The 72089-nt window shown below is 38.1% G+C and overlaps 1 pseudogene; it reads left to right on the top strand.

Annotated features, from left to right (window-relative positions):
* The first annotated feature begins 33607 nt into the window (after positions 1 to 33607).
* LOC148574104 (uncharacterized) lies at positions 33608 to 46343 on the top strand (annotated as a pseudogene).
* The last annotated feature ends 25746 nt before the right edge of the window (positions 46344 to 72089 follow it).

Genomic DNA, 72089 nt, shown 5'->3' with positions numbered 1-72089 from the left:
TTTCATCAAACACATGGTAAGCATTAATAAAAGATCTATTTAAATTGAAATTAAATTGGAATTAACAAGTACCCACTAACAATTATCAACATACAATCACTCAAACAACACAATTAATCAAGGAAATCATCAATGCAACAATAACAAATCAAGATCTACAAAATTCATGAAATTGGTATAAAATTACAAACAACAAAGAAACATAAAATTAACACAAGATCTAAACAAAATTATACTAGAGAATTCAAATTAAACAATTAAAACTGGTAATTAACAAGATCCAATTCAGAATTCAACAAGGGAAGATCAAATGAAAGCTAGATCTAGAGAGGAACAAGAATTTCTCTCTCTAGAAGAACAAAGAACCAAAAACTAACTAAAATTATGTCTAAGTGTAAAATGAATGATCCCCTCTTTCCCCTAGCATCCTTGGGTCTTTTCCATGTAGAAACAGCTTGAAATTGGGCCTGATGAGCCTCAGAAATCACCAGGCACGATTTCCTTTAAATCAAGCATGTCCTCATGCTTAAAATAAAAAGACCAAAGATCATGGTAAGAAAGGGTTTATGCAATGCAAATTTCCTAAATGAATGCATGCAACTAAAGTAAAATCATCTATCTACTTGGTCAAGGGTAAATCTATCCTCCAAGAACACATATGAGCATATGGGGTGAAACAAACATTGGTGGGGATTCAAGGAAGAATTCAGACACAAGCCACCATAACAAGGGCTTTCCCAATTGTCTAACTTAAACACAGTAAATAAAAGTGATAGGTGGGAGACACCACACCATGGTAACACCTTTCTAACCCTCTCTTTGTATATAGTTTTAATTCATTGTATTTTGTTTCTTGTAGATAGCTTATGTTTAGTTAATTTCAAGCTTAATTAGGTTAAATTTTAGTTTGGATCATGTGGTTGTGCAATGTTAGATGTTTTGGGGTTGAAACCATTTTGTTGATCTCAAGTTTTGTGCCTTAGAGCTCTAAAATTTTTTTGAAAAAATAGAGCATGTGCTGCACACATCCCTTTACACAGTCCCTATTCGGAGTGCTCGCACGCCTCGTGCATGGGTGCCCCTTTGTATTTTGCGCTTTGTGCAAGCGCACCCAGTTGTGCATCTGCACGCAAATCTCTTTTTGTGCACCGTATGTGAGCGCACCAGCCTGTGCGTCCGTGAAGAATGGATGCTTGACGGTTTAGAATTCAGAATAAATTCCCGTTGCAAGTATAGTTTCTAAACCAAGCAATCATCCTTTCTTATAAACGTTTTGGTTGTCACAAGTAACAAACCCCTTTGAAATTGATAACCGAAGTATTTAACCTCGGGTCTTCTTCTCAAAGAATTGCGGGGAGGTGTTCTTATTATTAGTTATGAGTCTTGTAAATTGGGGGTTTTGAAAGGTTTGAACAAGGAAAATAAATTATAGGAATTAATAAATTAATATCTAATAAAACTCTTGGCAAGGTATGAAAATTCGGAAGTCCTATCCTAGTTACTCTTATGAGAATTGAGTTTAACCCCACTTAGTTAACCTTTACAAAAGCAAGGGAAAGTCAAGTGGACTAATTAGTTAGATTCCCATGTCCTAGCCAACTCCTAAGGAAAGACTAGAGTTAGTGAAATTCCAGTCAATTAGAAGAATTAATTAACAATCACGATAAGTTTAATAACTCAAGAGCCTCCAGTTAATCAATTAAAGCCAAGAATATATAAAAAAGCTAAATAAGAATCATAAATCTAAAATACCTCAATTGCATTTAATAAAAGAAAATTAATCTAAAAATATAAAGAGTTCATAAGCCAATTTGGCAACATAAGTAATTAAATGAAAGCATTAAAGTATCTGAAGGTAAAAGAGAAATATAAAGTAAAAGAAATATTGAACCTGATGAAGAGTTGAAATCCTAAATCCTTTAAGAGGAATCCTAATCCTAAAACCTAAGAGAGAGGAGAGAACCTCTCTCTCTAAAAACTACATCTAAACTATGAAAAGTGAATAATCGGAAGGCCTCCCCATGAATGGATGCATTTTCCCACTTTATAGCCTCTAATCTATGTTTTCTGGGCCAAAAACTGGGTCAAAAACAGCCCAGAAATTGCCCCCTGCAATTTCTGTTACGTTCAGGTCGCGGCAAAGCGACATGGAGGCGTCGTCCACGCATTCGCGTTGCCTGGCTTTGATGAAGCTATGCCAAATTATATATCGTTGCGAAGCCCTGGATGTTAGCTTTCCAACACAATTAAAACCATTTCATTTGGACCTCTGTAGCTCAAGTTATGACCATTTTAGTGCGAAGAGGTCAGGCTGGACAGCTTTGCAGTTCCTTCAATTTCTCGTATTCCTTCCACTTTTGCATGCTTCCTTTCCATCCTCTAAACCATTCCTGCCCTGTAATCTCTAAAAACACTTAACACACATATCAAAGCCTCGAATGGTAATAAGAGAAGATTAAACATATCAAAATTAAGACCAAAGAAGCATGTTTTCAATCATAGCAAAAAATCAGGAAGGAAAACGTAAACTCATGCAAATCATATGAATAAGTGTATGAAAGATTGATAAAATCCAATCAATTGAGCACAAGATAAATCATAAAATAGTGGTTTATCAACCTCCCCACACTTAAACATTAGCATGTCCTCATGCTAAGCTCAAGAGAAGCTATAAAGAAGTGAAGAGGAATGATAGAAAGTATGCAATGCAACCTATCTATGTGAATGCAACTACATGCAAAATGTTTCTACCTACTTGGTTAAAAGTAAATAACTCCTCCAAGACAAATATAAATCAGATTTCACTAATTCAAATTATACAATAAAAGACAAGTAAACTTGTAAGAAGATAGCTCATGAAAGCAAGGAACATAGAATCAAGCATTGAACCCTCACTGGAAGTGTATATCACTCTAATCTCTCAAGTGTATAGGGTAATTCACTCTACTCTTCTCTAGTCATGCTTTCTAAACTTTGTTCTTCATCTAACCAATCAACAAATATTTAGTATACCAATGTAAACATCATGGGGTCTTTTCAGGGTTGTAATGGGGCTGAAGTAAAAGTAAGGATATATATATAAGGCTAAGTGAGCTAACAAAGTGAATCCTTGATTAGTCTAAGATCTCACCTAACATATACATATTTTATATAATTTAAAATTCTTTACCTAGCTACCCAAAATTTTTCCACTTTTGTATTACATGCTCATGTATCAAACTTATTTTTGAATTTTGTCCCATGTGCATTGATCCTTTTTATTTTGCATTTGGGGTAATTCATATATATTTTTTTTGTATCCCCTTATTTAATTACTTAAACTTTTTTTTATCAATGCACATGGTAATTTAATTATTTTGATTTCACATGAGCATGCTTCCCAAATTTTCAAATAACTTATTTAATTTAATTCCCTTTTTTTTCTATCATCCCATGTTCCCATAAAATTTCCCATACTTAAATTATACACAATATCTATCTTAAGATAACCAAGGATTCAACTTGGTATTTTTATTTTGTTTTTCTGCTTAAGCCTAGTAATGTGGTTATGGAATAGAGGGGGGTTAAAAAGCTCAAAGTGGCTAACAAGGGTAACATAAAAGGGTAGGCTTATTTGGGATAAGTGAGTAAAAACAAGTAATGGCCTCAATCATATGCAAGCATGTAAATACACTAAATAATGGACATATAGAATGGAACAAAGCAAAGATTGCAATTATAGAGAAGAAAACACACAAGAATAAAAATTTATGGTTAAATAATGTAACCATATAAATAAGCTCAAAATCCACAGGTTGTGTGTTCTTTGGCTCAAAAACCATGTTCCAAATACAACTTTCAAACAAGTTTAACATAAATTTTTCAATTTAAATTAGTGAAATACTATAAAAATTTCTTGAAAAAGAAAATATTACTTCAACCAAGTAGTAACTAAATGCACAAAATCATACGAACATGCAATCAAATATGCAGATGCAACAATGAATAAATAAAGAAAATAAGACATTGGTGTTGAGAAGAAAATAACTAACCCATGGAGATCGGTATCGACCTCCCCACACTTAAAGGTTGCACCGTCCTCGGTGCATGCTAAGATGTAGAAGTGGATGCGGGTTGTGGTTCCTCAGCTGGGGCTCTTTTTGTTCCTTTCCTTGCCGGTGGTTTGGGAGTAGCTTTCTCTTTACCCTTCTTGGTGGCCATCCTGAAAAAGAAAAAAGAAAGTAACTTTTAAAGCTAAGGGTTAGAGCAAGGAAGAGAGTGGGAAAAGTGGTAATCAATGCATAATAAAGAAGAATGACGTTAACACATGGTCATGACTACATGTGAAAAGTTCATCAATGGAAATATAGCAAGTGCATGTAATGACAATTAAATGCAAGATGTTTATTAGCATGCTGGCAAAGGCATGTGTAGCATAGATCAAGCATTCCATGTCCAAGTTAGATTACCAAGTCTTTCAAACTAACAACATGTTTGTAATAACAATTATATTTAAATAATATAATATAAAAAGGGTGATGTGAAAAGCAAGCATTTAGAGTAGTAGAATAAAAGAAATCTAAAAATAGTGCACAAAGCCATACGGACGTTTTCACAAACACATAGCATGCATGGTAAATAAGTTATTGAATCTATTAGATTAAACATGCAAGCAACCATTTAAAAAGTAATATATAATTGTCAAACAATTCCTTTAATAATCCACAAAAATATAGAAAATAATGACCCAAATAAATTTCTAACACCAATGAAAATAATGCAATGAATAAAAGTATGCAAATAAATTAAATGAAATAAAATGGAAGTGAAGAGGGGTGAAAAGTTAAAGAGATGAAGAAGAAGAAAGTAAGAAAAGGAAGAAGAAAGAAGAAAAGATAGAAGAAATTAGGATTAGAAAAGAAAAGATAAGATAATTGGCGCTGATTTGAATAAGTTGTGCGGCGGAGGCGACACGAGCGCGTGGGTCACGCGTTCGCGCGGATAGCGCTTCTATGAAGCGACGCGGACGCGTGGGTCACGCGTTCGCGTGGAGTGATTTGTGCCATTAGCGCGAGGGCAGCCTCGTGGTCGCGCAACTCTCTGTTTAAATGCATTTTGCCAAAAATCTAGGTGACGCGGTAGCGTGGTTGACGCGATCGCGTGAATGCCCATACTTTGAACAACGACGCGGATGCGAAGGGCACGCGTTCGTGTGAGAGGGCTTGGGCTTCTAGCACGAGTCCAGCCACGTTCCAGCACAACATTCTATCATACAACCCTTCACGTCGATTTTACAGAGCCACGCGTTCATGTGGGTGACGCGGACGCGTGGGGAAGCTATTTTTCAAATGACGCGGCCGCGTCGGTGACGTGGTCGCGTGGGCATATTTGTGCCTAAGGCACGCCTCTAGCCACGCTCTCGCGTGACTCTCTGTTCACTTTTCTTTTCTTCCTAATGCACTTGTGACGCGGACGCGTCAGCGACTCTTACGCGTCGCGTGCATTTTTTTATGCAAAATGCAGAATGCAGTATGCAGATGTTATGAATTATTCCAGGTTCAATGAAGTAAAATAAAACTAAAAAACAAACAAAACTAAATAAAATAATAATTAGAAAAGGAGCGATCATACCATGGTGGGTTGTCTTCCACCTAGCACTTTTAGTTAAAGTCCTTAAGTTGGACATTTGGTAAGCTCCTTGTCATGGCGGCTTGTGCTTGAACTCATCCAGGAATCTCCACCAATGTTTGTAATTCCAATGGCCTCCGGGATCCCAAAATAGGTGCAGAAAGCCTTCAAGCAAGGTAAAGCAAGTGACAAGGCCCCAAGAGTGTTGATTTCTAGACTGAATTCTTGGGTCCCAAACCTTGCTTTTGCACCCGTCTTCTTATTGATCATTATGATTCCATCCGGGTGGCAAGCAATCTAAATTCTCACTAGAGCGGCCAAACAACTTCCTAGACCCATTCAATTTAGTATTCTTCCAACCATGATAATTCAGCCATGAGCTACCTACCATAATGAACCTAGGATTGTGTTGCCAACCACTAACCATCTCCCTCTTACTCTTAAAGCCACAAAGAGCTCTAAGTTGACCATCTGTCTCAAGTAAACCATATTCAAGTGGAATGAGAAAGCTAAGAGATATGAATTTTACCCACTTAAATGTTGTGAAGGATGATGGTGACTTAGGTGGAGAGGTCTCTAGCAGCTTTGGCAAAGTGATATCAAGCTCCTCTCCCTTATGTTCTTTCTTGACAACTTCCACCTCCTTGCAAGCTTCTTCAATATCAACCTCTTCCTCTTGGTAGCTTTCTTCCAATTTAATCTCCTCTTCACTGCTTTCCAAGGTCATGGGAGGTTGTGCTTCTTCTTCTTTAATCTCCATCTCTTGATCGACCTCTTCCAAGTCCTTAACCATGACATGCCTTGGAGGTTGTACACCCTCCTCAACATCAAATGCAACCGTCTTGGAAGGAGGCTCTATGTCTTGACTTTCCCATGGAGGTTCAGCATCTCCCAAGTCTTCAACCATTTCTTCCTCTGTAACTATTATGGCTTCCTCCACTTGTTCCAATACAAAGCCATGTTCCTCATTGTCCACTGAAGTTTCTAGTGTCTCCTTCATGCTACGCTCTTCTGTTGATTCTCCACATGCAGCCATGGGAGTACTTTGAGTGCTTAAATGTTGGAAAGCTAATCGATTTATTAACTCGCCTAAGGCAGCCGCGAAATTTAGCACACTCTTATTCATCTTTTCTTGCCCTTGAAGAATAGCACTAAGGGTGCTGTTATCCAATGGAGGTTGGGGTGGATAGGAGGGTTCATTATTTTGGAGAAAGGGTTTGTGGTAGGAAGGTGGTTCTTCTTGATAAGGATATGGGGATGGTGAATATTGAGGTGGTGGTTCTGGGTGTAGTTCATATGGTGGTTGGTATGGTGGATATAGGTTTAGGGTCATATGGTGGTGTTTGGTGTTAAGGGGCTTGTGAGTATGGTGGTCCAGAGTTGTGTTGAGGAGATGGTTCATAAGCATATGGCAGGACTTGTTGGTAACTACAAGGGGGACACCATAATCATCATCTTGGTATGCATCACAGAATGGTTGTTGGTTATAGTGCATTGGAGGGGGTTATTGCCAATAGGGTTGATCAAATCCTTGTGGCTCCTCCCATCTTTGATTCTTCCAACCTTGATGCCTATTTTCATTATAGTTTCCATTCCTTACAACAACATTGGAACCAAACTTGAAATCAGAGGGGTGAAAATTCATAATAGCAAATAAAAATTAAAAACGAAAATTAAAACAAATTTAAATTAAAAGGTTATTGAAATTTAAATTTTGAAAATTAAATTTTGAATTTTAAATTTTGAAATTTGAAATTTAAAATTTGAAATTTGAAATTTGAAATTTGAAATTTGAAATTTGAAATTTGAAAATTTTGAAATTTGAAATTTGAAAATTTTTAAATTTGAATTTTTAAATTTTGAAATTTGAATTTTGAAAAAGTCAACAATATACGATAAAAATTTGAAAAAGATTTAAATTTTAAAAAGGTTTGATTTTTAAAATTTAAAATTTTAAATTTTAAATTTGGATTTTAAATTTTGGAATTTAAATATTGAAATTTGAAATTTGATTTTTTGAAATAAGATAAGATAAGATTTTGAAAAAGATATAAATATTTTTTTTTTGTGATTTTCGAAAAAAAATCAATTAAAATAAAGAGCAATAACCTCTTAATTTACGAAAAAGCAAAAATAAAATAAAAAATAAAAACAAATAAACAAGCAAAAAGTAAATATTTACAATAACCAATAATAAGGCAAATGTTTGCAATTCCCCGGCAACAGCGCCATTTTGAAGAATGGATGCTTGACGGTTTAGAATTCAGAATAAATTCCCGTTGCAAGTATAGTTTCTAAACCAAGCAATCATCCTTTCTTATAAACGTTTTGGTTGTCACAAGTAACAAACCCCTTTGAAATTGATAACCGAAGTATTTAACCTCGGGTCTTCTTCTCAAAGAATTGCGGGGAGGTGTTCTTATTATTAGTTATGAGTCTTGTAAATTGGGGGTTTTGAAAGGTTTGAACAAGGAAAATAAATTGCCGGAATTAATAAATTAATATCTAATAAAACTCTTGGCAAGGTATGAAATTCGGAAGTCCTATCCTAGTTACTCTTATGAGAATTGAGTTTAACCCCACTTAGTTAACCTTTAGAAAAGCAAGGGAAAGTCAAGTGGACTAATTAGTTAGATTTCCATGTCCTAGCCAACTCCTAAGGAAAGACTAGAGTTACTGAAATTCCAGTCAATTAGAGGAATTAATTAACAATCACGATAAGTTTAATAACTCAAGAGCCTCCAGTTAAACAATTAAAGCCAAGAATATATAAAAAAGCTAAATAAGAATCATAAATTTGAAATACCTCAATTGCGTTTTATAAAAGGAAATTAATCCAAAAATATAAAGAGTTCATAAGCCAATTTGGCAACATAAGTAATTAAATGAGAGCATTAAAGTATCTGAAAGTAAAAGAGAAATATAAAGTAAAAGAAATATTGAACCTGATGAAGAGTTGAAATCCTAAATCCTTTAAGAGGAATCCTAATCCTAAAACCTAAGAGAGAGGAGAGAACCTCTCTTTCTCTAAACTACATCTAAACTATGAAAAGTGAATAATCGGAAGGCCTCCCCATGAATGGATGCATTTTCCCACTTTATAGCCTTTAATCTGTGTTTTATGGGCCGAAAATTGGGTAAAAAACAGCCCAGAAATCGCTCGAAGCGATTTCTGTTACGTTCAGGTCGCGACAAAGCGACGCGGAGGCGTCGTCCACGCGTTTGCGTGGATTGCATTTCTGCCAGGTCACGCGTCCGCGTGATCCACGCGTTCTCGTCACCTGGCTTGGAGGCACCTATGGCAAATTATATATCGTTGTGAAGCCCCGGATGTTAGCTTTCTAACGCAACTGGAACCATCTCATTTGGACCTCTGTAGCTCAAGTTATGACCGTTTTAGTGCGAAGAGGTCAGGCTAGACAGCTTTGCAGTTCCTTCAATTTCTCGTATTCCTTCCACTTTTGCATGCTTCCATTCCAACCTCTAAGCCATTCCTACCCTGTAATCTCTGAAAACACTTAACACACATATCAAAGCATCGAATGGTAATAAGAAAAGATTAAACATATCAAAATTAAGACCAAAGAAGCATGTTTTCAATCATAGCACAAAATCAGGAAGGAAAACGTAAACTCATGCAAATCATATGAATAAGTGTATGAAAGATTGATAAAATCCACTCAATTGAGCACAAGATAAACCATAAAATAGTGGTTTATCAATCCGCACACCCGCTTATACCCCTTCTGCTGGGAGCGCTGGCATGCCCTGTGCGTATGTACCCCTGTCAATTTTAACTTCTGTTCAGGCGCACGGACCAGTGTGCATATGCACAAATGTCAAATTTTGAAGTTTCATATTCTTAAAAAAAAAAAAGGCTTTTTTTGCGTTTGCACAGCCCTGTGCGCATGCACACTCTTTATAACCCCTTGTGTCCATGGAGCTCGCACTAGCTTGTGCGTTTGCACCCTACCCCTTTTTCCCTTTTGTGCGTACGCACCTCCGTGTGTGCATGCACACCTCGCATGTTAAAAAAAAATTTCGCTTTGTGTGCGTACGCACACATCGATTTCCACCTTCTACCCGAAGCGCTCGCACAAGCTTATGCGCGCACACAACCCCCATTTCACACTTTTTGTGCGTGCCCACGGACCTGTGTGCGCGCGCACAACCCTATTTTCACACCACCATACTTCTTTTCTTCTCTTATCTCTATTTCTTTTATTCTTTTCTCTTCCCCTCTCTTCTTTCTCGTCTTCTACCATCATCCACCATTATCACTCACCACCCACCATCATTTTTTTACTTAGTTTGTTAGTTAATTAGTTAGTGTTTAGTTAGTTAGTAGTTAATTTTTCTGTTTAATTTTCTATTTTGGTGATAAGTGTTAGGTTATAGATTTGATCTGCTGCTTATTAATGCTAAAATTATTTAGTGTTGGATATCTTTATTGAGGTTATACTTTGTTACTTGGTATTGAGTTTTGAATGTTGGACATTTGTACATACCAAATGCTTATGATATTGCTTTCATGAATCTTGTTGGATTTCTAAATTGCATGTTGTAGCTAGCCACCATGCAATTTGAATTCACTATCTATTATTAGGCAATTGTATGTGGTTGATGCATTTTTTGTTAGGTGATGCTTGTTTATTTGGATTTTAATTTAAGTCACCTAGTTGATGCATTGAAATTAAGGAATTGTGAAATTGAATCATAAGCATACCTAGTGACATTTTTTGAGCTTTTTAAGCTTTGTGGACTATACTTGCCATGTTTTCCACTTCATGTCATTTAGGTGTTGCAAACAAACTTTTCTCTATTATCCATTTCACAATTTCTTGATTCTTGCTTGAATGCTCTTGTGCTTCTTCATTACTTGTTTGTTTATCTTAACCTACAAGTTTTCTTTAGAGTATTTCAAGAACACTAGAATGAATGAAGTGCATGTTTCTTTTATGTAATTGTGACATATCTTTCTAAGCTAGTGTGTGTGTTCTAAACCGCATAACTTAGAATACACACACTTGTTTCCTTCATGTCACAAACTAATTAACTCACTCATTTTAGTAAATATCACCCCATTCCAGCAATAGATGCTCCCTTGCTTTTGCGTCCATTCATCTTACTATCCTATCTTCTATCTTTCATGAGTGAGTCATTGATGAGTCCATATTTGATGATAAATTTTTGCTTGAATTGGACGAATTTTATCATATAAACTCACACTTAATCACCAAAATAGCATACTTTTGTGTTTTCTCCCTAATTTGGACATAAATGTGAAAACATGCGTTTTTGTGCTTAAATTGAGCAATTTAATCCCACTTTTATTCCATTCGATGCCGTGATATATTTGTTGAGTGATTTCAGGTCATAGAGGCAAGAATGGAAAGGCAAAGGTGGAAGGAAACATGTACAAAGGAAGAACACATGAAGAAAACAATGGAGAAGCACACAGTCAAGTGTGCCTACACACAACCTCTTATGCATACACACAAGAAGGAATTCAGCATGCGTGCGTACGCACAACATTCTGTGCGTACGCACGAGTGAAAATCAGCAAAGTGTGCGTAAGCAGAGGTCCCAGCGCATGATTTCATTAATGAAGCACGTGGCTCGCGATTTTTGGGGCCTTTTGGCCGAGTTTTGAATGTGCTGAAGCTGAATTTCAAGGCTATATGAAGGGGATTTCACCACATATCAAAGGGAGCTCACTTAGATAGTTTTAACAACATAATTTAGGAGTAGGAGTAGTGTAGTTAGAATGCTCTCTTAGGGTTTTATTTCATTTTCCATTTCCATTGTAGCATTTTATAGTTTCAAGTTTTCAGCTTGGGTTGATTAATTCTTTTGTAAGTACTCTTTAATTTATCTTTAATTACATCACCTTTACTTTTATTGTCTTATGGTTCAAGTTACTTTGTTAATATTTCCAATTTTAGTTTCTTGAAGTTTTGATTGATGAATTTAGTGATTTATGATTTATAGTTGCTTGTTTGGATGTTTATTGTTGATATTGTGAATAGTTGGTTATATTTTTCTATTTTCCTTTGCAATTTTTCATGTTTTGCTTTTATGCCCACAAGGTGTTTGTGAAAATGCTACTTGGTAATTTTGAGTAGATTTTCACACCTTGGCTAGGGATTTGAGTTCCTAGGATACTGAAGTCATAATGTCCGACATTTAATGGAAATTCTTGGGTAGTTAGTTGACTCTTATTTTCATTGATGCTAGCTTTTTACCAATTAATTTGGTAAGTTAGCTAAGACTTATGGATTAAGGTCAATTATGCTTGCCTGACTTACTCCTCGATGTTAGGTGTAGACGAAGTGAGATTGACTCATCATAGTTGCCATAGTTGTGGTTATGACGATGATAGGATTTCTTGGATCCTCATTCTCAAGTCAAGGCTCTTTTATGCATACATAGCATTTTTCCTAAGTTTTGATCTTGTTTCCTTTTTACTTGCATTAATTTCCTTTTTAAACATTTCTTAGTTCTTTTATTTCTTAGTTCCTTTAATCTTTTGATACTTGGTTTTAAAACCCCTTTTCCTCACAACCAAAAGTGTGACATTTCAATTGCATTCCGAGGGAGAATGACCTGAGGTTTCATTACTCTCGGTTTATATTTTGTATTTGAAAAAATAAACTTTGGTTAATTGGGAGTTGGTTTATGGTTTGGTTTATACTTGCAATGGAAGTTATTATTTTAAGTGGAAAAAAATCCAAACCGGTGCAATTCTCAACTCACATCATGTTTTTAGCGCCGTTACCGGGGATGCAACTGGTGTTATATTTTTGGTTGTTGTGAATATGTCAATAGTGTGAATATCTTACTTTTTGGTTATTTGGTTGTTTTTGTTTATCCTTAGGTGTTTGTTTTTATTGTTTATTGATGTCTTTAGCTTTTATTTTTCTATTTTCTCTATGAGCTATCACCCTTATTGCTTGAAGTCTGGTTGTGAGTATTTGTTGTAGGGTATGATGACTTTAAATTGGGATTGCTGAATGGAGTGGGAGAATTAAATGAGGAAGGAGCAACCTCCTCTATACTACAACGAGCCAAACCCTCCCTAATATTTATACCGAACCCAAAGGTATGAACGGTACCCCCTACACAACCCTGAAACACCATACCTTCAAGCAGCATTCCATCCACCTCTATGGAATCAAAATGTCTATACACCTTGCCACCAACCGTATGAACCATCACCTCCTTACAAACCACCTCAATGCCCTCACCCACATGACACACCTTCCAACTATACAACCTTTCTGCCCACCATTGACCCTTCTTTACCTCAATACGGAGTTCTCCAACCCTTGCCCTAAGAACAACAAGATCTTCAAGCTTTTCTCCAATAGCAAGGAGAATTCTGAAAGAAGCAAGGGGAGTTCATGGCTACTATAGCGAAAGCGGTGAACCACTTGGCCTTACTACACTCAAGCACTCAAGACACCCTCCTTGAGGAAGGTAAAGGATCAACTAAGGAGTGTAGTGAGGAGGAGAACATGGAGTCTCAAATAGAAGGAGTGGAATTGATGCTTGAGTCACAAGAGGAGGAAGGTAAAACAAGTGAACCACAAGAGGTAAATGAAGAATTGAAGGAGTTTGATCAAGAAGTGGATTCCATCATCAATGATTTTTTGTCCACCTTGGTCAATCCCTTCAATGATCTTGAGGAACCATCCCCTCTTGAGTTTAAGAGAGATAGGGAAGAGCTTGAAAAGGGTGGTGAGGAAGAGGTGATCACCCAAGAAATGGAGGCATTCATACAAGATTCCAATAGGGTGATTTCAATCCAAGGGCAATTTGAGTGGGTAACAATCTCCTCCATGAGCTTCATAGGCCATACCAATATGCTCTCTTGGAAACGGATCACCAACTTAAGGTACTTCTTGGAGTGTAAAATGGTGAAGGATTGGATGTTAGTTGCTGATGAGCGGATATTTTATACGCTTTTTGGGGTTAATTTCATGTAGTTTTTAGTATGTTTTAGTTAGTTTTTAGTATATTTTTATAAGTTTCTAGGCAAAATTCATATTTCTGGACTTTATGAGTTTGTGTGTTTTTCTGTAATTTTAAGTATTTTCTGGCTAAAATTGAGGGAGCTGAGCAAAAATCTGATTCAGGCTGAAAAAGGACTGCTGATGCTGTTAGATTCTGACCTCCCTGCACTCGGAATGGATTTTTTGGAGCTACAAGAGTCCAATTGGTGCGCTCTTAATTGCGTTGGAAAGTAGACATCCAGGGCTTTCCTACAAAATATAATAGTCCATACTTTGCTCAAGGATAGACGACGTAAACTGGCGTTCAACGCCAGTTCCATGTTGCATTCTGGCGTTAAACGCTAGAAACAGGTTACAAGTTGGAGTTAAACACCAGAAAACAGGTTACAACCTGGCGTTTAACTCTAGAAACAGCCTAGGCACATGTAAAGCTCAAGTCTCAGCCCTAGCACACACCAAGTGGGCCTCAGAAGTGGATTTTCGCACTATCTATCATAGTTTACTTATTTTCTGTAAACCTAGATTACTAGTTTAGTATTTAAACAACTTTTAGAGATTTATTTTGTACCTCATGACATTTTTCATGTTTTGACATTGTATCTCTACGGCATGAGTCTCTAAACTCCATTGTTGGGGGTGAGGAGCTCTGCTGTGTCTCGATGAATTAATGCAATTATTTCTGTTTTCTATTCAAACACGCTTGTTTCTATCTAAGATGTTCATTCGCACTTCAATATGATGAATGTGATGATCCGTGACACTTATCATCATTCTCAATCTATGAACGCGTGCCTGACAACCACTTCCGTTCTACCTTCGATTGAATGAGTATCTCTTGGGTTCCTTAATCAGAATCTTCGTGGTATAAGCTAGAATCCATTGGCAGCATTCGTGAGAATCCGGAAAGTCTAAACCTATTCCGAGTAGGATTTAGGGATTGAATGACTGTGACAAGCTTCAAACTCACAAGGGTTGGGCATAGTGACAGACGCAAAAGGATCAATGGATCCTATTTCAGCATGAGTGAGAACCAACAGATGATTAGCCGTGCGGTGACAGCGCACCTGGACTATTTTCACTGAGAGGACAGATGGTAGCCATTGACAACGGTGATCCACCAACACACAGTTTGCCATAGGAGGAACCTTGCGTGCATGAAGAAGAAGACAGGGGGAAAGCAGAGATTCAGAAGACAAAGCATCTGCAAAACTCCAACATACTCTCAATTACTGCATAACAAGTATTTATTTCATGCTCTTTTATTTTTCGCAATTCAAACTGATAATCATAATTAATCTCCTGAATAAGATTTACAGGATAACCATAGATTGCTTCAAGCCAACAATCTCCGTGAGATCGACCCTTACTCACGTAAGGTATTACTTGGACGACCTAGTACACTTGCTGGTTAGTTGTGCGGAGTTGTGAAAAGTTTGAATCACAATTTCGTGCACCAAGTTTTTGGCGCCGTTGCCGGGGATTGTTCGAGTTTGGACAACTGACGGTTTATTTTGTTGCTTAGATTTGGAAAAATTTTTCTTTTTGGTTTAGAGTCTTCTATTATTGTTTTTGGTTGAAATTTCTTTTTTTAAATCCTTATTTTTTCTTTTTTAATTTTTCGAAAATTTTATAAACTGATAATTGAGTTTTTCTGTTTGAGTTCAGTTTCACATTTTAAGTTTGGTGTCAATTACATTTTTTTATTTTATTTTATTTTATTTTGTTTTAAATTTTTGAATTTGTGTTCATTGTTCTTTCTTAATCTTCAAGTTGCTCTTGTTTATTTTCCTTGTTTGATCTTTGGTTTGTCTTGTTTTGTGTCTTTTCTTGTTTTTCTTGTGCTTTTTTTCAAATTTTTAGTTTCAAAAAAATTTTTATTTATTAAATACCTTGTGAAAATACGTTAAATTTATAGCTCAATTGGCTAGAGCGTTGTGCTTATGTTCTTGGTAATTGGCTATCCTTTTTAAAACTTTTTCAAAAATAATTTTTCTTTAAATAAATCTTGTGCCAAACTTTAAGTTTGGTATTGTCCTATTAACTTTTCTTTAGTTATCAAAAATTTTATTTTGGTTTTCTTAAAATTTCAAGTTTGGTGTCCTTTCTTCATGTTCTTGTTGTTCTTGTGAGTCTTCAGAGTGTTCTTGAGTCTTCCTTGTGTTTTGATCTTAAAATTTTTAAGTTTGGTGTTCCTTGGTGTTTTCCCTCCAAAATTTTCGAAAATAAGGAGCATTAGATCTAAAAACATTAAGTCTTATGTCATTTTATTGTTTTTCTCTTTCCTCATTAAATTAAAAAATATCTTTTCTCTTTATTTTAAACTTAACTTTCGAAAATTACTTTTAAAAATTTAGATTTTTATTTTAAAATCAAATCTTTTCAAAATTCAAAATCTTTTTCAAAAATCATATACAGAGTTTTTCAAATCTTCTCAATTAAGCAATTATTCTCATTTTCAAATTTATTTTTCCCTTGGTTTTCGAAAATTACATTTTAAATTTCTAATTATTTTATTCTATTTTATCTTATTATTTTTATTTATCTTAATAATTTAGTTTGTTCTACTTCAATAAAATAAAAACAAAAATATATCTTTTTTACAATTCATATCAATTCCATTTCATCCATCATGGATCTAAGTGGAAATGAACTGTCCAGAAGGACTCTGGGATCATATGCTAATCCCACTACTACTGCATATGGGAGTAGTATCTGTATACCCTCCATCAAAGCAGGCAGTTTTGAGCTAAATCCTCTGCTCATTGTCATGTTGCAGCAAAACTGCCAGTATTCCGGTCTTCCACAGGAAGAACCTACCGAGTTTCTGGCATAATTCTTGCAAATTGCTGACACAGTACATGACAAGGAGGTAGATCAGGATGTATACAGGTTGTTACTATTTCTGTTTGCTATAAAATATCAAGCCAAAAGGTGGTTAAATAACCAACCCACAGCAAGCATAAGGACATGAAAACAGTTATCAGACAAATTCCTGAATCAATATTTCCCTCCAAAAAGAATGACACAGCTAAGGCTGGATATCCAAGGCTTTAAACAAGAGGATGATGAATCCCTTTATAATGCCTGGGAGAGGTACAGAGGGATGCTAAGGAAATGTCCCTCTGAAAAATTTTCAGAGTGGGTGCAGTTAGACATCTTCTACTATGGGCTTACAGAAGGAGCTCAGATGTCCCTAGACCACTCAGCTGGTGGATCTATACACATGAGGAAAACTATTGAAGAGGCTCAAGAGCTTATAGATATAGTTGCTAGAAACCAGCATCTGTACATAAGTAATGGATCCTCCATAAAAGAAGAAGCCAAAGCAGTGTCTACTGAACTCCGTCCTCCGGAACAAGTTGCTGAACTCAATCAACAATTGTGCTTTCTAACAAAACAGCTAGCAGAATTCAAAGAGATGCTACAAGACACTAAAAATGCTAATAAAAATATGGAGGCACAATTGAATCAGACAAAATAGCAGTTATCAAAGTAGATAACAGAAGAGTGCCAGGCAGTTCAATTAAGAAGTGGAAAAATATTAAATACCTCACTTCAGAGCAGCCGAAAGCCAAGGAAAGAACAACTGACAGGGGATGAGCAAAGTATCATCCAACATCCCTCTGAGGACAATAAGAGCCCAGAGAGGAACAATTCTGGCATTCAAACGTCAGAAACAGGCAAGGAGCTGGCATTAAACGCCCAATGGAAGCTCAGCTCTGGCGTTCAAACGCCAGAAACAGGTAAGAAGCTTGCGTCTAATGCCAATCAAGCTTCTAACCCTGGCATCCAAATGCCAGAGAGGGATCAGACACACAAGTGCTGATAGCAACCCCTCTAAAAAGGCTTCTCCAACCATCTCTAATGGAAATAAACCTGCAGCAACTAAGGTTGAGGAATACAAAGCCAAGATACCTTATCCTGAAAAACTCCGCCAGGAGGAACAGGATAAGCAATTTGCTCGCTTTGTAGACTATCTCAGGACTCTTGAAATAAAGATTCCATTTGCAGAGGCACTTGAGCAAATACCTTCTTATGCCAAGTTCATGAAAGAGATCTTGAGTCATAAGAAGGATTAGAGAGAAACTGAAAGAGTTCTCCTCACTGAAGAATGTAGTGCAGTCATTCTGAAAAGCTTCCCAAAAAAGCTTAAGGATCCCGGGAGCTTTATGATACCATGCATATTAGAGGGTGATTGCACCAAGACAGCTTTATGTGATCTTGGGGCAAGCATCAACCTAATACCTACATCCACTATCAGAAAGCTTGGTTTAACTGAAGAAGTCAAACCAACTCGGATATGTCTCCAACTTGCTGATGGCTCCATTAAATACCCATCAGGCGTGATTGAAGACATGATTGTCAGGGTTGGGCCATTCGCCTTTCCCACTGACTTTGTAGTGCTGGAAATGGAGGAGCACAAGAGTGCTACTCTCATTCTAGGAAGACCTTTCCTAGCAACTGGACGCACTCTCATTGATGTCCAAAAAGGGAAAGTAACCCTGAGAGTCAATGAGGATGAGTTTAAGTTGAATGCTGTCAAAGCCATGCAGCATCCAGACACACCAAAAGACTGCATAAAAGTTGATCACATTGACTCTTTGGTAGAGGAGATCAACATGGCTGAGATCCTCAAATCAGAGCTGGAAGACATCTTTAAAGATGTTCAGCCTGATCTAGAGGATTCAGAGGAATTGAAAGAGCCTCTGAAACTTCCTCAGGAAGAGGAAAAACCTCCTAAACTCGAGCTCAAACCATTACCACCATCCCTGAAATATGCATTTCTGGGAGAAGGTGACACTTTTCCAGTGATCATAAGCTCTGCTTTAAATCCACAGGAAGAGGAAGCACTAATTCAAGTGCTAAGGACACACAAGACAGCTCTTGGGTTGTCCATAAGTGACCTTAAGGGCATAAGCCCAGCTAGATGCATGCACAAGATCCTATTGGAGGATGATGCTAAGCCAGTGGTTCAACCACAGAGGCGGCTAAATCCAGCCATGAAGGAAGTGGTGCAGAAAGAGGTCAGCAAGTTACTGGAGGCTGGGATTATTTATCCTATTTCTGATAGCCCCTGGGCGAGCCCTGTCCAAGTTGTCCCCAAAAAGGGAGGCATGACAATGGTTCATAATGAAAAAAATATACTGGTTTCCACAAGAACAATTACAGGGTGGTGCATGTGTATTGACTACAGAAGGCTCAATACAGCCACCAGAAATGATCATTTTCCTTTACCATTCATAGACCAGATGCTAGAAAGACTAGCAGGTCATGATTATTACTGCTTTTTGGATGGCTATTTAGGTTACAACCAAATTGCAGTAGATCCCCTGGATCAAGAGAAAACAGCATTCACATGCCCATCTAGAGTATTTGCCTACAGAAGGATGCCATTTGGGCTGTGTAATGCACCTGCAACCTTTCAGAGATGCATGCTCTCTATTTTCTCTGATATGGTGGAAAATTTTCTGGAAGTCTTCATGGATGACTTTTCAGTATATGGAGACTCATTTAGCTCCTGTCTTGATCACCTGACACTGGTTCTGAAAAGATGCCAAGAGACTAACCTGGTTTTAAACTGGGAAAAATGTCACTTTATGGTGACTGAAGGTATTGTCCTTGGGCACAATATTTCGAACAAGGGAATAGAGATGGATCAAGCTAAGGTAGAGGTAATTGAAAAATTACCACCACCTGCTAATGTTAAGGCAATCAGAAGCTTTCTGGGGCATGCAGGATTCTATAGGAGGTTTATAAAGGATTTTTTAAAAATTGCAAAACCTCTGAGCAATCTGCTAGCTGCTGACACGCCATTTGTGTTTGACACAGAGTGTCTGCAGTCATTTGAAACTCTGAAGGCTAAGCTGGTCACAGCACCAGTTATTTCTGCACCAGACTGGACATTACCATTCGAACTAATGTGTGATGCCAATGACCATGCCATTGGTGCAGTATTGGGGCAGAGGCATGACAAGCTTTTGCATGTCATTTATTATGCTAGCCGTGTTTTAAATGATGCCCAGAAAAATTACACAACCACAGAAAAAGAATTGCTTGCAGTGGTTTATGCCATTGACAAGTTTAGATCATACTTAGTATGATCAAAAGTGATTGTGTACACTGACCTTGCTGCTCTTAAATATCTACTTACAAAGCAGGATTCAAAACCCAGGCTCATAAGTTTGGTGTTACTTCTGCAAGAGTTTGATATAGAAATAAGAGACAGAAAAGGGACAGAAAACCAAGTGGCTGATCATCTGTCCCGGATAAAGCCAGTAGAAGGGGTGTCCTTTCCCTCTATTGAGATCTCTAAAACCTTTCTGGATGAGCATTTGTTCGCCATTCAGGAAACACCATGGTTTGCAGACATTGCAAACTATAAAGCTGCAAGGTTCATACATAAGGAGTACAGCAGGCAACAAAAGAAAAAATTAATTACTGATGCAAAGTACTACTTGTGGGATGAACCCTATCTCTTTAAGAGATGTGCAGACGGAATAATTCGAAGGTGTGTGCCTAGAGAAGAAGCACAGAAGATCTTGTGGCATTGCCATGGGTCACAATATGGAGGCCAGTTCGGAGGTGAGCGAACAGCCACCAAGGTCCTCCAATGTGGCTTCTACTGGCCTACCCTTTATAGAGATTCCTGAGAGTTTGTACGTAACTGTGATAGTTGCCAGAGAGCTGCTAATTTGCCTTATGGTTACGCCATGCCTCAACAAGGAATCTTGGAGATTGAGTTGTTTGATGTATGGGGTATTGACTTCATGGGGCCTTTCCCACCATCATACTCAAACACTTATATTCTGGTTGCAGTAGACTATGTATCCAAATGGGTAGAGGCTGTTACCACACCCACTAATGATACTAAGACAGTGCTGAAGTTCCTCCAGAAACATATCTTCAGCAGGTTTGGTGTCCCTAGAGTACTAATCAGTGATGGGGGCACCCACTTCTGCAACAAACAACTTTACTCTGCCATGGTCCGGTGTGGAATCTTCGATTGAATGAGTATCTCTTGGGTTCCTTAATCAGAATCTTCGTGGTATAAGCTAGAATCTATTGGCAGCATTCGTGAGAATCCAGAAAGTCTAAACCTTGTCTGTGGTATTCCGAGTAGGATTCAGGGATTGAATTACTGTGACGAGCTTCAAACTCACAAGGGTTGGGCATAGTGACAGACGCAAAAGGATCAATGGATCCTATTCTAGCATGAGTGAGAACCAACAGATGATTAGCCGTGTGGTGACAACACACCTGGACTATTTTCACTGAGAGGACGGATGGTAGCCATTGACAACGGTGATCCACCAACACACAGCTTGCCATAGGAGGAACCTTGCGTGCGTGAAGAAGAAGACAGGGGAAATAGAGATTCAGAAGACAAAGCATCTCCAAAACTCCAACATACTCTCAATTACTGCATAACAAGTATTTATTTCATGCTCTTTTATTTTTCGCAATTCAAACTGATAATCATAATTAATCTCCTGACTAAGATTTACAGGATAACCATAGATTGCTTCAAGCCAACAATTTCCGTGGGATCGACCCTTACTTACGTAAGGTATTACTTGGACGACCCAGTGCACTTGCTGGTTAGTTGTGCGGAGTTGTGAAAAGTGTGAATCACAATTTCGTGCACCAAGTTGCCAATGGAATTCAAGGCATAAGTGGTGCAAGGTTCCATTTGGAGGATTTCAAGATTCAATTGGGTGCTTCAAAGGAAATTTGGGAGGTTGTTTATCCAAGTGCAAGAGCAAGAATCAACAAGAGGATGATAGAAAAACCAAAGTGTGGGATCTAGACATACAATTCTACAACCAACCATCTTGGGCCCCAATTGCTTACTTGAGGTTGCTTGAGAGCTTAATATACTTTGTTTGGGACCCCGAATGAGCTTTGAAGAGCAAACTTGGGTGGTGACTCAAGGATGAGTGGAAGCATAAGCCACCATGACACAAGCTTCACTCAAAAATTCCAACTTGAGGACTTTAAACCAAAGTACTAGGTTAGAGACACCCCACCATGGTAATATCCTTCTAACTCTTCTCTTCTTTTAGCTCTTGCTTATTGAATTTTGTCTCTTTGATCAGCTAAGTTTGATTAGATTCTAGACTTAATTTAGTTGCATTTTATGTTTGATCATGTGTTTTTTTGAAGAATGATATGTTTTGGGGTTGAAAACCTTTGATTGATATCATGGGTGGTGCCTTAGAGACATTAAAAATGTTGTAGAAACAGAGCTTTGTGCGTGTACACAACCCTGTGCGTACGCACACTTTCCCTAGTTTTCGCCATCTGTGTGTGCGCACAACCCTGTGCGTAAGCACACTTGTTGTCACACGCTCTGTTCACAGTGCTCGCACACCCTGTGTAAGCGCACCCCAGCACATTTTCAATCTGTGCGTATGCACGCCTCTTTGTGCATATGCACACATAGTCCTTTTGCCCTGTTTCAAAAAAAATGTGTCTACTGTGCATGCGCACACTTCTTGACACCCTTCCTGCCCGGAGCGCTCGCACACTCTGTGCGGGCGCATACCCTTTCTTGTCCCTTGTGTGCGTGCGCACACGTCCTTGTGCGTGTGCACAGGTCCCATTCTGAGCGTTAATCAGGAAGGATGCCCTGCCATGCCAGCAGCTCCATTCTTCTTCTTCTTTGCTGCTACGCCTCCCACCCCAGCCCAGACCCTTCTTTCGGTGACCACCATTGTCGCCGTCCTGCCGCTGCCAGCGCCGCCACCACCTCTCTCCTCCTTTCTCTTCTTTCTTGTTTATTTTTCTTTCTTCTTCTTCTTCTCTCTTTCCTCTTCTTTGTTTTGTTTATTTTCTTACTTAATTTTCACTTTCTCTATATAACTTTGATAATCTAACTTATCTTTTGCTTAATTGTTTGTTTGTTGCTTTGCAAGTGTTCAATTTGAATTATGGGTTGTTGATGTTTGAATTTTTGCTTGAATTTGATGAATATGTGCACCACATACCATGTGTTTGATATAATGCTTGAATGAACTTTTTGTTTAATGCATGTGTTGTAGCTACCATATGTGTTGGACTATATCCTTGTTTGGCTTTCTAAGCAAGAATTGTGCACTTTTGAATGATTATGATGTTATTTTGGTTTGAAACTTCAATAATGTACTTGTTATTGCTTTCAGTTGCTAGCACCAAATCAATATGAAAATTGACATTTGATTTCTTGTTTGATGAAACTTTAAACAAGTGCATATTGAATTTAGTGAATTGAATTGAATTACTTGTTCATCATAGTTTTTAAACCAATACAATCACATCACAAGGTCTTGTTTCTTTTTAATACTTTGCATTTTTTTGAGTCGACTTGACTTGATTCTCATCAAGCTTGTCACTTTTTGTAACAAGCACCTTCTCATGTGATTATTTCCTTATTCTTGAGGATGAATAAGTAGTTTCTCTTCATCATTGAATTGGTTATTGTTTGTTGTGCTATTTTATATCAATCTTGCGCTTCCGCTTGCATACCTTCAATATCCAATATTCTCTAAATTCAATTCACTCTTGTTGTAATTTCCTAAGCTTGCTTGTCTTTAATTGATGCTCATCTATTACTTACATCTTAGGGCATTTAATTTAGGAACTCATGTTTACTTTTTGATTGTGTGGATGCTGTTTTAACCGGCCGTTGTGTGTATTCTAACTGTGCACATAATTGGAATACGCACCCGACTTATTTTTAAATCATACCACACCACTATGCAAACTACCTCAATTAAATGCTTGTTTATTTTCTTTTTGCTCCAAGCATACAATGTATTTGCTCCCTCCTTTACCTTTTTGTACTACTTGCCCTATGATTCCTAATTATACTTTATTCATTCTTTTTGAAGGTGAGACATAAAGCTAAGGAGCTAGTAGAGGAAGAGGACACCGAGGATGGAGATGCCAAGAATGCATTAGACTTAGCAATTTTACTACAACCCGAGCCCCCGCATCCGCCAGCTGAAGGTGAAGTGCGTAGAGTTTCTTCTAACTGGATTGTATTCGTGCACGGAGGACCGTGCAACGCTTAAGTGTGGGGGAGGATTCACCACTTTTTGGGACATAAATTTTCTTTTCCCGAAGACTTGGCACTTCATTTTTTGTTATCTTTTATTATGTTTCTTGTAGATATTTTGAGTGTATTTGGTTGTTGCATTGCATTTTCTTTTGGTATATATATATATATATATATCATAGTTTATATCTAACTATTGCATTTTACGTTTTTACATGGTATATAGTTTATAGATAGAAGTTGTGATTGGATAATGTGAATAGTATAGCACCTAGTTTAATTTTGTCCTAATTGTTCATGTTGGTTTTTGCATGTTGAAAATTAGAAATAGAACTAGGAAATTTTGAAAATTGCATCCATCACAACATACATACATATAGGAAATAATTTTGGTGAAAAACAACAAAGATTTTCAAGAATTTTGTTTTTTAAGGTGTTCTATTGAATTGATTTTGAAAATTATTTTTAAACTTACTTGAATGATTTTTGTGGAACATAGAAGAGAGATAGAACAAAATACCTTGTGAGTTTTTGAGCTTTAATGAGTGGTTACATATTTTAACCTATATTTTTGTTCATTGTGTGCTATGTTCCTTCTCTGATTGTGATCTTAGATTTGCTTGATTCGTTATTTCCGATGATTGAGGTTTTGAATGCATTGAGCATGATTGAGGCCATCATTGAATTTAAGCTCACTAACCCATATGGCCATACCCCTTGCATCTACCTTTGTTAACCCTTTTGGAGCCTTACTTACCCCATTATTTTTAAGATCACCACATCACAACCTTAAGCAGAAGACCATGGTTTATCTTGAATTGCATCCTTGATTAGCTTAGGTTAAGGTGTGTATGTCATTCAAGTGTGGGGAAAATCTTTGGAAAACATTGGTAGTGAATGAAAAAGTATATTGGGTATGCATTGAAAGAGAAAAATTTTTGAAAATGGGTGCACATTCATGTATCAATTTGCTTTAACCATATGCATTTGTCATAGAGAAAGGAAAAAAAATAATGTAGAAAAGAAAAAAGAGAGAAAAAAACATAATATAGCAAAAAGGGGACAAAGGTTTTCCCAAAAGAAAAGAAAAAAAATGAATAAAAAATATATATGTGTTTTGAATGGAAACTAAGGCATGAATGTGTGTGAAAATAAGTAATGGGTGGTTAGAATGCATTTTTGGTGATTTGATTGATATAGGCTGAGTTGGATACTTAAGCTAATCAAACATTCAATCTTTTAGTCTACTTACCGATATATTCATCTTATCCTTACCCTAACCCCATTGCAACCTTCTAAAGTCCTCATGATAATTGCATTCATGCATCACATATTTGTTGATTGTTAGATGAAAAGCAAATCCTTGAAAGCATGGTTAGAGGAGACTTGAGTGATTAAACCCTAAACACCAAGCGTTGAGAGTGTATACACACCTAGTGAGGGTTCGATCACTCAATTCTATGTCACCACCTCTCTTGTCATGTATTCTTGCAAGTTGCTTCGTTTTGATGAGTTAAATAAATTTCTAGATTGTGATTGCATTGAGCTACATCTTTGCTTAGCCCTATATGTCCATATACTTGCTTGGAAATTTGTTGGTTTATTTTCACCAAATTCATACTACACTATGGTATAGATAGGTATATATAGTATATAGTATACTTGCATGCATATAGATAGTTGCATTCAACAAGTTGGTTACCCTTTGATCATTCTCCTTGTTTGTGTTTAGCATGAGGACATGCTATTGTTTAAGACTCCGGTCCAGGAATTAGACATGGCATACTAGCCAGCCAAGCTTTCAGTGGAAGCTCCTGTCCAAAACACTAGACATGGCCAATGGCCAGCCAAGCTTTAGCAAATCATTACTTTCAACAGCAAGATTGATAGAAATCATCAAGCTCTTGTGATGATAAGTTGAAACCTCGGTCCAAAAGATTAGACATAGTTTCACAGCCAGCCAGACTTCAACAAATCATCATGAAACTCTAGAATTCATTCTTAAAAACTCTGAAGAACAAAATAAAAATTTTTTTTGTATTTTTTTAATTTTTTTCGAAAATAAAAAGTAAAATTACCTAATCTAAGCAACAAGATGAACTGTCAGTTGTCCAAACTCGAACAATCCCCAGCAACGGCGCCAAAAACTTGGTGCACGAAATTGTGATCATCAACAATGGCGCCAAAAACTTGGAGCTCTCAAACGTGAAAAGGTCTATGAAAGTATGATCAAGTGTATCAAAGTCCGAAAATACAATAGCAAAAGGTCCTATTTATAGAAAACTAGTAGCCTAGGGTTTACAGAAATAGGTAAGTAAGGCAGAAATCTTCTTCGAGGCCCACTTGGTGTGTGCTTGGGCTGAGCATTGAAGCTTTCACGTGTAGAGACTTTTCTTGCAGTTAAACGCCAGCTTTTGTGCCAGTTTGGGCATTTAACTCCAGCTTTTATGCCAGTTCTGGCGTTTTGACGCCAAAATTTCTATGCTGACTTGGAACGCCGGTTTGGGCCATCAAATCTTGGGCAAAGTATGGACTATTATATATTGCTGGAAAGCCCAGGATGTCTACTTTTCAACGCAATTAAGAGCGCGCCAATTGGGCTTCTGTAGCTCCAGAAAATCCACTTCTAGTGCAGGGAGGTCAGAATCTAACAGCATCTGCAGTCCTTTTTCAGCCTCTGAATAAGATTTTTGCTCAGGTCCCTCAATTTCAGCCAGAAAATACCTGAAATCATAGAAAAATACACAAACTCATAGTAAAGTCCAGAAATGTGATTTTTATTTAAAAACTAATAAAAACATAATAAAAACTAACTAAAATATACTAAAAACATACTAAAAATAATGCCAAAAAGCATATAAATTATCCTCTCATCAGCTTGCAAGGAAGAAATTCTATTTGTGAAATTTCTAACCCACTTTTGGCCTTCATCAAAGCCTGTTCGCAGTTAACACCATGCAAATTTACGAGTAATTTTTTTAAACAAAAATAGTTTAAAGTCGCAAACATCCAATATAACAGGGAGTAATAAACATTCACAAACATAAAACAGAAGATAGCAGTATACAATACAACACGCTCTAATTTACATCATGATACAGAAGTGGCTCAGTTATACTAGTACAGAACTATAATACAGCACCCCTTAGTTAGTGACTCAAATAATATATACATATATGTACATAAGAGATCCCAGGGCCTGGCCTGTCCAGAAAGACCCTAAGTTTGTACCCAGGCTAGCCGAACTCTATGATATGCCTATTCCCTCTAAACATGCTAGAAAAAGTAAGGGAGACACTCTAAGGTATCGAAGTTAGACTGGACAACTCAAAAAGTCTCTTCAACCCTGATTCAAAATCACCTTACGAAGACCACCGGGCAAGTGGTGATGCCCGCCTGCTGGTGCCTCACTTGGCTCATTGCTGTCGAAAGAGATAACTATGATGTTGGGATTCTCCTTCGGATCTTCTTCTTCTTCGTCCTCCTCGATTCCTGGATGGTAGTTGAGGAACTGTTGTTGGCCACCGGACTATGAAAGGATGACTGGCTAACTGGATACAATCAGGAGAAGGGGGGTGGCTCCATAATCTGATCATACTCATGTCCCTACTACTCATCAAAAGCAAGTGGCTCGATCGGCCTGGGTAAGGGATTAAGCTCAGGTGGCAACATAGGAACACCGCACTCATCAAGGAAAAAAGGTACAGGAGGTACTTCATGAATAGGCTGTGTAAGTATAGGCTCATCAGGAAGAGGGGGTTCAGGTAGAGGAGGGTTGTCAGGTGGAGGTGGCATCTGCTCCTCAGGATGAGATATCCTACGGCCTCTAGGATGTATCCAAGAGAGAGGAAAATCATAGGGTGCGTCAGGTTTAAAGTATGGTGTACTAATTGGGTACTGAAAAGGTCTACCACGTACTACATAATTACGAATACGAGGTACCACACAATAGATGTAATACTTGCCATGCACTGGGTCCTCGTGAACGTACGGATGATCAATCTCGTAAAACAGGACTTCCATATCTATCTGAAGAGGTGTAACTGGAGAGTTCTTAGTAAGGTCAGAATTTATAGTTAAGTTCATTTTTAACGTCCATGATCACATAATCATAATTAAGTTGAGACAAATATGTACAAAACAAGAATATAAGCCAATACACAAATAGCAGAGGAAACAATAAATAGATGCACAATCACACTCAATATGCAATCACACAGTTATTCACAAATAAGTATGATGCATGTCTGGTCCTACTACAGGTAGTGAGCTCATTTATCGGTTTTGACCCGCACCCGATGCAATCTGACCCTCCAAGTCAGATAATGCTTTCCCAGAACTTAATCCCAGATTAAGTACCGCATACCCTCTACCAAGTACTCTCGACTTGCAGGGCTAGTATTTGCTTAAATGTCAATATACCGCAGGTATGCGAGTTAGGCCTCTACCAAGCATTCACCTTGCAGGGCTGGTACTTCTCTACCGCAGCCTGTCTGGGAAGTAACATCGCAATATAGGCGTCTGCGCATAATATTCTCAAGCATCGCCCGAAGGCTCATAGATCACATATAACCATACTTTGCATCACTTAGCAATCATCTTTATTATCTTTCCACAATCATAAATCAAGCATCACAACATCTCAGTGATCTCATTTCACAATTCTCCGCTTACTCTGTAAGGTCAAGCACACTGCTATATAGCTTTTAACTCTTTTTCTTCCTAACATGTTTGTAACTTTCTAATTCCTTTTTCATTACCTTACATACCTTAATACCTTCTCTTATACATTTCTTTAGGTGTTTAATAAAGAGAATTAAGGAATTTTGGACTCAAAACTGCCTTCCTGAGTCTTTTAGAAAAAACTGCCTTTTATCAATATTTTATTATTATTAATAAAATAATATTATTAATAAAATAATATATTAATATTTTATTGGTAAATTAATAATATTTTATTCAAAACTTCCAAAAATTATATTTTGACGCCCTTAACTTTAATATTTGCACTTCATCCCTCAACTTTTCATTTATTAATTTTCAACCCTAAAGTTATTAATAATTAAATTTTGACCTCAAATCAACCTGAACTTAAAGGTTTCTTTGTTCTCCAAGGACCAAAACATTTTTCCAAAAAAATCATCAAATGTCCACTTGATTTTCAATTAGTTTTTCAATCTTTTCGGTAACCGATCTTTACTCGATTTTTGCCAAACCAAAGAGCAATATTTTTGCCATCAAATAAAAATAAAAAACATATCAAATCTCTTGAAAATTCTAGCTGGAAGGCCACATTTTCCAGTAGCAACAACTCAATCTTCAATAACTTGATTTTCAAGCATTAAAACAACAAGATTCATGATCAAATCATCACATAAACACTCAAAATCAAGCCTCAAGTAACAAGACCTGATTTAACACTTTAAGAACACAACCAATCATTGATTAATTTACCAAACCTTACCTTCTTTGTAGCTGCCAAAAGTTAAACCAACAAGCTTCAAAAAGCACTTTTAAGCCTGATTTAACATAAAAATAACTTTAGAACCATATGAACCATGAAGACTAAAGCTCTATAATGATGAAAAGAAGGTTTTCCTCAACTCAAGGCAGCTAGAAATCCCATTTTATTAGAGCCTATGGTGATTGAACAAGAGATCCTAAGAGAAAACATGAAGAAAACATGATTAGATTAATTTTCCACCATGGTCGAAACTTCAAGGAGGAGGAGCAGTCATCATACCTTGATTTACTCCATAAAGTTGACATAGAAATGAAGAGAAGAAAGAGGTGAATAATTTGGTCGGATTAAATTTTTAATAAGGGTTTTAGTGTGAGAAAGAACGGAGAAAGAAGCTTAGGCATCTATGGAAGTTTTTCTTGATTTCTCTCTTGGTGTTCTATCTTGTTTAGAAAGTAAAGATGATTGCAATGATGATGCATGGGAGGCCATGGGGTTAGGATAAAAAATAATCTTAGATTTTTGTGTAAATTTATCTTAAGAAAGGATAATTACTAAAGCTAGATGTATTAAAACACAAGTATTTCTTACTTTTCCCTTAAGAAACCTTTGCTTGGAGAAAAAGAAAGGAAACACATGGTGGCTAACTTTGGGAGAGCCACGTGTCATAAGGTACTGAGTCATCAGAATTTAGTATTAAAATATCATTCAGAAAATAATTACTAAAACTAGATACATTAGATTACACTATTAAAGGATAAGCATGAGGTTTACTAGAATAAATGATACTAGAAACAAGATAATCATGAGAATAAAAGATATATGATGAAGCATTAACATTGTTAAGTTCATCTAAGAATGACGATATTATCCATTACCGGTACATTTCTAGCTCAGTTATTATATTAATAAACATAGATCAATATTAATCACAGCAGAAGAAATATTAATATAATATTTTGAATAAAATAATAATATATGAATATTATATTGATATAATTTTTTCTCAAAATTCGGGACCGGCTCATCACAATGAGACTAACCACGAAAATCAAAATTTTGAAATTTGGACCGGAAGTGACTCAAAAACACAACTTTTCGCGATGTCCCTGCTTAGATCAGGAGAGGTTCTGGTGCAGTCAAGCTCCTGACTCAGCAGCTTGATGACACAACACTGATCAGGGAAAAACGATTCCACACAAAACTCTCCGGCAAGTGTATTGGGTCGTATCAAGTAGTAATAACTCATAAGAGTGAGGTCAATCCCACAGGGATTGATGGATTGAGCAATTTTAGTTAGGTGATTAATTTAGTTAAGCGAATATTTGATGATTTGAGTGATTTTGATTAACAGAAGCCAAATTGCAAGAAAGTAAAAGTGCAGAAGGTAAATTGAGCAGAAAAGTAAAGTGCAGAAGAGGTAAATTGCAGTAACTTAAAGTGCAAGAAAGTAAAAGAGCTGAAACTTAGATTGCAAGAAAAGTAAATTACAAAAACTTAAAGTGCAAGAAATATAAATTGCTGAATCTAAATTGCTGATAAATGTAAATTGCTTGAAGAGTAAAAGGATTTGGGTACTAGGATTCAGAATTAAACTAAAAAGTGCAAGTTAAAGTAAATTAGAGAGCTATGAGATGTAGGAATTCAGATCTGGATCTCAGTAGCAAGAACAGAAATGGAAGATTGCTTCAAGAAACAAAACAACAAGTAAACTTAAATCAATTATGAAATTCTAAAAGAGAAATTGAATATCGTAGGAGAGCAATGAGATCAAAAAGTAGATCTAGATCTCAATTACTCCCTTGATCAAGCAGAAAAGAAATTGCAGAAGAAAATGAAGTTGAAAACAGAAGAGAAAATTTAGATCCAATTCTTAGAACAATTGAGAAGAAAAGTGAAGGATGATTCTCAGATCAGGAATTAATGGAGCTCTTGAATCTCATTTCAAAATCCAAGAACAGACAATAGAAATCGCAAAAGAAATAAATATGCAGAAAGAAAACTAGATCCAATTCCCAAATCCCAAAAACAAATGAAAATTAGAAGTGAGAAAACTAAAATGAGCTAAAAGTCCCTCTACAAATCAAATTAACTCCTATATATACACTTTCTATTTTGGTCTTCAAAGCTTGGAGTGGGCCTTTGGATTTTTGGATTTGAAGAAAGATGGGTCCGATTGGCTTTGGTTCAAGTTGGGTTGGAGGTATCGGTCAGCTCCCAGGGGAGCGCTCCGTTTGGTCTTGTGAACGCTACGTTCACTTAGCCTTGTCATGTTCCAAGCCTCCTTGCCCATAGCTCCTTGTCCATAGCGTTCACTCTTTGAATGCTACGTTCAAATTGTGAACGCTACACTTGATTGCTTGCTTTCCTTGGCTTAGAGGCATGAAATAGGTGAAGAAAGGGAGCGCTACGTTGCCTTTTTCCAACGCTGCCTCCTTAGTATGCTTGGTGCGTCTTCGAGCCTTGGCCAGCGCATGTTTGGTGTGCGCTTTACTTTCCTTTGCCAGCATCAGGAGAAAGTGAAAGAAAGTGAGCGTAGCGTTTACTTCTTTGAATGCTAGCCTTTGGTTTGCTTTGATCTCAGCTCTCCTTGGTTTAGAGGCACAAAAACGTTTCCTAGAGTGAACGTGGCGTTGGAACTTTTGAACGCTACCTTGGTTTTTGCTGCACCATTTGGTGCTTCCTCTTCGAGCGCTACGTTCACCAATTTGAACGTTCCTTGTTGCCTTTTGAATGCCATGCTTTATTTTCATGGGCCACGCTTTTAAAAGCGTGGCCTAAAGTCCAAAGCGTGCTCCAAAACTCTTCTTTCCTTGTTTTCATCATTTCTTCACCTACAAGCAACCAAAGAACTAATCAAAGTCCCACCAAAATCACTAGATCTTTGTATCATTTATAAAATCAATCAATTCTAGCATAAAACCTATGATTTTGTGTAAAATAAATGATGTTTGATTGATTCAAGAAAATCATGAAAATCTACTTCAATTACTTACTTATTATGTAAGAAAGTGCATAAAATCTAATGAAACTAATGAAAAATGCTTGTAAAACTAGCATAAGATGACTTGTCATCACAACACCAAACTTAAATCTTGCTTGTCCCCAAGCAAGCACTAAACATGAGAAGAAATGAAATGAAACAGAGAAGTATATAAGTCCTAATTTAGCAGATAATAGAATTTAAACCATGGGGTTTTATGCAGACAAAAATGCAGCTCACTTATTCTTTGCTGATTGATAAGAAATGCTTCTTTGATGATTCACTAGAGTTGATGTCATAATGCCTTGCTTTTTGATTGATCCCTTTTAGTTTTTCCTTCTTTCTTTTTCTTAGAAAGCTTATTTCTTAAGGACAACTCAGTGTCAAGTGTTGCAGCAGCCTTTTGGCTCAATTTTGCTCAAACTTCTTCACCACAGACACTTGGCTCACAAATCCTCTTAGGAACATTGATGCCCAGCATCTCTTTGGATCACTAAATGCTTTGTAGCTAGGTTGCTCTTGATGATGAACTTTCAGTTGGTAATCCCGGATTAGTTAATCCAAGTTACCAAGTTTTAAAAGACTCATCAGAACCTAATTATCCAAGCATATCCTAGTACAAAAAGCACCATAGACATATGTCCTAAGGTCCAAGCTATTAGTGTCTAGCCTTATTGTTTGTTTCTTTGCCAACTCTTGGCTTTTCTTTTTCTTTTTCTTTCTTACTTAGCTTTTATTTCTAGGGATGTTCATTAATAAAAGGTTTTATGACAGCAACCAAGTTCACACTTACAAAGAACACTCTATTATACATCTTTTATTATTGAGCTTATCATCTTAATCAAGCTATTACCACCACAAAACTTCATTCTAATTCCTACAACATTGGACAATCACTTTCTTTTTTCAAACATTTTCTCTTATTGATTCAAAAAGGAAAACAAGTTAGAATTCAAGATAGATGAGGATGAAGACAAGCATAATGCAAATCCTAACAAGGAAACTACTAAAGATATGAAAGTGCAGAATATAAAATATTTGGAGGCATATCATGTTTCAGATATGCATCATCCTTATTTAATTAAACTATAAAAGGGACTCCACCACCTCTAGTTGTCGTGCTCTTTCCCTTTGCTGGATTCTCCCTTCCTCTTTGAATTCTTCTTTCTTTCTTGGGATTCTTCAACAGGGCACCTTCGATCCCAAATTTGGTCTACCTGATCCCAGAGCCCAATATCCTTCAAGCCTTGTTGCATGTGTGTTGTCTGTTTATTGGCTAGTGCTCTCTGATGGTCTATCAACTCTTGGCATTACTAAAATGGCTTGATTTGTTGGTTCAATGTTGGCATGCTACGGACTACATAGTCCAACTTTGCTTGAGTTGCTATGTCATACTCCATTCTGTCCAAGTTCCTATGCTCCCTAATTGTATGATAGATGTCTCCATTGGTAGAGATTTTGGGTGTACTCCACATACTTGGACTGTCATAGGGACAATCTATTGAATGATTCTTGAAAGTTTGTTGATTGTTCCCCTTGCCCCTCAAGAATTTTTGCCTGAAACTCTCTCTGTTGTTCCAATATTTGGAGATGGAAATTTTCTTTCTTCTCCATCATTTGTTGCTACCAATGCTGTTGTTGCTCACGATCCTTCAAATACTGCTCTTGTTGCCTCAAGTATTGCTCCTATTGTTGCTCCTGTGCTCTCATGTATTGTTGAGACATTTCTTCAATGGCTCTTTGCATTTAGCTCAGATCCATTGCACTAGGAGCTTGTTCCCCCTCCACTTGTGGTCTTCTCCTTCTTCCTTGATCTCTTCTTTCTTGCTGATTGTCAGTGTCATCATTGACACCTTCCATGCTTTGCTTGGTGATCCCTCTGCTTCCTTTTACCTTCTCAGTATTTTCATCCTCAAAGAGTACTCCAGCTCTTTTGCACAGCCTCAGAATAGTACTTGGGTGACCAAGCCTACAGAATTTACCAGTATCCTCAGCTATTTCTTGAATGCTATCTGCGATGAGCCGAGGTACATTGACTTCTCCTCCCCTAAGTATGCAATATGTCAGGATTTCTCTATTGATTGTGACCTCAGATGTATTTGCAGTAGGGAGGATGGATCTTCTCACTATCTCAGACTAACCTTTAGCTTCTGGTATGAGATCCATTCTTTTCAAGTGGCTTGGAGCTCCCTCTGAGTCTCTTTTCCAGTCCTTGCCTTCATAACATAACCCATTTAATATCTCATCAGGGTCATTCTCACCCTACAGTCTTTTTTCAAAGCTGGGTTCTCCATATGATATCACCCTTATCTGTAGGACTCTCATAATGGATGGTGGGCTAAAATCTACCTCAACCCCCCTAACATAACTCTTATAGGAAGGGCTGTCTTTGCTTGTCCTCACAGCATTTGCATAAAATTCTCTTATCATGACTGCACTAATGTCTGTGAGAGGTTCACAAAGAAGTTCCCATCTCCTCTCTGCCTCTATTCTTCTTATGATGGGATATTCTCCATCTTTCAGTCTGAACTCCGTCTCTGTAATGACTTTCTTTGATTTTATTAGCCTATAATACCTTGATTCATGAAATGGAGACTTAAATCTTTTGGTATCATAAGTTGGTGGTTCGGCTACTGCAGGTTCCTTTCCTTTCCTTCTTCTAGAACTTGATGAAGCCATGAATTAAGAAGGAGAGAAGGGAGAAGAAAAGATAGGCTTCAGTTAAGGCACGGTTGTGATGGAAGTAAGGGGAGGTAAGGTGCTGTGTGGTGTCTTTGGGTGAGAGAAGAACAATGTACTTTGTGAGGGGGCTTATACGAAGAAAGCAAAGGTGTGTGGCTTAAGGAATGTTTGAGTGAAACAAAGGTAAATAATTGAGGAGGTCTTACATAGAAAAAGAAAGGATATGTGAACTCAGGAAGTATCATTGCCAATTTATAGCCAGGGCATGAAACAAAGCAAAGAGTTGAGGATCCGGTTGAGTTGTAAGGAAGGTTGGGATTGAGCAATTCATTATTAAAAATCCATGAAATGGATGGTGTGCATGTGGAGATGGATGAAGGCAAGGATTGCTCCCTCATTGGTTGCATGTGGTTCGGCCTCCAAGGTGTTGATTCCATGCGATATTGTGCTTCCCAAACATACACACGTGACTTGCCTTTTCTCCTTGGGATGACCGTCCGTGCATGCCTTCTTTTGTCTCCTTCTCAATCTTCTTTACTCCTATCCACGTGAATCAAACAATTAGTGACCTTAATTTCAATTTCATACGGTGGTGTAGCATATATATAAAAGGAAAATGTTGTTATGTGTTCCTTATGTGTGAATAACCAACCATGCCCCTTAGAAATTGAAAAAAATTTTGGTAAACACCAAACTTGTTTTCTTCTAAGTTATCTATATAAAATCCAATGAATATCCATCACAATTGGTATATTCATTATAAGGAACATTTTATTTGCTACCATGCTACCATAAACTCATAAAATGATGCAATGTATGGTTTATCTATTCATGAATTTGAGCCTTTGAGTAAAGATGACTTTCTTAAAATTCATAGCATATACAGACACCAAACTTAAGGTTTGGCTATATACTTAAACAAATTGAATGAGTATATATCCTAAATTGGTTCTATAGTCAACTATGCATGAAAAGCTATTTTAAAGTGCCTTTAGGCACAGCAAACTTAGGAGTCAAGCATATGCTTCAAAATAATGTGTGCAATTATCAAATCTACTCATGAGAGCTAAAATTTATGCCAAAATAACCATTACTTATTGAAATTAAAATAACAGCAAGAATATTAAATCATGGGCTGCCTCCCATGGAGCGCTCTTTTATTGTCACTAGCTTGACATTGGTCCCTTGTTAGGGTGGTTGATGATTGTGGTGCCTCAGTTTGTCTCCTCTCACTGTGAGCCTTCTTCCTGTGCGCTAATGGTCAATCTCCACATGCTCCAGTGAGAGTATCTTGTTGATTGTGTAGTAATCATCAGTTTGTGGATTTGTCTCCAACTGCTGGTATATCAATCTCACTCTGTCCCCTTTTTGAGAATCCTTCAGTTGGTATCTGATTTAAGAAAATTGTCATGTCGGTATAGAATTTCACACAAAATGAATTCTCGTTCTACACCAACAAACAATCCTCCCAATCAAAAATTTGAGTTGTCACAAGTACAAACCCCAATAAATTTATAACCGAAGTATTTAGACTCCGGGTCGTCTCACAAGGAATTGCAATGAAATGCTCAATTATTAGCTATGAAGAACAAAGGGGTTTTGGTTGATAAAGGGGCAATAAAATAAATGACAAGAAAATAAATGAACAATTAACTAGGTCTTGGCAAAGGTTGGTGGTCAAGGATCTCTATCCTTATCACTAACCACAACATTAGAATTGGCAAGGATCAATCCCATTAAGTCAACCCCTAACTAATAGTAGAGGAAAGTCAAGTGAGCTATATCAATCCAAGTCCATAAGTCCTAGTTCTCCACCAAATCAATTAGTGAGATCTAGAGTTAATGGCTCCCAATCGTCAATCACTTGGACATTAGTAACTCAAGGGTTCCAAAGTTACCTTCCCAAGCCAAGAGCATAAAATTCTACTCTAAAATCCAACCAAGCATTTTATCAAACACTTGGAAGGCATAAAAGGAAAGCATGGTAAAAGTGCAAGAATAATAAATCTACCAACTATCAATTGCAAGGAAAGTAAGATCACAACTCAATTCAACCATAAAGAAACATCAACTATCAAATCTCATTAAAAGAAAATCCAAATTCAACATGAGTTCATCATTACAAGAGAAAGCAAAAAGGGAAATTAACATTACAAATCATGAGAATGAAAGAGTAAAAGCAACAATTCATAAAAGAAACAAGATGAAAACATGTGATTGAACCTAGATCTAGAAAAGATTAACCTAACCTAATTCTAGAGAGAAGAGGGAGCTTCTCTCTCTAGAAACTAACCTACATGATGCTATACTACCAAACAATTGCTCCCCCATTTCTCAAGCTTGAATTTTGCATGAAATAGCGTCAGAAATAAGTTGGGTTGGCCCCAAAGTGCTTCAGAAATCGCTAGGGGCAATTTCACTTTAGTGGGCCACGAGCAGCATCGGTGCGCATGCATACATGGCACGTGCGAGCCCCTAAACGCGAAGAAACAAATAGCAAATTTTATATCATTTCAAAGCCCCGGATGTTAGCTTTTCAACACAACTGGAACCGCCTCATTTGGACCTCTGTAGCTCATGTTATGGTCGATTGAGTGCGAAGAGGTCAGGCTTGACAGCTTTGTGGTTCCTTCATTTCTTCATAAGTTCTCCCACTTTGCATGCTTTTTCTCCATTCCTTCAACCCAAAATTTGCCTTCTAAACCTGAAACCACTTAACAAACATGTCAAGGCATCGAATAGAATTAAAGTGAATTAAATTTAGCTATTTTAAGGCCTAAAAAGCATGTTTTCACATTTAAGCACAAATCAAGGGAGAATTGTAAAACCATGCTATTTCATTGAATAAATGTGGGAAAAGGTGATAAAATCTCTCAAATTAAGCACAAGATAAACCACAAAATCGGGGTTTATCAAATCTCCCCACACTTAAACCAAGCATTTCCTCATGCTAAGAATAAAGAAGGACAAGAAAAGGGGTATGAAGATTTATTCAATGTAAAGAAACTATATAAACCTATTGATAAACCATTATTTGATGGTTTATATTGTGCTTAATTGTGTGGTTTTAGCAAATTTTTACCCACTTATTCATATGATTAGAATGCATTTATAATTCCTTCCCGAAATTACTTCATGGTTGAATAGCTGCTTCCTAGAGACTTTTAATTTTGCATTTTAATTCTCCTTTATTCCATTCGATGCCATGATCTGTGTGTCAAGTGTTTCAGGTTTTATAGGGCATGAATGACTTGGAGATTGGAAAAGAAGCTTGCAAAAATGGAAGGAACACAAGAAATTGAGGAGATGACCAGCGAGAAGTGACGCGGACGCATGGCTCATGTGACCGCGCGACATAGAGGAAATTGCAGTGACGCGGACGCATGGCTCACGCGACTGCGCAGATTGGAAACTACACAAGTGATGCGAATGCGTGGACGACGCGCACGCGTGGCAAGGCAAAACGCTGGAAGACGCGAACGCGTGAATGACGCGATCGCGTGACATGCGCGATCTGCAGGATCTGCAGAATTCGCTGGGGGCAATTTTGGCCCTGTTTTGACCCAGTTTTTGGCCCAGAAAAGCAGATTAGAGCCAGAGAACATTCAGAAATAGAACACAACATTCATTCCGCATAATTTTAGTTTTAGATCTGATTTTACTTCTCCTCTAGATTTTTTCTCTACACATTCATAGTTCTTAGGATTTTGATTTTATTGCTTTTTGGACTGGGATATTGAGAAGAGTTATTACCTCCGTCAAGACTTCGTCATTTTATTTTGTTTCCTTACTTGTCACTTACTCTTCTATATCCTTCATTTACTCAGAATTATTATTGGATTATTTTTAGAATTTATTAATACAAGACTATTTTTATTTTTAATTGATCCTTTTGATTATTATTTATCATGTCTTTCAATATTTCCTTTTCTTATTTTGTGGATTTTACAATCATAATGAGCGAGTAGTTCCATAACTTGATTGGGAGTTGATTGAAAGGAGGACCTTGAGTTGGATGCTCAAGAGTAAAATTATAGTTGGGTTTCGCGTTGGGTCGCCCTCTAATCACTGACACTAGTCCTTCCCAAGGGAGAGGATTAGAACTGGTGAATAGAAACTAACTTCCAACTTGCTTAACTTTCCTTTATCTAGTAAAGGATAACTGAGCAGGCAACCTTCAATTATCACTTTTATCTTGGGAGAACTCCATCAAGGATAGGGCTTCCAACTAATCTACTCCCGGTCAAGGTTTTTATTTAAATTACATAAATTTTCTGATTTAATATCCTATTTAGCAACTCAACCATTTTTTGAAAACATCTGATTAATAAAATAGCACATCTTTCTGCAACTCGTTGGGAGACGACCTTGGATTCATACTCCCAGTATTTTAATTTTAATTTTGTGACAACCCTTCTAAATTGATAAGTGGATTTTTGGTTGGTTAAGAACTATACTTGCAACGTACCTCTTATAACAATTCTTAACTCGCCAATTTCCGCCACGTCACCTATCTACATGAATGCAACTAAATGCAAAATGATTCTACCTACTTGGTCAAAAGTAAATCAATCTCCAAGAATATATATAAGCAAGTAGGGCAAAGGTCATATGACGACTCACAAACTCTACCAATTCAAATATCAAAATGAAGTTTAAATAGACTTGCAAGAAGAAAAGCTCATGAAAGCCGGGAATAAGGAATTGAGCATCGAACCTTCACCGGAAGTGTATCCGCTCTAATCGCTCAAGTGTATAGGGTTGATCACTCAGTTCTCTTCTACTCATGCTTTCCAAGATTTGTTTTTCATCTAACAATTAACAATTATTCAATGCATGCATACATTCATCATGAGGACTTATTCATAGGTTGTAATGGGGCTAGGGTCAAGGTAGGATGCATATGATCAAGTGAGCTTGAAATTTGAATCTTTGATTAACCTAAGCTCTCACTGATAAACCCATATTTTATGATATATTTTGTGCTTAATCTGAGTGATTTATTCAATCCTTCACCCACTTATTCATATTATTTACATGGTTTTACTTTCCCTTCCTTATTATGTGATATATGTGAAAAACATGTTTCCTATGCTTTAAAATTAATTATTTTAATTACCTTTATTTCCATTCGATGCCGTGATTAGTGTGTTGAGTAGTTTCAGATCTTCTAAGGCAGGAATGACTTAAAGGATGGAAAGGAAACATACAAAAATGGAAGGAAAGCACAAAACAGAGTTTTTGAAGAAACTGGCAGCCACGCGATCGCATGGGCGACGCGGCCGCATGCCAGCGCGAAAAGGCATTGACGCGGCCGCATGACTGATGCGACCGCGTGCCTCGAGCGAAACACATATGACACGGTCGCATGACTGACGTGACCGCGTGACAAGGAAAACTCCGAATGACGCGACCGCGTTACCCACGCGGATGCGTGACAGAGGCCACGCACCAGAAATTGCGGAAAACGCTCATAGCAAATTCTGAAGCCCTTATTGGCCTAAATCCAAGTCCAGAAGGCATAGACCAGAGGTTATGAAGTGGGAGAATGCATCCATTCAAGGAGTGTCTCCACTTTAGTTAGTTTTCATGATTTAGATTTAGTTTAGAGAGAGGTTCTCTCCTCTCTCTCCTCTCTTTAAGATTAGGATTTAGAATTAGGATTTTATTCACTTTCAGGATTATCTCTTTATCAGGTTCAATATTCCCTTTTATTTACTTTTGCAATTTAATTTATGAATTCTTCCATGTTACAGATTACTCTTTTGAATTAATGTTATTTGAGGTATTTCAGTTTAATATTGCTTTCTTTTATTTACATTATTGTTATTCCCATCTGAAGACATTTTTATTCTAGTAGATTTACTTTTCTCCTTTTGGTCTTGGTTAAGAAATCAGTAACTCAGGAGTTATCAAACTCAAACATGATTGATAATTGTTATCTTTGTTAATTAAATTGAACTTCAATAATCCCAATCTTTTCTTAGGAAATAAATAGGATTCGAAGATCAAACCAATTAATCCCTTGACCTTCCTTTGCCTTAGTAAAGGTTAACAAAATGGAATTAAGATTCAATTCTCATCATCATTGATAAGGATAACCAGGATAGTACCTCCAATTTCTCATACCTTGCCAAAAGTTTATTTACAGTCATTTAATTATTTTACTTGCCATTTAAATTGCTTATTCTTCATTTACTTTATTTGCTAATTAAACCATTCGCTCCTCATTCTCAAAACCCCAATTTACAATCTCCATAACCAATAATAAGAACATACTTCCCTGCAGTTCCTTGAGAAGACGACCCGAGGTTGAATACTTCGGTTATCAATTTATTTAGGGGTTTGTTACTTGTGACAACCAAAACGTTTGTATGAAAGGACTTTTGAAGGTTTAGAAACTATACTTGCAACGAGGATTTATCCACAAATTTCTAGACCACGCAAAAGTTCTCTCATCAAAATGGCGTCGTTGCCGGGGAACTGCAATCGTGTGCCTTATTATTGGTTATTGTAAATATTTTTCTTTTACTTGTTTATTTGTCTTTATTTTCCCCTTTTTATTTCTATTAGCTGCTATGAATTCTCACCCCTTTCGCTTTGAGTTTAGTTCTAATGTTATTGAAAGGAATGGAAGTTATAACAGGAACATGCATCAAGGTCAAAACAATCAAAGATGGATGGAGCCAAGAGGATCTGATCAACCCTTTAGGCAACAACACCCTCCAAGATATCATGGACAAAGACCATTCTACAATGCATACCAAGCCAATAGACATGGTGGACAACCTTGCAATTACCCACAAGCCCCACCATGTGCTTATAGACCATCCTCTCAACATAACTTCGAACCACCATACTCACAAGCTCCTTTTCACCATTCACCACCGTATGATCCTCATCTACCCCGATTCCAGTCTAATTACCCCCAAACATCACCACTTCCCCATGTACCATATCCAAATCTATCACCCTGAGAATCAGAGGTTCGCCTCAAGAAAACAATAGATCAACTTCAAACAACCCTTCATCAACTGGAGCAAGCAGTAAGTCTATTATCTTCTAGATGTTCGAACATTCAAGGATCTCCCACAGCCCCGTGTGGATAATCTAACGAAGAGCGTAGCATGAAGGAGATACTAGAAACTCCAGTGGACAAGACAGAGCATGGCTTCATCCTGGAACAAGTAGAGGAAGCTGTCATTATTAAAGAAGAAGAGTTGGTTGAAGACTTAGGAGACGCTGAACTTCCATGGGAATCCAGAGTTGTGGAAAATTCTATCAAGGACGTTACAATTGATGCTAAGGAGGACAGTGCCCAACCCCCACGTAATGAACTTGCATCCGCGAGTGAATTCTCTGAGATCGAAGAATCTTCCCCAAGTGAATGCGAAGGTGATACGGAGGTAGATTTCTCTCAACCTCTAGTCTATGACTTAAGTGATGAGGAAGACATAGATAGCTTTGATCAGGACATGGATACATTTGAAGAATCTTGCAAAGAAGTGAAGAAATTCATAGAAGAGCACAAGGGAGTAGAACTCACAAAACCACTGGAACCACCTATCCCAAGGCCATTACCACCCAGTACAAGTTTCAAGTGGGTACAATCCTTAACCTTTAGCTTTATTTTTCCACTTGAATATGGTTTGCTTGAAATAGATGGCCAGCTTAGAGCTCTCTGTGGCTTTAAGAGTAAGCGGGAAATGGCTCGTACTCAGAGCTGGTGCACAAGGTTTAATAAGGTTCCATGCTTCAACTCGAAGTGCACGGATTGGCATCATGATCAATCGGATGGATCTCGGAAAACGTTTGGTTATCCTGGTGAGAATCTAATTTCTAAATCGCCCAGATGGAAAAGTATAGATCAAGACGAAGGCGGATTTAAAAGCAAAGTTTGGGATCTTGGAATCTATGCTGACAATCATCACCCCGGGAGCCTGACAATCTGTTTGAAGCTGCTCAGAAGCTTCACATGCCTAGTTTGGGACCCCGGAGGCTATTGGCATTCCAAGCATTGGTGGAAATTTCTGGATGAATTTAAGCATAAGCCGCCATAACAGGAAGCTCATCCAATATCCAACTTAAAGACTTTAACTAAAAGTGCTAGGTGGGAGACAACCCACCATGGTATGATCGTTCCTTTTTAAATTTTTATTTAGTTTTATTTGCTTTCAAGTTTTATTTTATTTTATTTAGTTTGCATCGCATTCATATTAATCATTGCATTCCGCATACTGCATAAAAAAAAAGGGTGCGCGACACGACCGCATTATTCATGCGATCGCGTCAAGTTGCGAAAAACACTTCCCACGCAACCACGTCATTCACGCGGCCGCGTGATCTGGAGATCGGCGTAAAGATCCAACGTCCAGAAAGTTATGCTGGAATCGTGCGGCCATTGTCCGTTTCGCACAAACGGCCCACGCGATCGCGTCCCTGACGCGATTGCATCACTTGCACAACATCAATCCCACGCGACAGCGTGAGCGACGCGATCGCGTCGCATGGATTACACAACACCCCAAAAGGAGATAGAGAGTTGCGCTAAAACGACGCTGGATTCGTGCATTTAGCACAATTTCCAGCGACGCGGTCGCATGCCCCAGGCGATCGCGTCATTCACTCTTTTAGCTATTCCATGCGATCGCGCCACTCACGCGATCGCGTCGACCCCCATTTCACTTCAGCCACGCGACCGCGTGCCCCACGCGATCGTGTGGATTCAAATCTATAACCCCCCCAGTCACACGAACCCTACCATTCGCGCACCCCCAAACCCTTCTCCTTCCTCTCTTCTTCTCCGATCACACCAGCACCACCCAGCCACCATCACTGAACGACCGCCACCCCACCGACCACCCAGACACCGCCGCCACCCACCTCCTTCCTTCCCCCCTCTTTCTTGTTCTTCCTTCTTCTTCCTCCCTCCACCGCCCCTGCCCTCCTCCGCGATCACCACCACTGCGTCGCCGTCACCGCCCAGCGCCACCCACGCCCCCCTTCCTTCTCCTATCCCCCTACCCCCATTACCCCTACCTTTCCCTCCCTGCCCCCGAACAGGAGCCACCGCCACCGCGCCACCCTCCTCCGCCGTGCCAGACACCACCGCCACCATCCCCAGCCACCTCTCTGCCCCACTCTCCTTAATTCGCCCACCAGGTTCCGACGAACGCCACCCTTCTATCCATTCGTAGTTAATTCATATTTTTCTGTTTATATTCATATTTAGGCTAGTTAGATATGCATGTTGTAGTGGATTCTAGGTTATTAGGTAGCCTAGGATGTGGTTAGTGGATTTAGGCCTGTTTGATTGCACTGTTCGTGTTTCTTGTTTTGTCAATTTGCAATTCTGCTATTGCTGTGAAGTTTAGTAATGTTCATATGCTGCTCTTAAAGTTCATGCTGCTATGCTCTTTATTATTCATACTATTTAATTGCAGCTTTAATTTTGATTCATATGAACTATTCTGTTGCTGTTTATTTTCCGGGACAATCCAATTTTAGCCGAAATGCTGCCCAAATTTCTGTAAAATGTTTCCATTCATGTCTTGGTTTTGACATTTTCAACTGTGCTTTCCTTAGATTTAACCAAACCAATTCATGAATGCCAGGGCAAGCTTTCCTATTCTTTTTGATTCCCTGGTTCATATATTGCATTTTTGATGCTTAGATTCCAATTTTTTGCTATTTCTATATCTATCTGAATCATCATCAACCTAATTTCCTTATTTGGTTATGAGTTACCTGTAGCCCTTAATTGTGAATGCTTGTTACTTAGAAACTTATCATTATGCCACTTACATTAACCCACTTTTTCCTAACTCACTAATTTTAACTTCTTACACTCTTTTTCAATTCTAACCAACATAACCTTTCATACTCTCTCTTCTTGGTTTTTCACTTTCTCTTTAACCTTCTAACCATGGCATACTGATAATTTTTCCTAATTAACATGCCTTCTATTACATTTTGGATTGTGAATTCTTCTTTTCAGACTTTTAACTCCTATACAATCCTTAATGCACATTTACTTAACACATTTTCCTTATCCTATTGCTCTTTTGCCACTTTGTGTTTCTTTTGACTATTTGCCTATTTGTTTTCCTGTTTTTCTTATATCCTGGTTTTTTATTTTTCAGGATGTCTGCCACCCAGAGAAAGGGAAAAGCAAAGGCAACTATTGACAAACGTAAAAGAGGAGTATCCGCTATGTCCATCATGGATATCATGCACGATGACTCCTGGCGGGAGAAGAACTTTACCCCACAGGAGAAGGCCGACCAGTTACTCCCTGCCACTGATCCAGTAAAGTTTGCAAACCGATACTGTGAGCTAAAGTATCCGGTGTTTGCGACCTCCAGGAACCTATACCTGGAGAGGACTCTGAAGATCCCAGAAGAACTCCAGCAATAAACCTCTGATCATATCAAACAAAGAGGCTGGTTCTTCCTGGAAAGAAACCTGACTGAGGTCAATGCATCTTGGGTAAGGGAATTCTACTGCAATTACTTCAAAATTTCCCTAGATGCAGTGAACCTAAGAGAGAAACAGATTCTGGTCACTGAAGAGGCCATTGAAGATGTTCTGAAACTTCTGCCTAAATCTAATCAGCTGGATGGATATCAAAAAGCTGAGGAGGATATGCGCTTCATGAAGTTTGATTGGGATGCAGTCAAGGCCAGGATAACCCTTGACCCGACCGTTCCTTAGATTATGGGTCAGAACACTACCATGCCAAAGGGAATCAAGCGGATTTACTTGAATGATGAGGCTCGGCTATGGCATCATATACTTAGCAACTTCATCATGCCGAGCACTCACGAGACTGAGATACCTGCCGCTATGATCACCTTCCTATGGTGTGTGATGGAGGGTAAGGACCTGTACCTGCCACGCTTTATCCGGTATTATATGGCCAGGGTCCACGTCCGATGCACTCTTCCCTTTCCTTATCTGATTACACAGCTAGGCCGTCGAGCTGACGTGCCTTGGGAGGATGCTGATGAAAAGCCACCTGCTGCAGAATGCAAGAAGATTATCCCTCACAGTAGGAACTTTCTGGCTTTGGGCTACAGACCTCCTTTCCTCACTACTACTGCTGAGACAGCCATACCATCTGCCAGCCCCTCTTCCTCTACAGCTACCCCTGCCACCACCACTGCACCTCATCCAGCCCCAGAGCTCGTCTATCATCTAGTGCACCGCCTGTTTTGACGGCTTGACCAGATGGAGCGTCGCAACAAGCGACGCTATGAGCACCTGAAGCTGATGATACGATCTGGTGACATCCCCTCCGAGCCTGACACACCATCCGAGGCATCTGAGGAGGAGGCGGATGATCACGAGGCAGAGACCCATCCACAGAGCGAGGCTGCGCAGGCAAACACAGAGCAGGCCACATCACATCAGAAGGCTCCACCTCAAATTCAGGCTGTAGACCCCGAGATCCCTATCCAGTCAGCACCTCCTCTGCAGCATGCAGATCCTCAAACCACCACCACAGAGACTCCAGCTACCCATCCTTCCAGTGATGACACCCCTTCACACCCTGCTTGAGTGAGCATCAGGGACGATGCTTCATTTTAAGTGTGGGGAGGTTACCATCTCTGGCGTATTTTTTGGTGAACCACTACAGACTCTTTTTATTTTATTTTGCTACTTTTCTGTATTTTTCTCTTTATTTTTATTTTTATTCTCCCAGTACTTATACATTGCTATTTCCATGTATTTATACTCTATTTTCTGCATTTCGCATTTTCAGTTCATATTTTAGCCATTTAGTTTAGTAGCAATTCTAACTTCTTAGTTATAGAAATTGTGGATTAATTAGTGTAGTTTACCCTTTTTAGCATAAGATAGCTTAGTTTAAATTGAAAAATATAAAAAGGGAGTAAACTAGGAACTTGAACATAATAGAAACAACCCACACCTTGTATATATAGCATTATATGTTAGTTAGTTAACAACATTTCATCAAGGAGAAACACAAACTTTAAAGCCATTCAAAATAAATTTTACATTGAGAATAATGGGAACTTTTAATTTTACTTGCATGACATACATAATTGATAAATGATTTTTGAGCTAGAGAACACACAGCCTGTGAGTTTTGAGCTTAATTGTATGGTTACATTCAAACCATAAATTTTATTCCTGTGTGTTCTGCCCTTCTTATTTATTCTGGTGTTCTTTACTTTGTTTTAATCTATATGTCCAATTATAGAATAGAAATACATACCAAGAGAGTGATTGAGGCCATTATTTGATTTTAGCTCACTTATCCCAAAATAGCCTACCTTTTACATCACCCTTGTTAGCCCCCTTGAGCCTTTAAATCCCTCTTATTCTATCAGCCACATTACTAGCCTTAAGTAGAAAAATAAAATAAAAATTTCAAGTTGAATCCTTGGTTAGCTTAAGATAGAAATTATGTAATTGTTTAAGTATTGGAAACCTATTGGGAACATGGATGATAAAAACAAAAGGTAAAAAAGTTGAAAAGAATAAAATAATTCAAAATAAAAGTTTTGGGAAGCATGCTCATGTGAAATCAAAATAATTGAATTACCATGTGCATTAAAAAAAAGTGTTATTTTTCAGTAGTTGAATAAAGAGGATACAAAAGAATTCCCCAAATGTGAAATAAAGCAATGCACATGGGTTAAAAATAATAAACATTGAAACATGAGCATGTAACATCAAAAGTGGGAAAATATAGGAAAATAGGTAAAGAAGCTTTGCTTTACAAAGTATGTATATTAGGTGAGATCTTAGACTAATTAAGGATTCACTTATTAGCTCACTTAGCCTTATACATATACCCTTATCTTTACCTTGGCCCCATTACAACCTTAACTAAAGACCTCATGATTTTTGGTATGTCTATATTCTATAATTGTTGATTGGCTAGATGAAGAACAAAGTTATAGAAAGTAAGACTAAAAAGAAGAATAGAGTGATTAACCAAATAAACACTGAGTGACTAGAGAGTAAACACAAAATTCAGTGAGGGTTCAATAGCTCATTAACATATATCTCTGCTGAAATTATTAATTGTCTTGCAAGTTTATAAAATGTTTTTCTCTCCCATTTCAATTGTAAAGGCACTTTATCAACTATCTAAGGTTTGGCTATATATATATATAAATATATATATATATGACTCCTTGAGAATGTGAATTAATTCAACTACATGCAAGCTTTATATACAAGTGAACAAAAATTAAAATTGCATGATGCATCTAGGTAGTTGCATTTAGATTAGATTGCATTGCATGGCATTCCACCACTTTAACCTAACATTACTCTTGGACTTAGCATGAGGACATGCTATTGTTTAAGTGTGGGGAGGTTGATAAACCCATATTTTATGATATATTTTGTGCTTAATCTGAGTGATTTATTCAATCCTTCACCCACTTATTCATATTATTTGCATGGTTTTTACTTTCCCTTCCTTATTATGTGATGTATGTGAAAAACATGTTTCCTATGCTTTAAAATTAATTATTTTAATTACCTTTATTTCCATTCGATGCCGTGATTAATGTGTTGAGTAGTTTCAGATCTTCTAAGGCAGGAATGACTTAAAGGATGGAAAGGAAATATACAAAAATGGAAGGAAAGCACAAAACAGAGTTTTTGAAGAAACTGACAGCCACGCGATCGCATGGGCGACGCGGCCGCATGCCAGCGCGAAAAGGCATTGACGCGGCCGCATAACTGACGCGACCGTGCGCCTCGAGCGAAACACATATGACGCCGTCGCATGACTGACGCGACCGCGTGACAAGGAAAACTCCAAATGACACGACCGCGTGACCCACGTGAACGCGTGACCCACGCGAACGCGTGACAGAGGCCACGCACCAGAAATTGCAGAAAATGCTCATAGCGAATTCTGAAGCCCTTATTGGCCCAAATCCAAGTCCAGAAGGCATAGACCAGAGGTTATGAAGTGGGGGAATGCATCCATTCAAGGAGAGTCTCCACTTTAGTTAGTTTTCATGATTTAGATTTAGTTTAGAGCTCTCTCCTCTCTTTAGGATTAGGATTTTATTCGCTTTAAGGATTATCTCTTTATCAGGTTCAATATTTCCTTTTATTTACTTTTGTAATTTAATTTATGAATTCTTCCATGTTACAGATTACTCTTTTGAATTAATGTTATTTGAGGTATTTCAGTTTAATATTGCTTTCTTTTATTTACATTATTGTTATTCCCATCTGAAGACATTTTTATTCCAGTAGATTTACTTTTCTCCTTTTGGTCTTGGTTAAGAAATCAGTAACTCAGGAGTTATCAAACTCAAACATGATTGATAATTGTTATTTTTGTTAATTAAATTGAACTTCAATAATCCCAATCTTTTCTTAGGAAATAAATAGGATCCGAAGATCAAACCAATTAATCCCTTGACCTTCTTTTGCCTTAGTAAAGGTTAAGAAAGTGGAATTAAGATTCAATTCTCATCATCATTGATAAGGATAACTAGGATAGGACCTCCAATTTCTCATACCTTGCCAAAAGTTTATTTACAGTCATTTATTTATTTTACTTGCCATTTAAATTGCTTGTTCTTCATTTACTTTATTTGCTAATTAAACCATTCGCTCCTCATTCTCAAAACCCCAATTTACAATCTCCAAAACCAATAATAAGAACATACTTCCCTGCAGTTCCTTGAAAAGATGACCCGAGGTTTGAATACTTCGGTTATCAATTTATTTAGGGGTTTGTTACTTGTGACAACCAAAATGTTTGTATGAAAGGACTTTTGAAGGTTTAGAAACTATACTTGCAACGAGGATTTATCCGCAAATTTCTAGACCACGCAAAAGTTCTCTCATCACTCACCTAACACATATAACAACCTATAAAATTCTAATACACAACCTAGCTACCCATGATTTTCACTTTTTCACATACTCATGCATTCTTTTTAATTCACATTCTATATGCATTGATTTTTATTGAACTTTACTTTGGGGCATTTTCGTCCCCTTTTTATTTCTTTTTCTCTCTTTTTTCTTTTTCTATATTTTTTTCTTTATATATATATATATATATATATATATATATATATATATATATATATATATGTTTTTTTTCTTTTTCTTTATCATTTTTTTTCTAAAGTATATACAAATGTATCAATGCATATGGTTTTACGTATAGCACATGAATATGTACCCAATTCCCAATATTTTCAACAAAAATAAAAAATTACACTTTTACCTCAACCAATGTCCCAAGTTTCCCATACCCAATTGATACACACCCTCACTAGCCTAAGCTAATCAAAGATCCAAATTAAGGACATTTATTATTTTTCGCTTATGGGTAGTGATGTGCTAAAATTAAGAATAAAAGGGATTAAATAGGCTCAAATGTGGCTAACAATGGTAGATGAAAGGTAAGCTATTTGGGTAAATGAGCTAAATGAAATGATGGCCTCAATCATATAAATACATGTATACATGGAATAATGGACATAAAGAATCAAACAAATCAAAGATTACAATCATAGAAAGAGAATAATGCACACAAGAATGGAAATAAGTGGTTATAAAATGTAGCCACACAATTGGGCTCAAAACTCACATGCTTGTGTCCTTAGCTCAAAAACCATGTTCCAAAATAAATTCTTCAAGCAAGTTCAACAAGAAATTTTTTTTTTTAAATTGGTAGGGTGCCCTAAAAACAGCTTCTTTGAAAAGAGATCATTACCCTAACCAAGTAGTCCTAACATAAAAAGAATTGGTGAAATATGTACAAATTCTAACTAACATGCAACCTATCATGCAATGCAATAACTAATCTAACAAAGACCAAAATTAAAAATTGGTGTTGAAAAAGGAAGTTGTTACCCATGGAGATCAGTCGGACGACCTCCCCACACTTAGAAATTTGCACCGTCCTCGGTGCATGCAAGGAAGAGCAAGGTGGATGGGTTGCTACAATTGATGAGTCCCTTCAAAAGGTTGTGCGGATGAACTTGTTTGTTGTCCTATTTAGAAGCTTTCTCATTCCTTTCCTTCTTGGTGGCCAACCTAAAAGGAAAGAAAAAGAAAGAAAATTATGCCTACAACAAAGATAGCAAAGCAAGTAGAACATAGGCAGGGCTAATGCCAAATAAGAGTAAAGTTCTAACTACATGTTAGCTACGCATGTAAGTGAGAAAGCAATATAGGCAAATGGCATATCAACTAATACTTGATGCAAGAGTAAAGTTAAAGCATGAAGAGCACTCAAAAGCATCAAGTTCAACTAGAAAGAGTGGGCACAAACAATATTAGTGATAAGCATGAGAGCAATTGGTCTTATCCTGACTCAATGGTAATGAGGCATAAAAAAAAGAATAATGAGTTAGGAAGGACTAAAGCACTAATCTTGTTGTGTAGAGCGAATATTGCAATTAATGCAACAAGTCACAGAGCACCAATACTGACCAAGAAAGTCTCAACAATTGAGTAAGAGAATTCAACACCATTATTAAAATAAGAAACTTAGAAAAGAAAATAAGAACAAGTTATAAAAACAAAATTAAAATGCAATAAATGAAAATAAGCAAATGCAATAAAAGAAAATGGAAGAAAAGAAATTCTTTTTTTTTACCGGTGCGGACGCGTCATGCACACTTCCGCGCCGATGCGCAGTTTGGCCAAAGGACGCGTACGCGCCAGGTGCGCGCACGCGTGGGTTGCAGGCACAAAATAGGCACAAACTGGGCATAACTCTCTGGAACATGTACTAGGAGGGCAGGTAGCGCTATCGGCACGCCCGCGCACAGCGTGCGTGCGCGCGCATTGCGCAATTAGCTTCAAGGATGCATACGTGCCAGCTGCGCGCACGCACGGGTGGTTTGTGCTTCAAGCATAGTGCTGGCGCAGTGTAGGCGCAACTCTCGGGTCAATGTATGGAGGGGTGAGATTTTTCAATCCACGCGTCCACACACATGACGCGCCCACGTGGATGGTCGAAAATGCTTGAGGCGTGCGTATGCGCTAGGTGCGTGCATGCGCGGGTTGGTGCTCTGTTTTTCAAAATTTTTCCAAGTTCTTGCACCAAACCAAGCATTCCAAACCTCCAAACAGCTTCCCAAACACCATAAAACCTTATTTAAGATATTAGACTACCAAATAGACTCAACAAACTACTCTAAATATGAATTTAAACTAATTCTATACACCCTTCATTGCTCAAACCATGTGTCAAAGGTTGTGCACGCTCCTCCTTGTTATCAATTACATAGCACAATGAGGGAGATTCATCAATCCCAAAAGACTCATTGGTTGGTGTGGAATCATCTTCAAGGGTGGAGCTTGCTTCTTGCTCAACATCCTCCTCTTGGTGGCTTCCTTCTAATTCAATCTCTTTTTCATTGCTTACCAAGGGTATGGGAGGTGAGGTATCTTCTTCCTTGCCCTCTATGTCAAACCCAATTGGAGAGGATTCAATTGTACATAAGAATTCTTCAATGATTGAATCCATCTCTTGGTCATCCTCTTCAAAGGCTTCAACCACTTCTTCTGGCTCAATTGTCTGGACTTCCTCCCCTTGTAGCAATCCTTGTTTCACCTCTTCTTCTACACCTTGAAGCTCTAAACTCACTCCCTCACTATGCTCCTAGATTGCTACTCCACATTCAATAATGGGAGTTCCTTGATCGCATAGGTTTAGGCGGGAGGAGACCATATTGCTAATGGCTTCTATCATGATAGCCATCTTGGCTTCTAGCTTCTTAAACTCCTTTTCCGTCCCCTCTTGTTGCTTTTGCATATGAGAGTCAAGATCTCTTAGTTCTAGCGCGAGGGCTTCATCGGGGGGGCGTTGGTGGAAGAGAGGGTTCATTGTTTGGGAAGGAAGTTTCATAATTGGAAGTAAGTTCATCTTGGTAAGGGTATGGAGATGGTGTATATTGAGGTGGTTCTTGAGAGTAATTGTGTTGGAATGGTGGTGGTTCCATGTATGGTTCATATGGTTCATAAGGTGGTTGGTATGGTGGGTAAGGATTAGGGTCATAATGATGTGTTTGGTGAAAAGGGGCTTGTGAGTAAGGTGGTTCAAAATTATGTTGAGGAGGTGGTTCATAGGCATATGGTGGTGGTTATTGACAATCACAATAAGGGTCACCACATCCATTAGATTGACATGCATTAGGATTAGGCTTATACCCATAAGAATCCGGAGGTTGTTGTTGCCAAGAAGGTTGATCAATCCCTTGAGGCTCTCACCACCTTTGATTGTTCTATTCTTGATGCATATTGTCATTGTAGCTCCCATTTCCTACAACATAATTTGAACCAAACTCATAGCCAAAGTGGTGAGAATTCATAATAGCAAGGGAAAATAAAAACAAAAGCTACAAAAATAAGCAACAAGTCCTAATCCTAACAAAAGCTAACAAACAAGCAAAAGACAAACATATTCACATATTCACAATAGCCAACAATATAACACCATTGCAACTCTCCGGCAACGGCGCCATTTTGATTTAAGAAAATTGTCGTGTCGGTATAGAATTTCACACAAAATGAATTCTCGTTGCAAGTATAGTTCTACACCAACAAACAATTCTCCCAATCAAAAATTTGAGTTGTCACAAGTACAAACCCCAATGATTTTATAACTGAAGTATTTAGACTCTGGGTCGTCTCACAAGGAATTGCAATGAAATGCTCAATTATTGGCTATGAAGAACAAAGGGGTTTTGGTTGATAAAGGGGCAATAAAATAAATGACAAGAAAATAAATGAACAATTAACTAGGTCTTGGCAAAGGTTGGTGGTCAAGGATCTTTATCCTTATCACTACCCACAACATGAGAATTGGCAAGGATCAATCCCACTAAGTCAACCACTAACTAATAGTAGAGAAAAGTCAAGTGAGCTATATCAATCCAAGTCCATAAGTCCTAGTTCTCCACCAAATCAATTAGTGAGATCTAGAGTTAATGGCTCCCAATCGTCAATCACTTGGACATTAGTAACTCAAAGGTTCCTAAGTTACCTTCCCAAGCCAAGAGCATAAAATTCTACTCTAAAATCCAACCAAGCATTTTATCAAACACTTGGAAGGTATAAAAGGAAAGCATGGTAAAAGTGCAAGAATAATAAATCTACCAACTATCAATTGCAAGGAAAGTAAGATCACAACTCAATTCAACCATAAAGAAACATCAACTATCAAATCTCATTAAAAGAAAATCCAAAATTCAACATGAGTTCATCATCACAAGAGAAAGCAAAAAGGGAAATTAACGTTACAAATCATGAGAATGAAAGAGTAGAAGCAAGAATTCATAAAAGAAACAAGATGAAAACATGTAATTGAACCTAGATCTAGAAGAGATTAACCTAACCTAATTCTAGAGAGAAGAGGGAGCTTCTCTCTCTAGAAACTAACCTACATGATGCTATACTACAAAACAATTGCTCCCTCCTTGCCCAAGCTTGAATTCTGCATGAAATAGCGTCAGAAATAAGTTGGGTTGGGCCCAAAGTGCTTCAGAAATTGCTGGGGGCGATTTCACTTTAGTGGGCCACGAGCAGCATCGGTGCACACGCGTACTTGGCACGTGTGTGCCCCTAAACGCGAAGCAACATATGACAAATTTTATATCATTTTGAATCCCCAGATGTTAGCTTTCCAACACAACTAGAACCGCCTCATTTGGACCTCTGTAGCTCAAGTTATGGTTGATTGAGTGCGAAGAGGTTAGGCTTGACAGCTTTGTGGTTCCTTCATTTCTTCATAAGTTCTCCCACTTTGCATGCTTTTTCTTCATTCCTTCAACCCAATCTTTGCATTCTAAACCTTAAACCACTTAACAAACATATCAAGGCATCGAATAGAATTAAAGTGAATTAAATTTAGCTATTTTAAGGCCTAAAAAACATGTTTTCACATTTAAGCACAAATTAAGGGAGAATTGCAAAACCATGCTATTTCATTGAATAAATATGGGAAAAGGTGATAAAATCCCCCAAATTAAGCACAAGATAAACCATAAAATCGAGGTTTATCGGTATCTTCTTGTTCTTCCACCTTTTGGGACTTTTCTCTTACTCTTCTTTCCTTTCTTCACCTGTCCTTCTTTCTTTGCAGCATGTTTTATAGCATGAACCTCCTTCTCAATAATTAACTCTTCAATCCCTTCCTGCCTTCTCTTCTCAGCCTTCACATGTTCCTTACCCTCTTTTTCTTCTCCATTATTCATATCTTGCTTCACAAGTGAGCTGATGAGCTCTTCATTGGGTTTTTCTTTCCACTGTAACTCTTCTTCTTCAACTCTCATGCAGCTTGTTTCTTCAACAGTATGTTGTTCTTCCTAGAAGACATTTAAGGTGATATTCTCATCATTTACCCTCAAGGTCATTTTTCCTTGTTCTACATCAATGATGGCCCTTGCTGTGGCCAGGAAAGGTATTCCCAATATCATAGAGTCATTCCCTTATTCTCCTAAGTCCAAGATAACAAAATCTGCAGGAAATATGAATTTCCCTACTCTGACCAATAGATTTTCAATCACCCCTTTGGGAATTACTAGAGATCTATCCACTAGCTCTAATGACATCTGTGTAGGCTTCACTTCTTCTATAGATAGCCTTCTCATCATAGACAGAGGCATGAGGTTAATACTAGAGCCCAAGTCACACAGTGCCTTGTCAATGACTATGTTACCAATGATACAAGGCAAGTAGAAACTCCCAGGGTCTTTGAGTTTTGGTGGGATGTCTTCCTGGATCACTACACTGCATTCCTGGGTTAGGATCACTGTCTCTTTCTCATTCCAGCTCCTTTTCTTATTGATGACCTCTTTGAGGAATTTTGCATATAGAGGCATTTATTCTAAAGCCTCAGCAAGTGGAATATTGATCTCCAACTTCTTAAAGACTTCTAGGAACTTGGGGAATTGTTGATCTTTGATCTCTTTCTCCAATCTTTGAGGGTATGGCAAAGGAGGGGTATAAGGCTTCACTATCTTCCTTTGTTCCTGTGATGGCTCCTCCATAATCTGCTTCCCCTTCTTTGAAGCTTGAGGTTCTTCTTTCTCCTTTAGCCTTTCTTGGTTCTTTTCTTCAATTATCACTTGCTCTTTACTACTGGTCTTGTCATTCTCTGTTGGCTTCTTGGTGATTTCTCTGTCATTCACCAAATTTCTTCCACTCCTTAATTGGATGGCTTTGCATTCTTCCTTGGGATTGGGAATGGTGTCACTTGGTAATGCATTGAGTGCTCTTTCAGCCACTGTTTGCTTAGATAATTGGCCAATCTGCCTTTCCAAATTCCTCATTGAAGCTTCATGGTTCTTGCTGGTTAGCTCTTGATGTTTCAATTTCTTTTCCATCAGTATCTCCAAGTTGGAGATCCTTTGAGATTCTTGGGGTGGTTGTGGTTGATTATGGGATGTTGAGGATGGATGATAGTTATTTTGGGTATTAGATGGGTTGTTGGGTGGATAGTAGTTGGATTGAGGTTGATTGTTTTGTGGTTTTCTGTATTGGTTTTGGTTAGTGTTTTGATGGTTTGTGTTTCTGGAGTTGTTTTGGTTTGAGTTTCTCTGCCAAGGCTGTTGGTTTTGATTGTGATTGTCTCCCTACCTCAAATTGGGGTGATTTTTCCAGGATGAGTTGTAGGTATCACCATGGAATTCATTTTGATTAACTCCTTGGTTGTGCATATAATTGACTTGTTCTTGTTGCTGCTTTTCAGAGAGTTCCTTATTTTGCCCCCATGATAGTTGATTAGGAGTATTCACTACTGCAACTTGAAGTCCATCAATCCTCTTGGCCATCATCTCCATCTATTGTTGAATTTGTTGATGCATTTTCTTGTTTTGGGCTAAGATGGTATCCACAGTTTCCAGCTCCAATACACCCTTTCTTTGAGCTGGTTGGCGTTGCCTTTGGTGACCATAGAAGTATTGGTTGTTTATTACGGTGTCAATGAGGTTCTGAGCCTCCTCAGCTGTCTTAATGAGTTGTAATGAACCTCCTGCTGAGTAGTCAAGTGCCTCTTGAGCTCTCAATGTCAATCCTTTATAGAAGTTTTGAAGTTTATCCCATTCATTGAACATCTCTGGTGGGCACTTCCTGAGTAGAGCTTTGTATCTTTCCCAGGCATCATATAATGACTCTCCATCCATCTGAGTAAATGTTTAGACCTCTGTTTTGAGTCTGATGATCCTTTGGGGAGGATAGAACTTGGCTAGGAACTTGTTCACTAGATCCTCCAATTGTTAATGCTTTCTCTTGGAAATGCCTGCAACCATTGAGCAGCTTTGTCTTTTAGGGAAAATGGAAACAGCAACAACTTGTAAATGTCAGGATGCATACCATTGGTTTTCACTGTGCTACATATCCTCAGAAAGGTAGATAGATGCTAGTTTGAATCCTCCAAAGGGCCTCCTCCATAAGAACAGTTATTTTGCACCAATGTGATGAGTTGAGGTTTCAATTCAAAGTTGTTTGCATTGACATTTGGAGTGAGGATGCTACTCCCACAATGCCTTGGATTAGGAAAAGTATAGGAGGATAGAACCCTCTTTTGAGGCTGGCCATTGTTAGCCACTCCCTCTTGTGGATTTGGGGATTTCACCTCCATCTCTTGAATCTCTTCCTCTGATTCCTCTTCACCAATGAGTTCCTTTCCTCTGGCTTTTCTTCTTATTCTTCGAAGAGTTCTCTCATCAATATCACCAGAGGTGGAGATCTCTCTCCTTGCTTCTGTCATACATACAACACCAGAAACAACAAACAATCCACTCTATTGCTAGAGTTATGTTAAGGTTAGCTTAAGCAAAAATTCAAACAGTTAGTGTGCTTAGTAAAAATAAAAAGAAAATGCTTAATCTAGACTATCACCTTACTTAGTCATTGTCAATCTAAATCAATCCCTGGCAACGGCGCCAAAAACTTGATGAGGGAAAAATGATTCCACAAAAAACTCTCCGGCAAGTGTACCGGGTCGCATCAAGTAGTAATAACTCACAAGAATGAGGTCGATCCCACAGGGATTGATGGATTGAGCAATTTTAGTTACGTGGTGAATTTAGTTAAGCGAATATTTGATGATTTAAGTGATTTTGATTAATAGAAGCTAAATTGCAAGAAAGTAAAAGTGCAGAAGGTAAATTGAGCAGAAAAGTAAAGTGCAGAAGAGGTAAATTGTAGTAACTTAAAGTGCAAGAAAGTAAAAGAGCTGAAACTTAGATAACAAGAAAAATAAATTGCAGAAACTTAAAGTGCAAGAAATATAAATTGCTGAATCTAAATTGCTGAGAAATGTAAATTGCTTGAAGAGTAAAAGGATTGGGTACTGGGATTCAGAATTAAACTAAAAAGTGCAAGTTAAAGTAAATTAGAGAGCTATGAGATGTAGGAATTCAGATCTGGATCTCAGTAGCAAGAACAGAAATGGAAGATTGCTTCAAGAAACAAAACAGCAAGAAAACTTAAATCAATTATGAAATTCTAAAAGAGAAATTGAAGATCGAAGGAGAGCAATGAGATCAAAAAGCAAATCTAGATCTCAATTACTCCCTTGATCAAGCAGAAAAGAAATTGCAGAAGAAAATGAAGTTAAAAACAGAAGAGAAAATTTAGATCCAATTCTTAGAACAATTGAGAAGAAAAGTGAAGGATGATTCTCAGATCAGGAATCAATGGAGCTCTTGAATCTCAATTCAAAATCCAAGAACAGACAATAGAAATTGCAGAAGAAATAAAAATGCAGAAAGAAAACTAGATCCAATTCCCAAATCCCAAAAACAAATGAAAATTAGAAGTGAGAAAACTAAAATGAGCTAAAAGTCCCTCTAGAAATCAAATTAACTCCTATATATACACTTTCTATTTTGGTCTTCAAATCTTGGAGTGGGCCTTTTGATTTTTGGATTTGAAGAAAGATGGGTCCGGTTGGCTTTGGTTCAAGTTGGGTTGGAGGTATGGATCAGCTCCCAGGGGAGCGCTCCATTTGGTCTTGTGAATGCTACGTTCACTTAGCCTTGTCATGTGCCAAGCCTCCTTGCCCATAGCTCCTTGTCCATAGCGTTCACTCTTTGAACGCTACGCTCAAATTGTGAATGCTACACTTGATTGCTTGCTTTCCTTGGCTTAGAGGCACGAAAAAGGTGAAGAAAGAGAGCGCTACGTTGCCTTTTTCCAACGCTGCCTCCTTGGTATGCTTGGTGCGTCTTCGAGCCTTGGCCAGCGCATGTTTGGTGCACGCTTTGCTTTCCTTGGCCAGCATCAGGAGAAAGTGAAAGAAAGTGAGCGTAGCGTTCACTCCTTTGAACACTAGCCTTTGGTTTGCTTTGAGCTTAGCTCTCCTTGGTTTAGAGGCACGAAAACGTTGCCTAGAGTGAACGTGGTGTTGGAACTTTTGAACGCCACCTTGGTTTTTGCTGCACCATTTGGTGCTTCCTCTTGGAGTGCTACGTTCACCAATTCGAACGTTCCTTGTTGCCTTTTAAATGCCATGCTTTATTTTCATGGGCCACGCTTTTAAAAGCGTGGCCTAAGGTCCAGAGCGTGCTCCAAAACTCTTCTTTCCTTGTTTTCATCATTTCTTCACCTACAAGCAACCAAACAACTAATCAAAGTCCCACCAAAATCACTAGATCTTTGCATCATTTATAAAATCAATCAATTCTAGCATAAAACCTATGATTTTGTGTAAAATAAATGATGTTTGATTGATTCAAGAAAATCATAAAAATCTACTCCAATTATTTACTTATTATGTAAGAAAGTGCATAAAACCTAATGAAACTAATGAAAAATGCTTGTAAAACTAGCATAAGATGACTTGTCATCAAGCACCTGTGCAGCAGAGGTGCTTATATGCACTAAAATTCCTAAAAATTCCATAAAAATTCTGTTTGATTGATAAACCCCATTTTTAGGGTTTATCTTGTATGGATTTTTAGGGTTTTATCAATGGTCTTTCACACTTGTTCCTATAAAAATGCATGATTTTGTGCTCCTTTTCCAACTTTGCCTTATGGATGAAAACATGCTTTTTTACATTAAAGTTGATGTATTTTAATCATCCTCCATTACCATTCGATGTCGTGATCCGTTTGTTAAGTGATTTCAGAGCTTATAGGGCAGGGATGGTCTAGAGGAGAGGAGCATGGAAAAAGAAGCTTTGGAATTTTAGAGCCGACGCGTATGCGTACCTTGAGCATACGCGTGGAAACGCGCCATCAAGACTAGTGCGAAGGAGCCAATGCCAGGAGCCGGTGCATCTTCATGGCTAGGCCAGATCCTCAGGGACGCGCATGCGTGGCTGATGTGTGCGCGTGGATTGTAAAAGCTCCACGGACGCGTACGCGTGCTGTGCGCGTACGCGTCGATGCCGCACGTGACTTTTAAAGAGAAAACGTGACCAGCGATTTCAGGGCAGTTACAGACCCTGTTTGGAGCAGAATTCTGGCAGGAAAAGGCATAAGAAGACCAAAGATTGAAGGGATACACATCTATGAACTCATTTTTAGATATTTTTAGTTGGAAGTTACATTTTTAGAGAGAGAAACTCCAATTTCTCTCTAGCTTCTCTCTAGGGTTTAGCCTCTCAAATTTGGAATTCTCTTGTTGAATTTGGTGAGATCTATTGTCAATTCTCTTCTACTTTGCTTCCAATTGTAGATCAAGATTCTCATACTCTCAAATTAGTTCTTGTTGTTCAAGTTACTTGTAGATCTTAGCTTTTGGATGTTGTTACTTCTATTTCCATTAATACATTGAGGTAATCCAAGTTCTTAGCCTTTAATTGTTTGCTTGTTGTTAATCTCTTATAGTGGACAACTTTGAATTCAGTTTTATTCTCAATATTACAATGCCTCTCCTCATTGCTCTCCAAGTGTTTGAGAAAATGCCAACTTTAACTACGGAGTAGACTTTCCCTACTTGGCTTGGAAGTTGAGATATTGGAGACACTTGAATTTTTAATGTCTTTTGTTGATTGTCAATTGGAAATTGCTAGTTGATTTGCATGTCACTAAAGCTAGACTTCCTTAGGGTTAGTGATGAGCGGATAATTTATACGCTTTTTGGCATTGTTTTTACATAGTTTTTAGTATGATTTGATTAGTTTTTAGTATATTTTTATTATTTTTTAAATAAAAATCACATTTCTGGATTTTACTATAAGTTTGTGTGTTTTTCTGTGATTTCAGGTATTTTCTGGCTGAAATTGAGGGACCTGAGCAAAAATCTGATTCAGAGGCTGAAAAAGGACTGCAGATGCTATTGGATTCTGACCTCCCTGCACTCAAAGTGGATTTTCTGGAGCTACCGGAGTACAAATGGCGCGCTCGTAATTGCGTTAGAAAGTGGACATCCAGGGCTTTCCAGCAATATATAATAGTCCATACTTTGCTCGAGGATAGATGACGTAAACTGGCATTCAACGCCAGTTCCATGTTGCATTCTGGCGTTAAACGCCAGAAACAGGTTACAAGTTGGAGTTAAATGCCAGAAACAGGTTACAACCTAGCGTTTAACTCTAGAAACAGCCTAGGCACGTGTAAAGCTCAAGTCTCAGTCCCAGCACACACCAAGTGGGCCCCAGAAGTGGATTTCTGCACTATCTATCTCAGTTTACTCATTTTCTCTAAACTCCATTGTTGGGGATGAGGAGCTCTGCTGTGTCTCGATGACTTAATGCAATTATTTCTGTTTTCTATTCAAACACGCTTGTTTCTATCTAAGATGTTCATTCGCACTTCAATATGATGGATGTGATGACCCGTGACATTCATCACCATTCTCAACCTATGAACGCGTGACTGACAACCACCTCCGTTCTACCTTCGATTGAATGAGTATCTCTTTGATTCCTTAATCAGAATCTTCGTGGTATAGGCTAGAATCCATTGTCAGCATTGTTGAGAATTTGGAAAGTCTAAACTTTGTCTGTGGTATTCCGAGTAGGATTTAGGGATTGAATGACTGTGACGAGCTTCAAACTCACAAGGGTTGGGCGTAGTGACAGACACAAAAGGATCAATGGATCCTATTCCAGCATAAGTGAGAACCGACAGATGATTAGCCGTGCGGTGACAGCGCACCTGGACCATTTTCATTGAGAGAACGGATGGTAGCCGTTGACAACGGTGATCCACCAACACACAGCTTGCCATAGGAGGAACCTTGCGTGCGTGAAGAAGAAGTCAGGGGGAAAGCAGACATTCAGAAGACAAAGCATCTCCAAAACTCCAACATATTCTCCATTACTTCATAACAAGTATTTATTTCACGCTCTTTTATTTTTCGCAATTCAGACTGATAATTATAATTAATCTCCTGACTAAGATTTACAAGATAACCATAGATTGCTTCAAGCCAACAATCTCCGTGGGATCGACCCTTACTCACGTAAGGTATTACTTGGACGACCCAGTGTACTTGCTGGTTAGTGGTACGGAGTTGTGAAAAGTGTGAATCACAATTTCGTGCACCAAGTTTTTGGCGCCATTACCGGAGATTGTTCGAGTTTGGATAACTGACAGTTTATTTTGTTGCTTAGATTAGGAAAAATTTTTCTTTTTGGTTTAGAGTCTTCTATTATTTTTTTTGGTTGAAATTTCTTTTTTTTAAATCCTTATTTTTTTCTTTTTAAATTTTTCGAAAATTTTATAAACTGATAATTGAGTTTTTCTGTTTGAGTTTAGTTTCATATTTTAAGTTTGGTGTCAATTGCATGTTTTTATTTTCTTTTAAATTTTCGACTTTGTGTTCATTGTTCTTTCTTAATCTTCAAGTTGTTCCTGTTTATTTTCCTTGTTTGATCTTTGGTTTGTCTTGTTTTATGTCTTTTCTTGTTTTTCTCGTGCTTTTTCAAATTTTTAGTTTCAAAAAAATTTTTATTTATTAAATACCTTGTTAAAACACGTTAAATTTATAGCTCAATTGGCTAGAGTGTTGTGCTTATTTTCTTGGTAATTGGCTATCTTCCTTTTAAAACTTTTTCAAAAATAATTTTTCTTTGATTAAATTTTGTGTCAATTTTTAAGTTTGGTGTTCTCTTGTTAATTTTCCTTTAGTTTTCGAAAATTTCATTGTGGTTTGCTAAAAATATTAAGTTTGGTATTCCATCTCCATGTTCTTGTTGTTCTTCTAAGTCTTCAAGGTGTTCTTGAGTCTTCCTTGTTTTTTGATCTTAAAATTTTTAAGTTTGGTGTTCCTTGGTGTTTTTCCTCCAAAATTTTCGAAAATAAGGAGCATTAGATCTAAAAATTTTAAGTTGTGTCTTTTGTGTGTTTTTCTCTTTCATCATAAAATTAAAAAATATAAAAAATATATTTCGAAATATTTTTAAGTTTTGTGTATTTTTAAGCAAATATTTCGAAATTTTTCTTAAAAATTCAGATTTCAATTTCAAAATTTTATCTTATCATATCTTAGTTGTCAAGTTTTTTTTAAAAATCATATCTTTTTCAAATCATATCCCTTTTAAATTTTTTTAAAAATCATATCTTTTTCAAAACCTCCTAACCACTTTTTCTCTCTTTTCATTTTTCGAAAATTCTCACCCATTTTTCATTTTATTTTATTTTATTTTTTTAATTTCCGTTTTCTAAAATAAAAAAAATTTAATAAAAAATTATTTTAATACTATTTGAATCTCCAATTCACAACATCTCCCTTTCTCCATCATGGACCTAAGTGGAAATGAATAGTCCAGAAGGACTCTGGGGTCATATGCTAACCCTACTACTGTTTCATATGGGAGTAGTATCTGTATACACTCCATTGGAGTCAGTAGTTTTGAGTTGAATCCTCAGCTCATTATCATGGTGCAACAAAGTTGCCAGTATTCCGATCTTCCACAGGAAAAACCTACAGAGTTTCTGGCACAGTTTTTACAAATTACTGACACAGTACATGATAAAGAAGTTGATCAGGATGTCCACAGATTATTACTGTTTCCATTTGCTGTAAAAGACCAAGCTAAGAGGTGGTTAAATAACCAACCTAAGGCTAGCATAAGGACATGGAAACAGCTGTCGAAAAATTTCATGAATCAATATTTCCCTCCAAAACGGATGACACAGCTAAGGCTGAACATCCAAGGATTTAAACAAGGAGATAATGAATCTCTTTATGATTCCTGGGAGAGATACATAGAGATGCTAAGAAAATGCCCCTCTGAAATATTTTCAGAGTGGGTGCAGTTAGACATCTTCTATTATGGGCTTACAGAGAAAGCTCAGATGTCTTTGGACCACTCAGCTGGTGGATCTATACACATGAGAAAGACAATTGAAGAAGCTCAAGAGCTCATTGATACAGTTGTCAGAAATCAGCATCTGTACCTAAGTAGTGAGTCTTCCATGAAAGAAGAGGCTAAAACAGTACCTGCTGAACTCAGTCCTGCAGAACAAGTTACTGAATTCAATCAGCAATTAGATTTTCTAACAAAACAGCTAGCCAAATTCAAGGAGATACTACAAGACACAAGAATGGCTAATATGAATATGGAAGTACAGTTGAAGCAAACAAAACAGCAGTTATCAAAACAAATAACAGAAGAGTGCCAAGCAGTTCAATTAAGAAATGGGAAAACATTAAATACCTCACTTCAAAGCAGCAGGAAGCCAAGAAATGAACAAACTGCTACCCAAAATCCCTCTGAGGACAGTAAGAGCCCAGAGAGGAATAATTCTGGCGCTCAAATGCCAGGAAAGGGTGAAGAGCTGGCGTTAAACGCCCAACCCATGCTCAGTTCTCGCGTTCAAACGCCACAAACAGGCAAGGAGTTGGCGTTAAACGCCCAATGAAAGCTCAGTTCTGGCATTCAAACGCTAGAAACAGGTAAGGAGTTGGCGTCCAATGCCAATCCAGCTTCCAACCCTGGCATTCAAACGCCAGTGAGGGATCAGACACACACACGTGCTGATAACAACCCCTCTAAAAAGGCTTTTCCAACCACCTCTGTAGGAAATAAACATGCAGCAACCAAGGTTGAGGAATACAAAGCCAAGATACCTTATCCTCAAAAACTCTGCCAAGAGGAGCAGGATAAGCAATTTGCTCGCTTTAAAGACTATCTGAGGACTCTTGAAATAAAGATTCCATTTGTAGAGGCACTTGAGCAAATACCATCTTATGCCAAGTTCATGAAAGAGATCTTGAGTCATAAGAAGGATTGGAGAGAAACTGAAAGAGTTCTCCTCACTGAAGAATGTAGTGCAGTCATTCTGAAAAGCTTCCCAGAAAAGCTTAAAGATCCCAGGAGCTTTATGATACCATGCATATTAGAGGGTAATTGCACCAAGATAGCTTTATGTGATCTTGGGGCAATCATCAACCTAATACCTGCATCCACTATCAGAAAGCTTGGTTTAACTGAAGAAGTTAAACTAACCTGGATATGTCTCCAACTTGCTTATCGCTCCATTAAATACCCATCAGGCGTGATTGAAGACATGATTATCAGGGTTGGGCCATTCGCCTTCCCCACTGACTTTGTAGTGCTGGAAATGGAGGAGCACAAGAGTGCTACTCTCATTCTAGGAAGACCTTTCCTAGCAACTGGACGAACTCTCATTGATGTCCAAAAGGGGGAAGTAACCCTGAGATTCAATGAGGATGAGTTTAAGTTGAATGCTGTCAAGGCCATGCAGCATCCAGACACACTAAAAGACTACATGAAAGTTGATCTTATTGACTCTTTGGTAGAGGAGATCAACATGGCTGAGAGTCTCGAATCAGAGCTGGAAGACATCTTTAAAGATGTTCAGCCTGATCTGGAGGATTCAGAGGAATTGAAAGAGCCTCTGAAACTTCCTCAAGAAGAGGAAAAACCTCCTAAACCCGAGCTCAAACCATTACCACCATCACTGAAATATGCATTTCTGGGAGAAGGTGACACTTTTCCGGTGATCATAAGGTCTGCTTTAAATCCCCTAGAAGAGGAAGCGCTACTTCAAGTGCTAAGGACACACAAGACAGCTCTTGGGTGGTCCATAAGTGATCTTAAGGGCATCCGCACAGCAAGATGCATGCACAAGATCCTATTGGAGGATGATGCTAAGCCAGTGGTTCAACCACAAAGGCGGCTAAATCCAGCCATGAAGGAAGTGGTGCAGAAAGAGGTCACCAAGTTACTGGAGGCTGGGATTATTTATCCAATTTCTGATAGTCCCTGGTGAGCCCTGTCCAGGTTATCCCCAAAAAGGGAGGCATGACAGTGGTTCATAATGAAAAAAATGAACTGGTTCCTACAAGAACAGTTACAGGGTGGCGCATGTGTATTGACTACAAAAGGCTCAATACCGCCACCAGAAAGGATCATTTTCCTTTATCATTCATAGACCAGATGCTAGGAAGACTAGCAGGTCATGATTATTACTGCTTTTTGGATGGCTATTCAGGTTACAACCAAATTGTAGTAGATCCCCAGGATCAAGAGAAAACAGCATTCACATGTCCATCTGGAGTATTTGCCTACAGAAGGATGCCATTTGGTCTGTGCAATGCACCTGCAACCTTTCAGAGGTGCATGCTCTCTATCTTCTCTGATATGGTAGAGAAATTTCTGGAAGTCTTCTTGGATGACTTTTCAGTCTTTGGAGACTCATTCAGCTCCTGCCTTGACCATTTAGCACTTGTTCTGAAAAGATGCCAAGAGACCAACCTAGTTTTAAACTGGGAAAAATGTCACTTTATGGTGACTGAAGGAATTGTCCTTGGGCATAAAATTTCAAACAAGGGAATAGAGGTGGATCAAGCTAAAGTAGAAGTAATTGAAAAATTACCACCACCTGCCAATGTTAAGGCAATCAGAAGCTTTCTGGGGCATGCAGGATTCTATAGGAGGTTTATAAAGGATTTTTCAAAAATTGCAAAACCTCTGAGCAATCTGCTAGCTACTGACACGCCATTTGTGTTTGACACAGAGTGTCTACAGGCGTTTAAAACTCTGAAAGCTAAGCTGGTCACAACACCAGTTATTTCTGTACCAGACTGGACATTACCATTCGAACTAATGTGTGATGCCAGTGACCATGCCATTGGTGCAATATTGGGGCAGAGGCATGACAAGCTTCTTAATGTCATTTATTATGCTAGCCGCATTTTAAATGATGCCCAGAAAAATTACACAACCACAGAAAAAGAATTGCTTGCAGTGGTTTATGCCATTGACAAGTTTAGATCATACTTAGTAGGATCAAAAGTGATTGTGTATACTAACCATGCTGCTCTTAAATATCTACTCACAAAGCAGGATTCAAAACCTAGGCTCATAAGATGGGTGTTGCTTCTGCAAGAGTTTGATATAGAAATAAGAGACAGAAAAGGGACAGAGAACCAAGTGGCTGATCATCTGTCCTGGATAGAGCCAGTAGAAGGGACGTCTTTCCCCTCTATTGAGATTTCTGAAACCTTTTCGGATGAGCAAGTGTTTGCCATCCAGGAAACACCATGGTTTGCAGACATTGCAAACTATAAAGCTGCAAGATTCATACTCAAGGAGTACAGCAAGCAACAAAAGAAAAAATTAATTACTAATGCAAAGTACTACCTGTGGGATGAACCATATCTCTTTAAGAGATGTGCAGACGGAATAATCCGTAGGTGTGTGCCTAGAGAAGAAGCACAGAAGATCCTATGGCATTGTCATGGATCACAATATGGAGGACATTTCAGAGGTGAGCGAACAGCCACAAAAGTCCTCCAATATGGCTTCTACTGGCCCACTCTCTATAAAGACTCCCGAGAGTTTGTGCGTAACTGTGACAGCTGCCAGAGAGCTGGTAATCTGCCTCACAGTTACGCCATGCATCAGCAAGGAATCTTAGAGATTGAGTTGTTTGACGTATGGGGTATTGACTTCAAGGGGCCTTTCTCACCATCATACTCAAACACTTATATTCTGGTGGCAGTCGACTATGTATCCAAATGGGTAGAGGCCATTGCCACACCCACTAATGATACTAAGATAGTGCTGAAGTTCCTCCAGAAATATATCTTCAGCAGGTTTGGTGTCCCTAGAGAACTAATTAGTGATGGGGGCACTCACTTCTGCAACAAACAGCTTTACTCTGCTATGGTTCAGTATGGAATTAGTCACAAGGTGGCAACTCCGTATCATCCATAGACAAATGGGCAAGCTGAAGTCTCTAATAGAAAAATAAAAAGAATCCTGGAACGGACTGTAAGTACCCGTAGAAAGGATTGGGCGAGAAGCTGGATGATGCTCTGTGGGCTTACAAAACAGCATTCAAGACTCCTATAGGGACCTCTCCATACCAGCTTGTGTATGGTAAGGCCTGTCATCTGCCCATGGAACTGGAGCATAAGGCCTACTGGGCAACCAGATTCCTAAACTTTGATGCCAAATTAACTGGAGAAAAAAGATTGCTCCAGCTGAATAAGCTAGAGGAATTCAGACTTACTACTTTCGAAAATGCCAAGCTTTACAAAGAGAAAGCAAAAAGATGGCATGACAGAAAGCTGTCATCTAGAGTCTTTGAACCAGGACAGAAAGTTCTGTTGTTTAACTCTAGGCTCAGGCTATTCCCCGGAAAACTGAAATCCCGGTGGAGGGGACTATATGTGATTACAAGTGTGACACCATATGGCTGTGTGGAGCTTCAAGACATTGATTCTGATAAGAAGTTCATTGTTAATGGATAGAGAATCAAGCATTATCTTGAGGGTAATATTGAGCAAGAGTGCTCAAGGCTGAGACTAGATTAAAAGCTCAGCAAGGTCCAGCTAAAGACAATAAAGAAGCGCTTATTGGGAGGCAACCCAATTTTAACTTATCTATGTTAATTTTCTGTTTTCCATTTTTATTTTATGTTTTCTTTAGGATTATGATCATGTGGAGTCACAGAAATCAAAGCAAATTCAAAAATAGCATTAAAAATACCTCACCCTGGAGGAAGAGCTTACTGGCGTTTAAACGCCAGTAAGAAGCATCAGACTGGCGTTTAACGCCAGAAAGAAGCATCAAGCTGGCGTTAAACGCCAGAAACAAGCTACAGTCTGGTGTTTAACACCAGAAACAAGCACCAACTTGGCATTCAACGCCAAGAAAGAGAGAAAAGCTGGCGTTTAATGCCAGAAACAAGCAGCAGTCTGACGTTAAACGCCAGGATTGCACACTAAGGGCGTTGTTGCACGCCTCAATGGAGCAGGGAAGATAAGTTCTTGACCCCTCAGGATCTGTGGACCCCACAGGATCCCCACTTACCTCACCATTTAAATTCAAACTATTAACCTCCCAGACCCATCCATTCACACACCTCTATCTCCTCTACTTCTCCCTCTATTCCCTTCTTTCTTCTTTTGCTCGAGGACGAGCAAACCTTTAAGTTTGATGTGGAAAAAAGCATTGCTTTTTGTTTTTCCATAACCATTTATGGCACCTAAGGCCGGAGAAATCTCTAGAAAGAGGAAAAAGAAGGCTGTTGCCTCCACCCCCGAGTCATGAGAGATGGAGAAGTTCATCTCAAGGGTCTATAGTTCAGTGGTAGAGCATTTGACTACAGATCAAAGAGACATAGAGGAGCTCAAGAGCACCATTGGTTTTTCAAGAGGAAGAAGACGCCACCCTTATTAAGGTGGACCCGCTCCTTAATCTCCTTGTCTATTTATTTTTCTGTTTTTTGATTTATATGCTTTATGTTTTATCTATGTTTGTGTCTTTATTACATGATCATTAGTGTCTAGTGTCTATGTCTTAAAGATATGAATGTCCTATGAATCCATCACCTTTCCTAAATAAAAAATGTTTTTTGAAAAAGAAAAAGAAGTACATGAATTTCGAATTTTAAAACAGTTTAATTATTTTGATGTGGTGGCAATACTTTTTGTTTTCTGAATGAATGCTTGAACAGTGCATATGTCTTTTGATATTGTTGTTTATGAATGTTAAATATGTTGGCTCTTGAAAGAATGATGAAAAGGAGAAATGTTATTGATAATCTGAAAAATCATAAAATTGATTCTTGAAGCAAGAAAAAGTAGTGAATACAAAAGCTTGCGGAAAAAAAAAGAAAAGAAAAATGGCGAAAAAAAAAGAGAAAGAAAAAGAAAAAGCAAGCAGAAAAAGCCAAAAACTCTTTAAACCAAAAGGCAAGAGCAAAATGCCAATAGCCCTTAAAACCAAAAGGCAAGGGTAATAAAAAGGATCCAAGGCTTTGAGCATCAGTGGATAGGAGGGCCTAAAAGAATAAAATCCTGGCCTAAGCAGCTAAACCAAGCTATTCCTAACCATGTGCTTGTGGCGTGAAGGTGTCAAGTGAAAACTTGAGACTGAGCGGTTAAAGTCAAGGTCCAAAGCAAAAAGAGAGTGTGCTTAAGAACCCTGGACACCTCTAATTGGGGACTTTAGCAAAACTGAGTCACAATCTGAAAAGGCTCATCACCCAGTTATGTGTCTGTGGCATTTATGTATCCGGTGGTAATACTGGAAAACAAAGTGCTTAGGGCCACGGCCAAGACTCATAAAGTAGCTGTGTTCAAGAATCAACATACTGAACTAGGAGAATCAATAACACTATCTGAATTCTGAGTTCCTATAGATGCCAATCATTCTGAACTTCAAAGGATAAAGTGAGATGCCAAAACTATTCAGAAGCAAAAAGCTAATACCCCCCTCATCTAATTAAGACCGATCTTCATAGATGTTTTTGGAATTCATTGTGTATTCTCTTTTTTTTATCCTACTTTCTTTTTAGTTGCTTGGGGACAAGCAACAATTTAAGTTTGGTGTTGTGATGAGCGGATAATTTATACGCTTTTTGGCATTATTTTTACATAGTTTTTAGTATGATTTGATTAGTTTTTAGTATATTTTTATTAGTTTTTAAATGAAAATCACATTTCTGGACTTTACTATGAGTTTGTGTGTCTTTCTGTGATTTCAGGTATTTTCTGGCTAAAATTGAGGGACCTGAGCAAAAATCTGATTCAGAGTCTGAAAAAGGACTGCAGATGCTGTTGGATTCTGACCTCCCTACACTCAAAGTGGATTTTCTAGAGCTTCAGAAGTCCAAATGGTGCACTCTCAATTGCGTTGGAAAGTATACATCTAGGGCTTTCCAGTAATATATAATAGTTTATACTTTGCTCGAGGATAGACGACGTAAACTGGCGTTCAACGCCAGTTCCATTTACAAGTTGGAGTTAAACGCCAGAAATAGGTTACAACCTGGCGTTTAACTCTAGAAACAGCCTAGACACGTGTAAAGCTTAAGTCCAGCCCCAGCACACACCAAGTGGGCCCCAGAAGTGGATTTCTGCACTATCTATCTCAGTTTACTCATTTTCTGTAAACCTAGGTTACTAGTTTAGTATTTAAACAACTTTTAGAGATTTATTTTGGACCTCATGATATTTTAGATCCGAACTTTGTACTCTTTGATGGCATGAGTCTCTAAACTCCATTGGTGGGGGTGAGGAGCTCTGCTGTGTCTCGATGACTTAATGCAATTATTTTTGTTTTCTATTCAAACACGCTTGTTTCTATCTTAGATGTTCATTCGCACTTCAATATGATGGATGTGATGACCCGTGACATTCATCACCATTCTCAACCTATGAACGCGTGACTGACAACCACCTCTGTTCTACCTTCGATTGAATGAGTATCTCTTGGATTCCTTAATCAGAATCTTCGTGGTATAAGCTGGAATCCATTGGCAACATTCTTGAGAATCCGGAAAGTCTAAACCTTGTCTGTGGTATTCCGAGTAGGATTCAGGGATTGAATGACTGTGACGAGCTTCAAACTCACAAGGGTTGGGCGTAGTGACAGACACAAAAGGATCAATAGATCCTATTCCAGCATAAGTGAGAACCGACAGATGATTAGCCATACGGTGACAGCGCACCTGGACCATTTTCATTGAGAGGACGGATGGTAGCCATTGACAACGGTGATCCACCAACACACAGCTTGCCATAGGAGGAACCTTGCGTGCGTGAAGAAGAAGACAGGGGGAAAGTAGACATTCAGAAGACAAAGCATCTCCAAAACTCCAACATATTCTCCATTACTGCATAACAAGTATTTATTTCATGCTCTTTTATTTTTCGCAATTCAGACTGATAATTATAATTAATCTCCTGACTAAAATTTACAAGATAACCGTAGATTGCTTCAAGCCAACAATCTCCGTAGGATCGACCCTTACTCACGTAATGTATTACTTGGACGACCCAGTGCACTTGCTGGTTAGTGGTACGGAGTTGTGAAAAGTGTGAATCACAATTTCGTGCACCAGTTAGGCTAGGATTTGTGAATCCAAATTGATTACTTTCACTTGACTTTCC

This window comes from Arachis ipaensis, chromosome B2, assembly GCF_059453495.1.
Source record: "Arachis ipaensis isolate K30076 ecotype BB chromosome B2, ASM5945349v1, whole genome shotgun sequence".
In the NCBI taxonomy this organism is placed as follows: Eukaryota; Viridiplantae; Streptophyta; class Magnoliopsida; order Fabales; family Fabaceae; genus Arachis; species Arachis ipaensis.
This window is presented reverse-complemented; position numbering and strand designations above follow the sequence as displayed.